A 72,089-nucleotide genomic window follows, 5' to 3' on the forward strand; every position below is an offset into this window, starting at 1 on the left:
AATTGATTACACAGCGGTGGAGAGTAGATTTTATCAAAGTAGATGTCTTTCTGAAAGCGCTGTAACTAAGTTTAAGAATATAATCCACCCACTGTTATCATCTTCAATGCCCTGTACCAACACAGAGCAGAGCAGCTATCTGAACGCTACCCCAACAGAGGTCGATTATCTTGTTAATAATTTCACCTCCTCACTATGTACGACTCTGGATACTGTAGCTCCAGTGAAAACTAAGGTCTCTAATCAGAAGTACCTGACTCCGTGGTATAATTCTCAAACACGTACCCTAAAGCAGATGACTCGTAATCTGGAGAGGAAATGGCGTGTCACAAATTTAGAGGATCATCATTTAGCCTGGAGAAATAGTTTGCTGCTTTATAAGAAAGCCCTCCACAAAGCCAGAACATCTTACTATTCATCACTGATTGAAGAAAATAAGAACAACCCCAGGTTTCTCTTCAGCACTGTAGCCAGGCTGACAAACAGTCAGAGCTCTGTTGAGCCAACCATCCCTTTAACGTTAACTAGTAATGACTTCATGAACTTCTTCACAAATAAAATTTTTATCATTAGAGAAAAAATTACCAGTAATCATCCCACAGATGTAATATTATCTACAGCTACTCTTAGTACCATTGATGTTAAGTTAGACTCTTTTTCTCCAATTGATCTTTCTGAGTTAACTTCAATAATTACTTCCTCCAAACCATCAACGTGTCTTTTAGACCCCATTCCTACAAAACTGCTCAAAGAAGTCCTGCCATTAATTAATTCTTCGATCTTAAATATGATCAACCTATCTCTAATAATCGGCTATGTACCACAGGCCTTCAAGCTGGCTGTAGTTAAACCTTTACTCAAAAAGCCATCTCTAGACCCAGCAGTCTTAGCTAATTATAGGCCAATCTCCAACCTTCCTTTCATATCAAAAATCCTTGAAAGAGTAGTTGTCAAACAGCTAACAGATCATCTGCAGAGGAATGGTTTATTTGAAGAGTTTCAGTCAGGTTTCAGAGCTCATCACAGCACAGAAACAGCTTTAGTGAAGGTTACAAATGATCTTCTTATGGCCTCTGACAGTGGACTCATCTCTGTGCTTGTCCTGCTAGACCTCAGTGCAGCGTTCGATACTGTTGACCATAATATCCTATTAGAGCGATTAGAACATGCTGTAGGTATTACAGGTACTGCACTGCAGTGGTTTGTATCATATCTATCTAATAGACTCCAATTTGTGCATGTAAATGGAGAGTCCTCTTCACACACTGAGGTCAATTATGGAGTTCCACAGGGTTCAGTGCTAGGACCGATTCTGTTTACATTATACATGCTTCCCTTAGGCAACATCATTAGAAGACATAGCATACATTTTCACTGCTATGCCGATGACACCCAGCTCTATCTGTCCATGAAGCCAGATAACACACACCAATTAGTTAAACTGCAGGAATGTCTTAAAGACATAAAGACCTGGATGGCCGCTAACTTTCTGCTTCTTAATTCAGATAAAACTGAGGTTATTGTACTCGGCCCTGAAAATCTTAGAAATATGGTATCTAACCAGATTCATACTCTGGATGGCATTACCTTGGCCTCCAGTAACGCTGTGAGGAACCTTGGAGTCATTTTTGACCAGGACATGTCCTTCAACGCACATATTAAACAAATATGTAAGACTGCTTTCTTCCATTTGCGCAACATCTCTAAAATTAGAAATACCCTGTCTCAGAGTGATGCTGAAAAACTAGTTCATGCATTTATTACTTCCAGGCTGGACTACTGTAATTCATTATTATCAGGATGTCCAAAAAACTCACTGAAAAGCCTTCAGCTAATCCAAAATGCTGCAGCAAGAGTACTGACAGGGACTAGAAAGAGAGAGCATATTTCTCCTGTTTTGGCTTCCCTTCATTGGCTTCCTGTTAAGTCCAGAATTGAATTCAAAATCCTGCTCCTCACATACAAGGTTTTAAACAATCAGGCCCCATCTTATCTTAATGACCTTGTAGTACCATATCACCCTATTAGAGCACTTCGCTCTCGCTCTGCAGGCCTACTTGTTGTTCCTAGAGTATTTAAAAGTAGAATGGGAGGCAGAGCCTTCAGTTTTCAGGCCCCTCTTCTGTGGAACCAGCTTCCAGTTTGGATTCGGGAGACAGACACTATCTCTACTTTTAAGATTAGGCTTAAAACTTTCCTTTTTGCTAAAGCATATAGTTAGGGCTGGACCAGGTGACCCTGAATCCTCCCTTAGTTATGCTGCAATAGACGTAGGCTGCCGGGGGATTCCCATGATGCATTGAGTTTTTCCTTTCCAGTCACCTTTCTCACTCACTATGTATTAATAGACCTCTCTGCATTGAATCATATCTGTTATTAACCTCTGTCTCTCTTCCACAGCATGTCTTTTATCCTGTCTTCCTTCTCTCACCCCAACCGGTCACAGCAGATGGCCGCCCCTCCCTGAGCCTGGTTCTGCCGGAGGTTTCTTTCTGTTAAAAGGGAGTTTTTCCTTCCCACTGTCGCCAAAGTGCTTGCTCATAGGGGGTCATATGATTGTTGGGTTTTTCTCTGTATCTATGAAGCGCCTTGAGGTGACTTTTGTTGTGATTTGGCGCTATATAAATAAAATTGAATTGAATTGAATTGAATCCACTCACGTTTTCTGCGTTGTACAAAGACACGGCAGGTGGAACCAAAAATCTCAAATTTGGATTCATTAGACCGAAGCACAGATTTTCACTGGTCTAATATCCTGTAGCAGCTATTTGTCCACAAAGCCCTGATTCCTGCAGTCTCCTCTGAACAGTTGAAGTAGAGATGTGTCTGCTACTGGAAATTTGTGTGGCATTTATCAGGGCTCTGATCAGGGTGCTCTTTACTTGCAGTTTCTGAGGCTGGTGACTCGGATGAATTTATCCTCAGCAGCAGAGGTGACTCTTGGTCTTCCTTTCCTGGGGCGGCCCTCATATGAGCCAGTTTCATTGTAACATTTGATGGTTTTTAACGACTGCACATTCAAAATTTAAGCAATTTTCCACACTGACTGACCTTCAGTTCTTAAAGGACTGATGGACTGTTGTTTCTCTTTCCTTAGCTGATTGGTTCTTACCATAATATGAATTCTAACAGTTATCAAATAGGGCTGTCAGCGATGTACCAACCTGACTTCTGCACAACACAACTGATGGTCCCAACTTCATTAAGAAGGCAAGAAATTCCACAAATGAACCCTGACAAGGCACGCCTGTGAAGTTAAAACCATTTCAGGTGACTACATCATGAAGGTCATTGAGAGAAGGCCAAGGGCTTACAGCTCCCTATAAGACATATTTAGAGTTATTTAGCAATTTTTTCTTTGCTACATGTAGCTTCATATATTTGGTGTCTTCAGTATATATCTACAATGTGGAAAATGGTTAAAAATATAGAAAAAACATTGAATGAGAAGGTTTGTTCTAAGTTTTGAATGGTACTGTGTGTGTGGGACTTGCATGGTTTTAGTTTTAGTTTTTAAATGCCCTGGGCTTGTTTTATTGCAAATAAACATTATTTGCTACTCTTGAGTTTGATACTCCTTGGCTAACATGACCCCTTTATTTTATTTTTTTAGGACCTCCCTCTTCCTTATCGTTTTACCTAATTACATTAACACATAAATGTCTTGATGCATGCTCAATCATCCAGGTAAGTACAGTGGGATGCAAAAGTTTGGGCAACCTTGTTAATAGTCATTATTTCCCTGTATAAATTGTTGGTTGTTACAATAAAAAATGTCAGTTAAATAGGTCATATAGGAGACACACACAGTGATATGTGAGAAGTGAAATGAAGTTTATTGGATTCATAGAAACATAGAAAGTTTGCAATAATTGTTTATTATCAGGCAGGTGCATAAATTTGGGCACTGTTGTCATTTTATTGATTCCAAAACCTTTAGAACTAATTATTGGAACTCAAATTGGCTTGGTAAGCTCAGTGACCCCTGACCTACATACACAGGTGAATCCAATAATGAGAAAGAGTATTTAAGGGGGTCAATTGTAAGTTTCCCTCCTCTTTTAATTTTATCTGAAGAGTAGCAACATGGGGGTCTCAAAACAACTCTCTGAAATGACCTGAAGACAAAGATTGTTCACCATCATGGTTTAGGGGAAGGCTACAGAAAGCTGTCTCAGAGATTTAAGCTGTCTGTTTCCACAGTTAGGAACATATTGAGAAAATGGAAGACCACAGGCTCAGTTCAAGTTAAGGCTCGAAGTGGCAGACCAAGAAAAATCTCGGATAGACAGAAGCGACGAATGGCGAGAACAGTCAGAGTCAACCCACAGACCAGCACCAAAGACCTATAACATCATCTTGCAGCAGATGGAGTCACTGTGCATCGTTCAACCATTTGGCGCACAAGGAGATGCTGTATGCGAGAGTGATGCAGAGGAAGCCTTTTCTCCGCCCACAGCACAAACAGAGCCGCTTGAGGTATGCTAAAGTACATTTGGACAAGCCAGCTTCATTCTGGAATAAGGTGCTGTGGACTGATGAAATTAAAATTTAGTTATTTGGGCATAACAAGGGGCGTTATGCATGGAGGAAAAAGAACACAGCATTCCAAGAAAAACACCTGCTACCTAGAGTAAAATTGTCACAACGGGACTGAACGGACTCACGCGCAGGCTCTAGGTCTTCAAAGCACAAGAGTCTTTATTACAATACACCAGGTGATTATTTACAAAGGTGAGGGGAAAGCCAGGCTCCGGGGGTCCACACACGAACGGGAAAGACGCCGAAAGTCACACACACACTCCGTCCACTCCTCACGCTCCTCTTCACACTCCAATCACTCAGGTAACACAGGGGTTAGTCCAGGGAATCTGTACACAGAGACACGAAGGGATTATAAGGGCAAAAGGCTGAGAAAACACTCTAGAGGTAACTGAGCTGGGGTTACACTGACGAGGGTTGGCAATGGTCCAGCGACGAGAAACACAGAGCTGCCATCTTATAAAGGAGCTGGAACACTCATGATGAGCCACAGGTGCGTGATTGCGACCAGGTGCGTGGGCCAAGGGCAGGAGCCCACAGGTGAGCTCCGCCCAGGCAGAGGGAGGAGGGAAAGAGGGGAAGGGAGAGAGCAGGAACAAAAAAAAGAAAATAAAAACATATGTAGCCATACTGAGCCGACCGGGTAGGCACAGGGACCCTGACAAAAGTATGGTGGTGGTTCCATCATGCTGTGGGACTGTGTGGCCAGTGCAGGGACTGGGAATGTCCAGGAATCAGTGACAAAGCTGAAGCTGCGCCGGGGCTGGATCTTTCAACAAGACAACGACCTGAAACACTGCTCAAAATCCACTAAGGCATTCATGCAGAGGAACAAGTACAACGTTCTGGAACGGCCATCTCAGTCCCCAGACCTGAATATTATTGAAAATCTGTGGTGTGAGTTAAAGAGATCTGTCCATGCTCAGAAGCCATCAAACCTGAATGAACTAGAGATGTTTTGTAAAGAGGAATGGTCCAAAATACCTTCAACCACAATCCAGACTCTCATTGGAACCTACAGGAAGCGTTTAGAGGCTGTAATTTCTGCAAAAGGCAGATCTACTAAATATTGATTTCATTTGTCTGTGAAGGTTCTCAGTCATCCAGGTCATCGTAGTCAAAAGAGCTTGCAAAGAAAAGTGTCTGGACTTCTTTAAGTTGCTTGAAGACGTTTCACCTCTCATCCGAGAAGCTTCTTCAGTTCTAAGGTCAAATGGTGGGGAGTCCCCACCATTTGGGGGGGGATACTCCCACAAGGGAGTGACAAAAGGGAGAGGGACAAAAGGACCCCCTGATGATCCTCTAATCGCCTGAGCCAAGGTGTGAAACTGGGTGTGGGTCCCAATCAGCCAGGGTTTCGGGTGAGCTCATTGTGAAACCTGGCCCCACCTTATCATGCAAATTCCTGAGGTCAGATGGCCCAGGATGTGAGTGGGCGTTAAGGCGTCTGGGGAGGGAACTCAAAACTGGATTATAGATGGCAGACAGTTGGTGTCGTAAACCACTGCCTCTGTTCAAAGATGGTCACTCACAGTGGACATAGATGGCTTCTTTCACTCCTCTTTCAAACCATCTGTCCTCTCTGTCCGGGATGTCATGACATCCCGGTGCATTTCAGACCCAGCAACACGCTCAGACAAAAACTGGTTCACCCGAAAGACAAAACTCCAAAACACAGACTTAACAATGTGGTGTATGCTGTACAGTGCAGCGAGGAATGCCCAGACCTCTACATTGGAGAGACCAAACAGCCACTTCACAAGTGCATGGCACAACATAGAAGAGCCACCTCCACAGGACAAGACTCAGCAGTCCATCTGCATCTTAAGGATAAAGGACACTCTTTCGAGGATGCCAATGTTCACATTTTGGACAGAGAGGACAGATGGTTTGAAAGACGAGTGAAAGAAGCCATCTATGTCCACTGTGAGCGACCATCTTTGAACAGAGGCGGTGGTTTACGACACCAACTGTCTGCCATCTCTAATCCAGTTTTGAGTTCCCTCCCCAGACGCCTTAACGCCCACTCACATCCTGGGCCATCTGACCTCAGGAATTCGCATGATAAGGTGAGGCCAGGTTTCACAGTGAGCTCACCCGAAACCCTGGCTGATTGGGACCCACACCCAGTTTCACATCTTGGCTCAGGCGATTAGAGGATCATCAGGAGGTTCTTTTGTCCCTCTGTGGGGGGACACTCCCACTAGGTGTAAATCTGGGACTCCCCACCATTTGACCTTAGAACTGAAGAAGCTTCTCGGATGAGAGGTGAAACGTCTTCAAGCAACTTAAAGAAGTCCAGACGCTTTTCTTTGCAAGCTCCTTTGATTGATTTCATTTCTTTTTTTTTGTGGTGCCCAAATTTGTGCACCTGCCTGATTTTGTTTAAACAATTATTGCACACTTTCTATGAATCCAATAAACTTCATTTCACTTCTCAAATATCACTGTGTGTGTCCCCTATATGATATATTTAACTGACTTTTTTTTTTTTATTGTAACAACCAACGATTTTTACAGGGAAATAATGACTATTAACAAGGTTGCCCAAACTTTTGCATCCCACTGTGAATCCCAAAAGTTGATTCTGTTCATCTGGATGTAGCATTTTCAGTGGGAGAAACATTTCGTCACTCATCCAAACAACTTCTTCAGTCTCAGCTGACTGGTTTGAGTGAGGAGTCAAGGAGGCCATTTATGTGGAAAGGGAAAGACCATCTCTGAATCTTTTGCCATCTTACAATGCTGCGATTGCAGCCATTCCCCGATTCTCTGTAAATGGTACTCATGGCCATTGATCAACACACTTTGATCAATGAGCTTTGATCACTGGCTGTTGATCAATGGTCATGACAAGAAGTCACTTGGATGAGTGACGAAACGTTTTTCCCATTGAAAACGCTACGTCCAGATGAACAGAATCAACCTTTTGGAACTTTAGATGATCTATAGATAGACAAATAGGCAGACTTTGCAGGCTCTTAATCCATTAGAGCGTAGTTTGTTGTCTATGGTGGTCTTCATGGCTTTATGGTCACAGCTGCCTTCAGATCATCAACAAGCTCCTGCCATGTAGTTTTGAGCTGATCCACCATCTTCCTCATGATTATCCACAGCCCTTGAGGCAAGATCTTGCATGAGCTTGAGGCTGAGGGTGATAGATGGTCATTTAACATTTCTTCCATCTGCAATGAATCGCACCAACAGCTGCCCTTTCTCACCAAGCTTCTTGCTGATGGTCTTGTAGCCCATTCCATGCTTTTGCAGGTCTACAGTCATGTCCCCGATGCTTCTGGCATCTTGCCTATGGTAGTGGAGAGGTTGAAATGGCAGAAACTGAATATGTGGATAGGTATGCTTTTGTACACATGAGTTGAGATAATGAGTATCATTGATTGATTGATTATAATCTGATTGCCATACAGACACACAAATTATACACAACTTTGATTGTAATATATTTTTCTGGATTTCTGGTTGATATTTTTTTCTCTAATTTTCAGTGAGATAGTGCTAATAATAACAACGTTAATTTCTTTGTAAGTGAGCAAATTTACAAATTCACCAGCGGGAATTTGTTCATTTTGAATTTGTTCATTTTAACATTTTGACTCTAATGGGGATGACAATTTATTCAATGAACATCATGTTTTAATCATTATGATTTAGAACTAGTAAGTAAGACCAGATATCTTTTTGAAACCAGAATGTTATAGGCTTGTGGCACTTCTTTGTGACCTGGAAGCTATTTGTATTTTTTAAAATTATATATATATATATATATATATGTGTGTGTGTGTGTGTGTGTGAGAGAGAGAGAGAGAGAGAGATATGTATATTTATAGATATATGTATATATATATATATATATATATAAAAAAAAAAATCCCCACTCGCCCCTGCGGGCGGTCAATCCTCAGCCACCTCCTCTATTTGCCGGTGGTACATACCGTGCAGGGGCCTGTCCTTCCATGATGGTTCCTCGTCTTCCTCCTCTTTCTTGGGTTTCTGCTGTCTGAGGTATTCACTGAGCATTTGGTCAGTTGGGGCCATCACATATATATATATATATATATATATATATATATATATATATATATATATATATATATATATATATATATATATATAAGACCAGCGGTACACCAAAGTGCTTTACAATAAAAACAGGAAAATTAAGACAATAAATAAAAGACTATTAATAAAGTACCACATATGTCATCAGGTTAAGGGCACTAATTATACAGCAATAAAAGGGAATATAAGAACAAAGTTACTAAGAACAGATATAGCTAAAAGATAAAGTACATAAATAAGAAATTGAACCAAATATGAAATAGGGACACTAACTAGATGGAAAAGCTATGTTTAATAAATGAGTTTTTAAACGGGATTTAAAAGATAAAACGGAGTCTGACGCACGGATAGCGATAGGAAGGTTGTTCCACAGATTCAGTGCAACCAGGGCAAAAGCACGGTCACCCCTAGATTTAAGTCTAGATCTAGGCTGAGCCAGGAGTAATTGGGCTGAAGACCTGAGGGCTCGCCCAGGGACATATAGACTAAGAAGATCGACAAGATAACGAGGGGCTAAATTATTTATAATTTTAAAGGTGAGCAACAATAGTTTAAATTCAATGCGATATTTTATGGGTAACCAATGCAACTCAATAAGAACTGGGGTGATAGAGGCATGCTTTCTAGTGCCAGTCAGAAGGCGAGCCGCAGCATTCTGGACAAGCTGAAGTCTGTGAAGGAGAGCGGAGTGAAGTCCAAAGTAGAGGGAATTACAGTAATCCAATCTAGAAGTCACAAAAGCATGAATGAGCTTTTCAAGATCTTTATGAGGGACATAGTGCTTAGCCTTAGCAATAAGGCACAGTTGGTAAAAGCTAGATTTGATTACTGAAGACACTTGTTTGTTAAATTTGAAAGAGCTGTCCAGCAGGACACCTAGGTCACTAACTGAGTCAGAGAAAGAAGTGGCAAAGGAACCACGTATCAGCTGATAGGCCCCTAGGGATATGGTTGCCAAACACCACAATCTCCGTTTTCTTTTCATTCAGGATAAGGGAATTGTCTGAAAGCCATTCTCTGACTTCTCTCATGCACTCGAGGAAGCAGTGCAACGAAGGAGCAATGTCGTCATCATCTAATTGAAAATAAATCTGTATATCATCGACATAGAGGTGATAAGAAATGTTATATTTTTCAAAGATTAAGCCTAGGGGGAGCATATATAATGAGAATAACATTGGGCCAAGCACAGAGCCTTGGGGCACACCACAGCATAAGGATGCAGTTGAGGAAGAATAAGTACCCAAGGTAACGGAGAAAGACCTGTTCAAAAGGTATGATTTGAACCAATTAAGGGCTCCACCCCGAATGCCCACAGTGCATTCTAACCTTGTTAATAAAATATTATGGTCAACCATGTCAAAGGCTGAGGACAAATCCAATACGACTAATACAGCAGAATGCCCTGAATCAGTAATTAAGAGAAGATCATTAAGGACTCTCAGCAAAGCTGTTTCAGTGCTGTGGCGTGGTTTAAAACCAGATTGAAATTTATCACAGATGTCATGTGCATCCAGGTAAGCCTGGAGTTGCAAGAGAACTATCTTCTCTAGGATTTTGGAGAGGGATGGAAGTTTGGATATCGGCCTATAATTAACAAAATCACAATGATCAAGACACCTTTTTTTAAGAACAGGTTGCACTATAGCATGTTTAAAAACAGAGGGAACATAGCCAGAAGACAATGATAAGTTCATTAAAAACAGAATACTGGGCCCAATTACATCAATGTCATCCTTCACAATGCGAGACGGAAGAGGTTCATATGCAGAATAGGGCTGCCACGATTAGTCGACTAGTCACGATTACGTCGACTATCAAAATCGTCGACGACTAATTTAATAGTCGACGTGTCGTTTGAAGCTTTGTAAGATCCCAAAAGACGCAGGGATAAGTAGTAGGATTTAAGAGTGTAATAACGGACTGAAACAGAAGATGGCAGCACTGCATGTACAAGGATGCCAGCTGCCGTTAAACCCCGAAGAAGAAGAAACTGTGTCCCAGAATTCATAGCGCGGCCCTGCTCAGTTTCCAACAATGGCGGCAGCTAGTTAGTTTTAATGTTACTCTTATTATTCTTTCTGGGTCACAAAATAAACGTTTAACATATTTTCAGGCGAGAATGTAGCTGTGTAAACTTCAAACATCTGCTCAGTTTATCAAGACACCACATATTTTCAAAAGCGCTCCGACGTTTTCGGAGACGTCTGTTACCCACTAGCTCGTTAGCTAGCCGGGGTTACAGGCTCACTAGAGCTGGTGAGAACACCAGACTCCCGGCAAATCGTTTTCAAACCCACCGCCATCTTTCACTAACTCAGGTTAAATATATATAAGTCACTTAGAGAACTTAAAAATGTTATTGTTTGGCTTTTTTCAGTACTTTATTTGTTCCTGAGTAAATCGGTTTGGCTGAGATTAAAGTTATAGTTTTTACACAGCTGAATAACTGTCAAGCAGACAACTGATTATCAGAAGTGTGAGATGCTTGAGAATATACTGCGGTGTCCTGTTATATTTTAGATAGCAAGGAGCAGACGTCTCAGTTTACTAAACTCCACCGAAACAATCTGCAAACTTCATTAAAATTTAATAAACTATCATCTTGTCTTTATTTTTAGTTAGCGCATACCTTAAACACTTAAAGCTGTAAGCTAATGATAGTTATATAAGAGCAGATGCATGCTGGTGCAATAAGCTGTACGTTTTACGTTCAATGGATGCATGATCCGATTAGTCGACTAATCGCAAAAATAATCGGTGACTAGTCGACTATCAAAATAATCGTTTGTGGCAGCCCTAATGCAGAACTAGTAATTTTCAGTTGCTTGACAATTTGCTTAAGTGTACAGAGTGACACTGGCTCAAACTGATGAAAAGTTGAAGCACATTCTCCAGTGAGAGCAGGGCTCACCACTAGGGGGAGTGAGGATGTGAGAGATAGGATTTTATCAGTAAAGTATTTTAGAAATTGTTCACAGAGAGCTGAGGATGAGACCATCGGCATATCAGGGCAGGGATTAACCACTGAATTAAAGATTTTAAATAGCAATCGAGGGTTATGGCCATTGGTCACAATAATATCAGAGAAAAAGGCTGCTTTAGCACATTTAGCAGCAATTTGAAACTCCAGGCGGGTAGAACGCAAAGTATCAAAGGATACCTGGAGATTATCTTTCTTCCATTTCCTCTCAGCTTGGCGGCATACACGCCGCAGGGCACACGTAGAATCATTAGACCAACGTTGAGAATTAGTTCTAGGAGATTTCATTTTGATCGGTGCTACAGTATCAAGGATGGAAGAACACATGGATAGCAAAGAATTAGCGATGTCGTCAACCGTATGATGTTTGGAGCAGTCAAAGCTAGTAGTAGAGGCAGAGTTGAGAAAAGCCACAGAAAATTTAGTCACAGATTCATAATTAATAATACGCATAGGGCGTCGGGGATTCTCAGGAAACAGTTCAATCTTACACAGATCAGTGTCAAAGATAACTGGGAAGTGATCAGAGATCCCAACATTATCAATATGCTTAATACAAATATCCAAGGCACATGAGAAAACCAAATCGAGGGTATGGCCTTTGAAGTGGGTTGGCCCATTAACCCACTGAACAACGTTAAAAGAGTCAGTTAAGGTAAGAAAGTCTGTGGCTAAGAGGTCATCCTTACAGCAAATATGAATGTTAAAATCACCAGTAATAAGAACACAGTCATAATCAACAAAAATAGATCCTAACAGATCAGTAAAATCATGAAAAAATAATTGATTATACTTCGGCAGTCAATAAACCACGGCACACAAGGTTTTAGAAGAATTGACCAGTTCCACTAATTGAACTTCAAAGCTACCGTAGGTAGGAGAAGGCAGCTGCCGAGCTTTCCTGTTAAATCCAGAATTGAATTCAAAATCCTGCTCCTCACATACAAGGTCCTAAATAATCAGGCCCCATCTTATCTTAATGACCTTGAAGTACCATATCACCCTATTAGAGCACTTTGCTCTCGCACTGCAGGCCTACTTGTTGTTCCTAGACTATTTAAAAGTAGAATGGGAGGGAGAGCCTTCAGTTTTCAGGCCCCTCTTCTGTGGAACCAGCTTCCAGTTTGGATTCGGGAGACAGACAATATCTCTTCTTTTAAGATTAGGCTTAAAACTTTCCTTTTTGCTAAAGCATATAGTTAGGGCTGGACCAGGTGATCCAGAATCCTCCCTTAGTTATGCTGCAATAGACGTAGGTTGCCGGGGATTCCCATGATGCACTGAGTTTTTCCTTTCGAGTCACCTTTCTCACTCACTATGTGTTAATAGACATCTCTGCATTGAATCATATCTGTTATTAACCTCTGTCTCTCTTCCACAGCATGTCTTTCATCCTGTTTTCCTTCTCTCACCCCAACTGGTCACAGCAGATGGCCCTGCCCCTCCCTGAGCCTGGTTCTGCCGGAGGTTTCTTTCTGTTAAAATGGAGTTTTTCCTTCCCACTGTCGCCAAAGTGCTTGCTCATAGGGGGTCATATGATTGTTGGGTTTTTCTCTGTATCTATGAAGCGCCTTGAGACGACTTTTGTTGTGATTTGGCGCTATATAAATAAAATTGAATTGAATTGAATTGAATTGAATTGAATTGAATTGAATTGAATTGAATTGAGTATGGTCTGGAAGTTCCGAGGTCAAAATGGGAGACGCCCTCAAGGGTGGTGGAGAATGACCGAGCTAAGATCCTGTGGGACTACCAGATACAGACGGACAAAATGGTGGTGGCTAACCAACCGGACATAGTGGTGGTAGACAAACAGAAGAAGACGGCTGATAGACGTAGCGGTTCCGAATGACAGCAACATCAGAAAGAAGGCACATGAGAAGCTGGAGGAATACCAAGGGCTCAGAGAACAGCTCGAGAGGATGTGGAGGGTGAAGGTAACGGTGGTCCCAGTGGTAATCAGAGCACTAGGTGCGGTGACTCCCAAGCTAGGCGAGTGGCTCCAGCAGATCCCGGGAACAACATCGGGGATCTCTGTCCAGAAGAGCACAGTCCGGGGAACAGCTAAGATACTGCGCAGGACCCTCAAGCTCCCAGGCCTCTGGTAGAGGACCCGAGCTTGAAGGATAAACCGCCCGCAGGGGCGAGCTGGGTGTTTTTTTTAAATATATATATCTATGTCTATATATATCTATGTCTATATCTATATATATCTATATATATATATATATATATATATATATATATATATATATAGATATATCTATAGATATATATATATATATATATATATAGATATATATATAGATATATATAGATATAGATATATATATTTAAAAAAAACACCCAGCTCGCCCCTGCGGGCGCAGCCATACGCAGCCATACCCAGTGGCTGCCTGTCTCTAAGTACATGTCAATCATAGGGCCACGTAATAACGTTAAAATGGGTTATAAAGTTATAAAGTTATAAACAAAAAACACATCCCCAGTATGGTGTTATGAAAGTTTCCCATAGAGACCCAAACTTTATTTGTGCTGTAAAATATTACATTGTAAAATAGAATTCAATAGGGATTGACTTTGGAGCAACCCTAAACTGGCCACTGGAGGCCAAATGCATTGGCATATTCAGGCTTGGAGTTTGCCACTTTTTCTCAGTTAACAGACGTGAACAATATTGTTTAAGAATGTCAGAACAAATGCATTATTTGTAGAGATTTACAACGAAGTGTGAAAGGTTCAAGGCACATAAAATCTGTGATTCTTAGAATACAGAATGTTGAAAAATGACTGTTTTCCACCAGTTTTATCCAGAAGTTAGTCTCAACCAGAACAAAAACTTCTGTGGTCTATTTTCTGCAGTTAATTTCTTCACTTGTGGGACGATGGTCAAAGCCAGGAGACAGACTTTTTATTCCTTATAGTTTGGCCTTTAAGCTGCCACTCTCTTTGGGGAGTTCTGCCAACTGTATTGCAAGAAAATGATCTGCAGAGTTGGCAAGGAAAAAAAGGGAAATAAAGGCCAAGTTGTTCACAGTAATTTCACTTCCATCACTACATGAGCTTCCCAACATTGCCCAAGGCGTGTCATTGAAATGCCAGGGAACCAGCACCATGCTGACAAAATGGTTTTGCTGTCTATGCAAATGCTGGCCATCCAAGACAGAGATTATAGGGTATCCAGGGTTGGACATGATACCAGTGGTCCCATCTTCTGGCTGCCCTTATACTCCCTCTTTGGCAATTACCTCTATGTGGATTGTCTCCATCCTTGAGTAAAATGGTAGCTGGCATTAGGGAATTGCAAAACTATTTAACTATACCTTTAAACATTGCTGCCCTTGCTAGCCTGACTAGTATTTCTAGTAGGCAGAAATACAAATTAAAAAATATATATATACAAATGAATTATTCTTGTTATTGTATTTTCATTATTCTTAACTCTTTTATTAAGGATTCCCAATTCAGGACTGCATCCTTCAGCAGCAGCCACATTCAGAGGCCAGTTGCATCCCATTGAGGCAACGAAAGCTGTTCAAATTCAAAAGGTCCTCCAATTGTGATCCAAAAATGCATTTTTCTTTTCAAAGGATACACCCCACCCTATCCCAAGATTCATCACATGTCGATCAACAAGGTGCTTGATTAGCTGGAGGCTTACCCAAGTAGACCTGAAGCTGGAGTTTCAACCCAGTATCATGGCAAAACGTGTAACAGACAAACTCTATATTGTATCAAACCAGCACAACAAACTGTCTCTCTACCAGTGGGAAAATATCCAAAGGAAGGGAAATCAATCAGAAATCGTTAATCAGAAATTACCCTAATGACCACAAGCAATATAAAAGTAATATTTTCATTTTCTTTGGGAAACACAGCACCCTCAATGTCCAATTTCTCACTAATGATGCAATAGTGAAGAAAATGTATTCATCAGTACTATAATTCTTACATGTAACACTCTCACATCAGGCTACATCAATATCTTCATGAGCAGTGAGGCAGCACACCCATTACATTCACTCCAGAAAAATAAAACTTACTTACAAGTTACTTGAAAAAAGTAATCAGTAACTAATTACTGATTACTTCCCCAAAAAAGTAATCCCGTTACTTTACTGATTACTTAATTTCAAAAGTAATTAGTTACTTAGTTACTTTTTAAAACATGATTTATCGCCTAAATAGGTAATAAAGCGATAGATCTTTCAGCCCAATTCTACTTTTTCTGTATAATCCATCATATAAAATGTAATCAAATGAAAAAGTCTCTTTTTAAAACTTGTTTTATTAGTTTTAATCTTTTAACTTTGTGCATCAAGCAAACATTAAATTATATGCAACATTCTCTGACTGGAAGAAATTTCTTTAACATTTAAACCTATTTTCTGCATATTCCGGCATATAAAATAAAATAGTTTTTTTGTGTTTACACTCACTCTTTCAAATAAAATAAATAAAATCAAAGACTCAGCGGTCCTGTTGCTCTATTTTCACCTGTATAGCAGGAGTGGGGCAGGTGAGGTTTGCCCTGGTTCAGGTGTGCCGCAGCGGTCAGTGGAAGGATCCGGCAGTTTCTCTGTGAATTTCACATTCCAGCGGCAGCGTATGTGGTGCTTGCTCAGACGTTTAGGGTTTTTTTCGCTGTAAAAAAAAGTTTTCTTCCCACGCAGTGAGCAGCGGACACTAATGTTTTTGTCACTTTTTACAACTCAAAGTAAGGTCAGTACTTCCACGCTTTAAATGCTGCACGGTCATACTCTCTCCCGCACTCATTATATTATCCATTTTTGATCTGCACACAGCTGTTGCCACGAACGTCGCACTCGCTTACGTCATTGTCATGAGACACTCTCGCAGAAAAATCACGGTTTTAGTGACGCAGTGTGCTTACGGGAATAGTAATCCCTTACTTTACTCGTTACTCGAAAAATGTAATCGGATTACAGTAACGCGTTACTGCCCATCTCTGGTTATGATATGGAATGTCCACAAAGTAATATGTGTTGCAGTTTCCTGACTATTGCTAAACTGATAGATCCAAAGTGTCCAAATGCTCTTCCAATAATAATTTTTTTGGAGACTTGGACAATCAAAAAACAAACAGCGGCACTCATTTTCCTCCAGTTTGATTCACCATCTTTACTATAGATGTAGTATGTAGTGGTTGGTTGTGGAGGATTAATTTTGCCTAATACTCCACACACATGGAGTGTGTGGTACAACATTAGTTGTCCCTTCCCTGCACTGTGAATGAATGTTTCTAAGTATACAACATTTTGTAATGAAATGACAATGTCTGCTGTTTTCTAGACTAAAGAAGGGCAGAATTGCTTTTATGTTCAATATAAACTGTAATTGTCTGTAAAATTAAATAGGGTTTACAAGTGAACAGAGATGGGCAGTAACTCGTTACTTGTAACGCGTTACTGTAATCCGATTACTTTTTTCAAGTAACGAGTAAAGTAAGGGATTACTATTTCAAAAACGGTAATTCGATTACCGTTACTTTCCCGTAGGAACGCTGCGTTACTGCGTTACTAAAACCGTGATTTTTTGCAAGAATGTCTCATGACAGTGACGTAAGCAAGTGCGACGTTTGTGACAACAGCTGTGTGCAGATCAACAATGGATAATATATCGAGTGCGGGAGAGAGTATGAGCGTGCAGCGTTTAAAGCGTGGAAGTACTGACCTTACTTTGAGTTTGATTCCATAAAAAGTGACAACAACATTAGTGTCCGTTGTGCGTGGGAAGAAAACTTCTTTTTACAGCGAAAAAACCCCCTAAACTTCCAAGCAAGCACCGAGTGCGCTACAACGTAATGGGAAATTCACAGAGAAACTCGCGGATTCTTCCACTGACCGCTGCGGCACACCTGCAACAGGGTAAACTTCCGCCTACCCTACTCCTGCTTTACAGGTGAAAATAGAGCAAAAGGACCGCTGGTCTTTGACTTTATTTATTTTCTGCTGTGTTTTACTTGCATCTTTTTGAAAGAGTGAGTGTTAACACACACAAAAAATTATTTTATGTGCTGGAATGTGCAGAAAATAGGTTTAAATATTAAACAAATTTCTTCCAGTCAGAGAATGTTGCATATAATTAATTTTTTGCTTGATGCATAAAGTTAAAAGATTAAAACTAATAAAACAAGTTTTAAAAAGAGACTTTTCCATTTGATTACATTTTGTATGATGGATTATGTAGAAAAAGTAGAATTGGGCTGAAAGATCTATCGCTTTATCATCTACTCAGGTTGTAAATCGTGTTTTTAAAAAGTAACTAAGTAACTAAGTAATTAATTACTTTTGAAATTAAGTAATCAGTAAAGTAACGGGATTACTTTTTTGGGGAAGTAATCAGTAATTAGTTACTGATTACTTTTTTCAAGTAACTTGACCAACACTGCCAGTGAATGATCACACTGAGTGAAATGCACATGAATGCAGAAGTTGCAGTAAGTTGATGTAAGCTACAGTAACAGTAGACAGAGTTATTTTTATTCCAAGCTAACTTGAAAATAATCACTGGAAAGTGTTTAAACAGACATTATTAACACATTTATATATATTGACACAGTGGACCGGCATGACTATACAGGTTTTATCATGATACTCGGTTGGAACTCCAGCTTTAGGTCAACTTGGGTAAGGCTTTTGTAAGGCTCCTTGGGTTAATGGTATTCTTCCTGGCAGATCCTCAAACTCTGTCAGGTTGGATAGAAGCGATTCAACAACTGTCAAAGATCCATCCCAAGACCATTGCAGCATTTTTAGCTGCATTCTTTTGGTCACTGGGTGCTCTGTAAAGTGAACTGCCATCTGTAAGTCTCCTGTATGGAACTAATTTTCTCATGAATATTTCTTCATATTGTCTCATACACATACCTGCCACAGCATAAAATCAGTCTGCTTTAATAAATGACATTGTTTTCTGACCAAAGTCCAGAGTTTTTATTTCTGTCCAGAGTTTAATTTGTGTTGCTCAGTTTGTCCAAATGGAAGTTCCTGCAACATGCTGCTATAATGTTGCCTACTAGGAAAATATCCAATTTAGCAATTCTTCTGCATGAGATTGATTTAACTTCACTTCAAAAATCCTTCCACCTGAATTCTGGACAGCATGCTGAGAGGAACTGTGCAACTGACATCCTGCTGGTCACTGTGAAGCTGAGTTTGGTACACTCTACTTTATGTTTGTTGGTCAGCATTCAACCAAATGTGCATTTTCACATTTCATATTCATATTCAGCGGTGTATTTTATCTAATTACACAGCAAGAAATCATGGTTTGAAAGATTGTGTGCCTGTTATTATCAACTAGCAGGTACTGCCCCCTGGGTTTAGGTACTTCCTATCCATCTTTTTTCTGCAAAGATTAAATGTAAAACAACTGATATTCACAATTTTATAAGTCAGCAGGGAGTTAGCTAGCTACTTTCCATCTAAAGATGATATAACATATTCAGACTGAAGTATTTCTAAAGAAAAAGAAAAGAAACACACACACGAAACAAATAAACAAAAAATGCAGCTCTGTTATTACTTTGGACATAAAGATGGAAAACTAATTAGCAGCGCTGTCATATTTTGAGGGTTAGTGAATTTGGACTAGCTGACATATAATGGTGTGCTACCTGGTGGCTGTCTACAGAGCTGCGGTTAGGCTAATATAAACACATTAGCACAGGGAAGATGTAGATAGGGGACAAAACTTTAGCCTCGAAAGCATTTGAGAGTCATCTACAGCACAAGGTTAGTTGTTAATATGTTGCTGCACAACTCTCTATGACAAAGTCCTGGTGAACATGATGCCCGCACTGTGAGCCTGCACTGCAGTGTACACCATGAGCTTTTACTTAGCTTAAAGTTGTACTGTGATGAACAGTGCTGATAACAAATCAGAGAGGCTAAATGGTAAATGGTAAAGAGACGCAGAAAAGTCAAATCACTTCTCTTGCTTTACAGAAAATCTCACATGAAGCCACTCTGAGATCTGACTACATGCTGGGTTATAGCTTCATAGTCACTCATCTTTATCCTTGTCCATTTACAAGAAATAATCAGGATATTCAGGATATTACCATGGTAACTGAGGCTATGCAAGTTCGTGTTTACTGGTTTATCTTTCGAGAGTGAGGGTGAGTCATTTTAAAGGATGGATATATAAAGAATAATTGTTTGGATGCCATAGTCTCATCTAAAAGCCAATTTCCTGGATGCTAAGTATTTTTCCATTATTGCTATTTAATGTGGAAATAAAGTAAAAGCACATTGAACGTAAACCTGCATGTTACTGCTTGTGCATTCCATGTCCACACTGATAAGGATGCCTGCTGTATTATTGTGGCTTACCACCCCCTAGTGGGCATAACTGTGAAAACAACAGATACCAGCAAAACCTGTAAGAGACACTCCCCACATAGCAAAATTGGTATGGCCCGGATCTGGCCCACACAATGTGCTTACACATGGCCCACATACTGCAAAGAATGACAGCCCTTTGGTGGCCCAGACCAGGTTTGCCAGAGGTAATCCACACATGGGCCAGCACAAGGCCAGTTGCAGACACAGTGGTGGTCCTGTGCTGGCCCAGAACAAGTTCAGCTCTGGCCCCAGATGTCAGCCTAATGTGTACCTTAATCAAGCCATGTAATAACAACATATGCCGGAACATGATAGTACAAAAGTAACATGACGAAACTCTGTTCAGACAGTGAATGGACTGATTCTTATATAGCGCTTTTCTGCTCTCCTGGAATACTCAAAGTTCTCTATACAACATGCCACACACACCCAATCATACACTTTCTCTAAACTGAGTGCTTCTTAACTACATTCATACTCTTGACATGCAGACTGGAGGAGCCAGGGATCAAACCACTAACCTTCTGATCAGAAGGTGTCCTGCTCTACCTCCTGAGCTACAGCCACCCATTAGTAAACCTGATTAAACCCTCACTAGGTTTTGGATAAAGTGTACAATCCCAAACTTGTCAAACCTGCCTTTGAAACATTGGCTACCATAGCAGTATAGTATTGCAAGATGGCATTTGGGTCTTCTAAGTAAAATAGGAAAATAACTGTGTTCCAACTACAGTGGGATCACACTCCTCAGCCTCCCTGGGAAAGTCTATGCCAGGGTGCTGGAAAGGAGAGTTCGTCCGCTAGTTGAACCTCGGATACAGGAGGAACAATGCGGTTTTCGTCCTGGTCGTGGAACACTGGACCAGCTCTTTATCCTCTCAAGGATACTTGAGGGTGCATGGGAGTTTGCCCAACCAGTCTACATGTGTTTTGTGGACTTGGAGAAGGCATTCGAGCGTGTCCCTCGGGGTGTCCTGTGGGAGGTGCTGCGGGAGTATGGGGTGTCTGGCCCATTGCTACGTGCCATTCGATCCCTATACAACCGTTGCAAGAGCTTGGTTCAATAAGTCGGACTCGTTCCCGGTGGGTGATGGGCTCCGCCAGGGCTGCCCTTTGTCACCGGTTCTGTTCATAATTTTTATGGACAGGATTTCTAGGCGCAGCCAAGTGGCGGAGGGCTTTCGCTTTGGTGGCCTCAGAATCTCATCTCTGATTTTTGCGGATGATGTGGTTCTGTTGGCTTCATCGAGTGAAGGCCTCCAGGTCACACTGGAACGGTTCGCAGCCGAGTGTGAAGCAGCGGGAATGAGGATCAGCACCTCCAAATCTGAGGCCATGGTTCTCAGCCGGAAAAGGGTGGAGTGCCCACTCCGGGTCGGGGATGAGTTCCTGCCCCAAGTGGAGGAGTTCAAGTATCTCGGGGTCTTGTTCGCGAGTAATGGGAGAAGGGAGCCGGAGATCGACAGACGGATTGGTGCGGCGGCTGCAGGGATGCGGACGCTGCACCGGTCCGTCGTGGTGAAGAGGGAGCTGAGTGTAAAAGCGAAGCTCTCAATTTACTGGTCGATCTACGTCCCTACCCTCACCTATGGCCATGAGCTGTGGGTAGTGACCGAAAGAACGAGATCGCGGATACAAGCGGCGGAAATGAGCTTCCTCCGAAGGGTGGCTGGCCTCTCCCTTAGAGATAGGGTCAGGAGTTTGGCCATCCGGGAGGGGCTCAGAGTAGAGCCGCTGCTGCTCCACATCGAAAGGAGCCAGCTGAGGTGGTTCGGGCATCTGACAAGGATGCTTCCTGGGCGCCTCCTGGGGTTGGTGTTCCGGGCATGTCCCACCGGGAGGAGGCCCCGGGGTAGACCCAGGACACGCTGGAGAGATTATATCTCTCGGCTGGCCTGGCAACGCCTTGGTGTTCCCCCGGATAAGCTGGAGGAGGTGGCTGGGGAGAGGGAGATCTGGGCTTCTCTGCTTAGGCTGCTGCCCCCGCGACCCGGCCCCGGATAAAGCGGATGAAGATGGATGGATGGATGGATGGATGGAACATAAATAGTGCCATCATTGCCAGACCTGGCCCACATCTGGTTGACATACACCCTGCCATGACACCGGTCAGTCAGAAGTGCCAGCTTGATGCCAGATCTGGGCCAGACCTGTTTTTTATGAGCCTGGGCCACATAATCCAAATCACAATCGGGCCAGATATGGCATGCCATCACATAAACAGTGCCATCTACGCCAGGCGTGGCCCATATCTGGATGGCATACCACTTACCATGCCAGAAGTCAGCCAGCGTTGCCGGCTTAACACCAGATCCAGGACAGACCTGTCTGCTATGTGGGTCTATGAGCAGTGTTACTCAAACAGTATTTTAAAGCCATTTAATCACTGACATCAGTAATATGAGCATTTTATGTAGGAATTCTGAAATATATATTAACTTATTTGAGTGATCCACTAGCACAAAAGTCAGGATTTTCCTTTTATGCTTCTTTATGAATATAGAAAGTTATTTAATTTATTCCAAATAAATCTTGATAGGTATGGTGGTTAAACATAAACACATCTTAACATCCACCAGGTGTGTGGCCTAATGTGGGTTATGGTAATGGTGACATATGCCAACCCAATCATTTCTCTGTTTTTGCAACAAACAAAACAGCACAAAACAATAGAAAACAAAAAAAATACTGATATGAATAACTCTTTGGTAATAGCCAATGACACCAACAGCCAGAAACACCACACCAGCCAAGAATGTCTAAGCATTATCTTGGTGCATTTTGGAAGGTTAGGATTTGTTTCATGTGAGCATCTTTTCTCTCCACATTTTACTTTGTATGTAATGTTAATGGAAACTACTTTTTCTTTCATAATTTCTCAGAACAGTGATTTTCACTGTGTTACCACAGTCACCTGGTGTGCTGTTAAGGTACTGCTGGTAGGCAATGAATGCATTTAAAATAAATATTTCTTTCAGTTTTAGAAGTAAGCATGAAATCAGCATAAAATTGTGGTGACTGAATATTTCCATTCTTAAAAATTAATGAGCTAATAAAATATTGTAAATAGTTTTATATACCACATTTATATCCCACGTAAACTCTTTGCCACAGGTAGGCAAAGAGTTTACAGGTGGGAAAGGAAAGTTGTTATTGGTCATTTCCTCTTAACAAGCAACAAAACTAAAATTAAAAGTGCTTAAACTGAGCCTTTTGTTGATCGGAGTTATTATTTAAAGGTTTGGGTGGGTCACAGAAGATTTGCTGATGTCAAATAGAGGCACTGCTTTCTTTAATTTAGTTGGAATAAAACTTTCAACGGCTCCACTTACCAGAGTTTTGTGTGTGATGAGTCCTCTGAGGTTCTGTGCTTGATGTTCTCTGTACCATGAACGTTACTGTGCATGTTTTTCCTCATCATGCAAATGATTTTCCCACTCATCCACCACAAGACAGGCCCCTCTGCTTAGCAGCTTGTCTGCTGTTTCTCTAGTTTTCCCTTGAGCACCTGCTCTCTCATAATAAACCCAGCTGTTGATTTTGGCAAAGCTGCACTTGGTTTTTTGCCTTATTGTTATTCTCTTCATGGCCAGTACAAGTTTTAGTTGCTGATAGAATGTCATTTGTCTTATCTGACATTACTCATTAATGAGAAATAAGAAGCAAAACAATATGTCAATCAAGTTAAATAATCTAGACAATATTGAGAATACCAGGCAATGGGCAAAAGGTAGGAGCTAAAATAACTAAAATTGAAACTGCAACGTTGTGCAAATCAAATTTGCTGATTATTTTAAACAGCTTAAAACAACTGATGCGAGAAATGAAAAAAGAACATTTTAGTAACTTAAATTGGGATCAATCTGAAATCACAGGAGGGCTTAAGTAGAAGAAATGGTTAATATGTCATACTGTTTAATTGTCGCAGTTTTGTCTTGGAGAAACGGAATAGTTAAAGATTTTTCTCTGTGTGGTCGCCTATTTAATCTTCAGACTGTAAGATGGCCCCACTTCATTCCAAATGGTAATGCTCAGCTATCAGTTTATTAAGGAGACACCATTTGAAGAAACTCATCACATTTGAATGGTTTTGAGTAATAAAACACTGCAATAATGTAACATCACAGAGGCGAGTCTCAGGGTGGTGGTGGAAGTGAAGAAGATGAGGACTTGTGGTTCTCTGAGTGACAAGAATGAACTGAAGATGGGAGCGAGACTGAAAGGCAGAATAACAGAACAGCGCTGAGATTTAAAGGACAAGGAATAGAGGCTGATTGGTTCACAGAAGGCAGGCAAAAACACTGTACCAGAGTGATGATGGCAGAGTTTCACATAATGGGAAAGACCAGGTGACAGAAAAGAAAGGATTAGCAGCCCGAATTCCCAGGGATGCAAGAAAACGAGTGAAAAGACATATTCCTTATTTAACTTAACAAAAACTTTAATCCTGTAAGATGGGAGTATCCCTAACCGCAAGTCTACACTATCACAGTTACTGCTCATCGTTAGCCGTGATTTAGACCCAGTGTCTGTCTCTGTGTCCTTTTTGGGCAGTTAGCATAAATTAACTTTCATTTTAATAGTGACAGGGATTAAAAACTGCATGTGTGGAGTCAAACCAGGCAAATATTTTTAAAAAAAGCAAAGCAAAACCAAAATAATGCTTAAAAATGTTTTTATGATTTTTCCCCAAAATATGGTTTTATAAAGGCTTTTCCACTAGAAGCTACACTTCTAGCACCAGCTTTGATGTCACATCTCCATTTCATTGTCTTTGCTTAGACCTCACATGGTCTAAGCAAAGTCAGGCTCTGAGCCACATCTCTAGGAGTGTGGCTCCGAGCCTGACTAGCAATGAAGCAGTGGCTGAGTGTTTTTGCACTCCTGTCAATAAGTATCTGTGGGCTGTCCACGAGTACACATTACTCAGCAACCAAAATGACTTTCTCAAGCATTACATGCACTCTGAGTTCTAAGTGAACTGAATGAATAAAACATGGACCAAATTCCAGGTATTTAATATAGTCTTTTGCCAAAAAACAAAATATTTATTTTTTATATATGAAATCAACTGTGCTCTAAGAGCAGTCCCAGAGCAGAACAGATTTAGACTACTTAATTAGATTAGATTACAGTTCTATTTTGAATGTAGCGATTCTGACTGGCGTGGGTTGGTGTTCACAGGTGAGTCTTAAGACAAGGCAACCAGTTGTCTTATGGAAAAGTAGTATTTATCTATTTTTTTTTTCCAATTTAAAAGTACAACTGCTGTGAAGAAAAGACTACTGAGACAGAAAAATAAGCAGGCAGACCATTGGAAATCCACACTTTGGTCTGCTCTGTCTTTGTGACACATGGAGTAAATGAGCAGATGGTTCTCTGTGTGTGGTGTTCTCACTGTAACGCACAGAGGAACCCTGTGATGGGGATACAGTTTATGATTTATACTGACTTTATTCAAGCTGGTTATCACAACACCCTGCATTGATATGTCATGCTACATAGATTTATGTAACTATTGTTTGTTCTTCTGCAGGCAAGTGAACCAAAACACACCTCTGGATGTTTTAGGACTTGAATGATAGAAAGCATCAGACCTTCCTTCCACAAACTTAAACTAAACTAACCTAAAAAGAACAAGCCAAATGTGTTTTTTAAGCAATCAAAACTTGTGCTGTGGCACCTTTTTTAATTCTATGACTTATTTTTATCAGTATTCTCTCTCCCCAAGCATTCGCAGCAGATGGCCGCCCCTCGCTGAGCCTGGTTCTGCAAGAGGTTTCTTCCTGTTAAAGGGGAGTTTTTCCTCCTCACTTTTGCCAAAGTGCTTGGTCACAGGGGGTCATATGATTGTTGGCTTTTTCTCTGTATGTATTATTGTACGATCTACCTTACAATATAAAGCGCCTTGAGGCAACTGTTGTTGTGATTTGACACTATATAAAGAAAATTTAATTGAATTAAAACTAGTGGTGCTACTGTTTCCAAACCTTAGTTGATGTGTGTTATTGTAGAGTTTTTACCTCACAGTATAAAGATGATGTGACTGTTAATGTGATTTGGCACTAAATAAATAACATTTAACTGACCAACATTGAATCTCTCTCACACACACACAAAATACTTGAGACATAAAATAATCAGCTGTTCAGCTTTTGTAATTAGAAGAAAAATGACATGAATCAGTCCATAAAAAGATCATTATAAAAGAAAGAAAAAAAAACAGTACCAAAAGAAAAAAAAGACAATATAAATTTATAAAGTTGTCAAAGCTTGAGAACTGATTAAAGAGCACAACAAGCAGGATTGCATATATACATTTACATGACAACCACACTCCTCAACATCAGCAGAGTACATAACAACAATGCTATCAGAGAAAAGACACAGACAGGAGGAGAGTTTGTTTGTGTAGAAAGGGCAGCATTCTTGTTATTCATTGCAAAATTAATGCAAAAATAAAGATATGAGTGCTGACATATTATAAATAAATAATGAATTTAATGTCAGTGAATAAAAATTAAATACAAGAGTTTTTATGCAAAGCTGCTTTGGCACATTTACAGACAGTATTGTGATCATTAGATTCAAATCAGGGACATTTTAAAAAATATTGCATGTTGTGCTAATTGAGCATCACCCTCAACATCCCAGTGTTCAACTTACTCTGTAAAAGGCTCTGTCACACCAGCATTTAAAACAGCCAAATGTGGGAGTAAAGAGTCTCCACAGAGCAAGGGTGGTTCTAGTTCCTCATCCAGTGAATTTCTACATCTACATAAAGGTACAGTGTGCAAAATATCACCACTAGATGTCAGTAGATTGCAGGAAATTGTAATCAAACTGCTGATCAGATGGAAAGTGTGATTTTCAAGACATTTGAGCCTAACATTAGCGAGCATAAGGTTAGCTTATAACCAGCTGCTATTGTTTAGCTGACTTGTTTTTACTTGATAAGTAATTTAAAGAATTTAAAAAAAAATAGCATTGTGTATATTTATTTCAGTGTTTATTTAAGAATTAAATATTCTTTTTTTAATTGAATAACTTAAAAAATTATGGTGCCAAAGTCACTTCAATCAGGTAAATCTGCAGAACTTTTGTAATGGAACATTTGGCTTTGAGTTTAGATGCTTTGATTTCTAAATGTCTACATGGTATTAGAAGTCAGTATTGTAAGAATAGTTTGATCCACAAACTATATATTAACGATTAATGTAGTTTACTGGTCAAAAAAGTACATCCAATGTGGATGTATCTGCATTATTTTTAATTACCACCAGGGGGTAACTCATGTGGTTGCAAAAATAAGACTAGAACTCTGTAGGGAAAAGAGTTCTTTTGTGCCTTGATCTTGATATGATCACAATAATGACTTTTATGACTTTTATGCTTTAAACATTAATTTAACTTAAATTTAACTTTAACTTTTAATTATTAGCAGGGATGGGCATTTACATCAAAAATAGAACTTCATATTTACTGGTCTCCTTTTAACGATTCGTTGACAACTGCCAACCCCAATCTTCTTTCACATGATTGTGCATAGTTGTAGTAGACTTGCACCATGCTAACTTTACCTTGTGTTTGCCCTGGTCCACATTGATGTTTTAGAACATTTTGACAGATTTTCTAAGTAGTGATGGGATTTCCAGCTCTTTTCGGCTCCGAACCGCGCCTAGCATCCTGGAGCACTTCTGTTGTGTTTTGTACGTGTTTTGGAGTTTTTACGTGTTTTGGAGTTTGTACATGCTTTGTCTCTAGGTGCCACCGTAAATTTATTTATTTATTCACTCCACATAAAATGTAACAAATAAATCATATAATACAAAAAACAACTATTCATATTTCAACTTTTAACTATTTAAATTTTCAGCTTTTTCCTTTTAAACAAATTTAAAGTGAAACAACACAAAACACTGCAAACCACAACACAATTAAATACAAATTAAAATATGAAAACAAAAAGAAGATGCACATTCTCTGTCATATGGGCCTGCATGAATAAACTTTCTGAATCCTTTATCATCTGCATCTGAAAATAGTTGTGGATGATTACTATACCTTTCTAATGTGACGTTGTTGTCTCTTTCTCTCTCTCCCCCTCCTGCTCTGTTCCTGTGCGAGTGTAACTACCGCCCCTCCCCCCTCTTCCCAGCACAAAGCACAAGGCTCCCGTGCGGAGTGAAGTGGGAAAAAAGTGCCAGAGAGAGGGTGAGAGAAAGAAAAAAAAAACTTATGGCTCGTGATAAGGATCAAATGATCCGGCTCTAAGAGCCGTTTCGTTCGCGACCGACACATCACTATTTCTAATCCACTAACGCAACCTTCTGGTTGTAGAGGTGCATTGCAAATTGAATGGTAAATGGACTGATTCTTATATTGCGCTTTTCTACTCTCCCAGAGGACTCAACGAGCTTTATACAACATGCTATGTTTTTAAGTGCTTTCTAGCTAACATTTAGCTCCACATTCATACAATTTAGGATTTAGCATCTTGCCTAAGGATATTTGACATGCAGACTGGGGCAGCCGGGGAGTGAACCACCAACCCTCCAGTCAGTAGATGACTTGCTCTACCTCCTGAGCTACAGTGACCCCACGTGCTGGTAAAAACAAAGGATTTTAATAACTAATAAGTGCTTTTGATTTAGGTTTCTAGCTTTCATGTTTTACAGGGATGATCAATTGTGCTTTTTGTGCCTAGACAAGTCAACAGGTTTTTGTGAAAAAGGTCTGTTGGTCATGGCACAAATTCTTGTGGCAAAGTTCATCATGTCTGAATAGGTTACAGATTTTAAATGCTGCCGTTAACACACATTTTCATTTGTTTTAAATGGGCAGCCAAGCAATTTCCATGGGCAAGAAGCATTAAAGAAAATATTAATTAATTGGCAAACAGAGCAATAATCTCTATACAGAACTCTCTATTTCATCTGAAATACATCATAGTTTTGTCTTTCTTGTTTTATTTCAAACTAATCTTTATTATAAGACCATAAGTGGTGCAACTCTTCTTTATGCATGTCCAAGTAACTATATAGATATGCATGTGCTTTTCTAATGGAAAATACATTTGTGCTGCTATACTGGTGTGGTTATATTAATATATATAATATCCTGATAGTATACTGCACCTTCAGCTTTTTAGACAATTTATTGTGTTTTGAAATAAATCTGAACATTTAAGTGGCATTAATCATCAGGTTACCCTCATTAACCTACACAGACATAATGTTGTTTTAGAATTTACCACCAGTAATTAGAATATATCACTTAAAAAGGGCATTTGGGTTGTTGCTATGGCCCTTCAAATTGTGATTATCTTGTTTCCTTTATTTGCTCTTAAGTTGTAGCTAAGAGTAAATAAACTGCCTCCAGTCTGCCTGCAGTAAACTGATTTTGCCTGACAGATTTTAGAAAGAGAGAAAAAGAGCTCTGCGTCAGTGTATGTAACTCTCTGGTGACAAGGGCATAAAACAATTTTAGCACTCTGAACGTGAATGTGACCACAGTAGCCTTAATTTCCGTGAATAGAAACAAGTTTAAAACAACCAAAACTCAAACTGAGAAAGTAAACAGAAAGTACCCTGGACAGCAAGGTGACTATAATCACTGTAAGTGAGGATGGAGGATGATCAAGCATCTCTGAGGACACGCCCACTGAAGCAGCATTTTATTACTCTACTGTTTATTGTGTAGCTAATGGAGTGAAGGGAAAAAAATCAAGCATAGAGTAATTTCAGCAAAGTCATGAAGCTAAGGTTAGTTACTGACATGGCAGACCACAATGCTGGAATCCCTTCAGGACAAGACCTGTGGATAACTGTGGTGATAGCATTGCACAGATCTTTCTATCTGCTGTGACATATCTTAAAATGATTTACCAATAACTGTCCAAATCCAAGTATCCAAAACCAGAAGAGATTTACCTAAGAAGACTGGAGGCTGTATTTAATCTTTAAGAAGTTCATTAAAGTACAGAATTAAGGTTCTAAATAGTCTTACATTTCAAAACATCAAAAATGTGTTGTGCATTTGTTAATGTGGGATACTGAGTGAAGATTGATGAGAAAAATAAGGCAATATTTCCCTTTTGAATGTCTAAAAAGTGAGTGTAGGTATGAGCCTTTTACGACTTTTGGCTTTAAATGACTCAAGCAATATGAAGTTAATTTGGTTTTATTAATACTGGCTGTGGGATCTCGTAGAGTATAACATGCCATTGCTTTGTCTGTAGGAAAAAAAAACAAAATATGTAATTTAGTTCCAGTAATGTGGAAAATAACAGACCGGTATAAATGCTTTTTTTTTGTTCACACTGTAAACGCTTTGTATACCACAAAGGTCTGAGGTGTTTCATTGGTTCTTGAGGATTATTGAATTATGAAACACAAATGTCATGAACCCCACACTGTAAGGAGTCAATTGAACTGATTATAGAGATCTGTAGAATTTTAGTACATAAAAAAACTACATAAAAACCTGTGTGGCTTGGCCCTGCTACGAAACACTCACACCCACGCGTTCATAGCAGGGTTTTCTGTCAAGATAGCAGCATGTTAGACGTCATCACGTGCCATTGTAAGTCATGATGTTTTTTGTGTGTGCATGAAGGCATTCTGGGGGTGTTTGTCACATACACATACACAAGATGATCCCTGCCATCATAGCCTGGCATGCAGGTTGACAATAACGCCGTCCTCAGGGAGATCTTTGACAGGAAGGTCGCTCAAGTGTTCCATGCTATGGTCGGTGTTCTCGCAGCTGCTTTGTGGTGACTCTGGGGGAGGCTGGTACAGGATACTGGCTACCAGGAAAAAGATGGTCCCCAAAACCTGAAACAGAGGAGGAATAAAGATGTGAAAGAGATCAAAATATGACAAATTTCCACAACTAATTCAAAGTTACTGACATACAGTCTGCCACTGGAATGTCAAAAAATTAGCTATAGCATAGTAAAGCGATATCATTTTAATTGAAGACGTTTAACAAAATATTACACTAATCACTAAAGAATTGTCTGCTATGCCTCCTCTGTGCCAATAAAATGAGTGGACAAAGCAAAAAATTAAGAATATTAATTAAACTAAAAAACAAACAAAAACAAAACTGAGAACACTGAAATGCTAATGTTGGTATAGTCAGAGGTTTATATACACTCATGGCTATGAATGTCAAGGAAAATTTGGCCTTTTAATGATTTCTTTAAACTGTTCTTTTTCTTTATTTAAGAGGATGATTCTGCAGCATACATATTTAAAGACTTTAAAAAACAGGAATTGGGTGGAATACATATACATAGATTCACTTAAATCACTCAGTAAGTGTTGCTTACAATGTATTTGAACTTGTCAAGGCCAATACCTATTAATATCCTGTTAGTGATTTTGATTGATTGAAAAATAGAAACTGTTATGAATAGTATTGCATGCAAAGTATGTTTGTTTTAAACTTAGCTACTTGGTTATCTTGGAAAATATTTAGTAACCCTATCTGGTTTTATATTTCATTAAAAAAAAAAAACACTATAAAAACATAAACGGTTAAAAGACATTTGGGAGTGAAAAAAATCCGTCAAACAACCTGTTAGCCTATGAATCATTAATACCTTATAGAGGATTCCAGCTACTAGTGTGTACTGGCTCATGGCTGAATTGTGATAAAGGTAGCAGGATCCCTGCTCGCCACACTTATCCTGCCACATTAAGCAGGATAGGTCAATCACTGAGCCAAAGGCTATGGGTCCTGGAATACCACCTGCGAGAAGAAAAAAGAGACAAAATGGCAGAACATAAAGCATTTTGATTTTGCATGGGCATCTGTGTAAAAGTTAATCTAAATAAAGAATGCACTTGGCCTACCAAGTGTGCGCACTACAATCCACTGGATACCAAGTCCGAAGGATCTCTGACTGTCAGGTACACACCTATGGAGGGCAGGGTTAGCCAGACATATTAGAATCAGAAACAGAATACTTTATTAATCGCTAAGGAAATTATGTGGTTAGAGTTGCTTAGAGACAATAATAACAATAGCACGCTGAACTAAACAAATAATACAATAATTTATTAATTATCAATTTTATTTATAGTGTCTCAAGGTGCTTAAATGTATTATTAAAAATGTATTGTTTATTTTATTCACTGATTCTAATTATACTAGAACTTTGTTAAAGATAGACAGTTTAAGAAATACTTTGAAGCTTAGAGCTCAAATGAATGACATTAATAAATGAAACAGAGTGTGATACATATTTAGTACATTCAGAGGTTTAAGTGTGGCCACCTACCTGAGTGTGGCAGTGAGTGCTGGGATGCTACAAAGGAAGGTGAAGCTGATAATGATGAAAAGCAAGGAGAGGAAGGCTGGCATGTGATGGCAGGAGCTGCCACACTTCCCTGCCAGAGCGAAGCCTTCCTCACCCCGTGACACATTACCCACCACACAGCTACATCCAGAGTACACCTAGAGGCGAAAACATAAGCCAGATATAAATGTATAATGTATAACTGCTGAAACACACTTCAGTCTCTACATACAGTGGGCTATATAGTTATTGAACACGTTGCCAGTTTTCTAAGTTAATTTCTAAACATAATATTGACATGAAATTCTCCCCAAATGTTGATAACAACCCAACCAAATTACACATGCAAGAAATCAAACCATATAGATGTCCATAAATTAATATATGTGTGTAATAATAAGAATGGACACAGTCCATGAACATGCTTACTACTATGTATTTAATACTTCATACATAAGCCTTTGTAGGTGATGATGGCTTTAAGACACACCCTGTATGGAGAAACTGGTCACATGCATTGCTCAGGTGTGATTTTGTAATTTTCGTTAACTTTATCTGTATTGTTATTTTAAGGTTGGAACTGACTCTTAAAGAGCACATTGTGACATTTTTTCCCTTTGTGTGTCCCCTCTATGTTGTCTTGCAGGTCCCTGGTAGGAACTGGACAATCTTTGCTTCTATCAACACCCGACCCGTCTTCTCTTTCTTTTTGGGATATCTTCTGATGTATTACTTTAGGTAAACAAAACCTTATATTTACTCTATCATTCAAACACCTATCTGACTGCTGATAGCACACAAACCAAGGTTAGGTAAAGTATAATGTTAAGGTTCTTTTTGTAGGCAGGTGGATATTGGTTAGGCTTAGGCACCAAAGTTACTTTGACTAGTTCAGAGAAAGATTGTGGTTTGAGTAAAAATATAACAAGTTGGAACCCTTTTAACTGTTGCATCACAGGAACACTAAAGAGCATCTTGGGCACATCTCTGGGACACCAGTGGATTTGACTAGACAGCAGAGAATTTTTATCATAAAAATAAGAATAATCATTTATAAATATATTATGAAGTATATAAAATCTTGTATCTACCCATGTAATCAGTATGCAGTTATTCTCTTTTAAGTCTCTTCCAAGATATGATATAATCCTAAACATTGTACATAATTTCATATTTGCAATATTTTTTTTTGCATCTCTGTCAATAAAATGCACTTTTTGCACTGCAAAATTCAGCTTTTATTCTAAAATGTATCAATGAAAGTGAGCCACAGATGATTGTGCATTTTTCTGCTCCTGAGTTTGAAATAATTGTAAAATAACTCAATATTTCAAAACAGTCAGATTGCATCATTTCTGCAAAAGAAAAGATTTTAGCTTATCAGACACATATGTGTATCACAAAGCCATCCCCTGTAAAAGCTCAGACTTTCTGCTATTTCCCAATCTGTCTAAAAAATATGGTGTAATTTCCCCTGTGAGCAAAGTGTGAGCGATACCTGTTTGCCCGTTGAGAGTTGGGTGTGGTTAATGGAGGTGCAGCCAGCATGGCAAGGGGAGTAATACATCACACCGTCTGCCCCACACACTGGGTTGTAGAGCTCTCTGACACAACTACAGCCTGCATTACAGCCTACATCTAAGGAAGAGCTGCAGTTAGGAGGGAGAGAAAGAAGGACAGAAATGAGAGGAAACAAATGAGGGGAGAGCGGAATAGAACTGATGAGGATACATCACTAGAGCTCAGTATTAGAATGAACCACTGATTACTGTTCCAGTAATTGATGCTCACAATAAACAAAGCAAGTTAAATTACAAAGTTTTTCCTTACACTGAGCCAAAAGAGCAAGCCACAAAGTCTAAACGTTGTCTAAACTCTTTGTTTCAGATTGTTGTTCTACTTTTTGTTCTATGTAAGAGGATAAATGTCATATAAACAGCTCTGTCTGCAAGCACAGAAGACTTCCAATCTGCTGATCAAACATTCTGTCAAGGCCAGTGAGAAGAAAGCTCGCTTACAGGAGCAATGTGCCCATTGATAAATGGGTGTGTGGAGATTAAGTAAAAAGAAACTGTTAACTACAACTAGTGTTTCTGCATGTACTGAAGCCGCACACATGCTCAGGGTACATTAGTCTTGGTCTTGTGTCCATCTGCAGAGTACAATACATCCTAAGTGGTAAAGCACAAATCCCCAATCTAATTAACCCTATAAGTTCAGAGTCATCATTGGAGTTAACCTGAACCTAAGAACACTTTGCAATCAGAAAATGTAATTTTACTTTTGATTAAACTGTTCTCCTAAGTCTTGGCAATCAAGGGACAAAGAAGATAATCATTCTAATGTATCTGCCTGACATCCCTCTCATTCAGATCAGTGATTATAATGGTTGGACTTGGATTTTTTTAAAAGGCCTATCAGAATGTCTGTGGACAATATCCCAATGCTTTGCAAAGGTATCTTACTGTCCTGGAACTAAAGCAATACTTATATTCACTGGGTGAGTAGGCAGCAAGTGCAAAATAATCTAAACATCTAAAATAATCTCTGATATGGCTGGATGGTATGGCACTGAGAAACATTGTGGTAAAAGATATCCAAATGCAATTCAATTTTATTTATATAGTTGCAAATCATAGCAACAGTTGCCTCAAGGAAGGTGAATCCCTGCAAAAAAAGAGAGGAAACCCCATCAGACGACGCCCTGAGAGCAAGCACTCCATTAAGCAGGAAGGGAAAATCTCCCTTTTAACAGGAAGAAACCTCCAGCAGAAACAGGCTCAAGGAGGGGCAACCATCTGCCATGACTGGTTAGGGGTGGGAGGAGGAAGTTTTATGGATTTATCGTAACATTAAATATTATATTAAATGCTTTTGTTAATATTTATTAAGTCAATATTTAATAAAAGCAGGAATACTATATAATAGCCTTTTATTTTAAGGTAGCAATTTTTGTTTCCTTCTTAAATCTAAAGGGTAGCTGGCTTATTCCACTGCACTGCAGCTCAACACAAACAAAGTCCCTGTTTACATTTACACTGATATAAAACTTTTCTGTTCATTTGAAGCTATAACATGACAGTGAACACAATTTACCACAGTGCACCAATACTTCAAAGTGACTTAAAGTCCAAAGTCATTTCTGGCCAGATATAATTAATTTGGTATGGGCTGGCTTGTGTTCACATGGCAGCAGTAAAGAGGAACCACGAGGGAGGAACTTCAGAGAAAACATTACCTAGCACAGAGATTGTGAGATGAATGTAAAACTTACCTGGTCAGATCTGACAGACAGGTACATTAACCTCTTGTAGAATAAAACTAACAACAGTCAGAACCAATTTAACTTAAAGAAATCATAACTAAAATAACGAGTTCTATACACAGCTTACCTGTTTCTGAGGTACAGTTTACTTGGGCTGTCATACACATTTTTGTACAGGTCCAGTTGCTGTTTAGTCTTCAGACCAGACTGGTAAGGCACTGTGACACCAGCCATGGGCACGTTGGGGCAGTGGATGACAAAGATGAAGATCGCGAGCAGACTGACCATAGCACACATCATGCAGAAGCGGATGATACCTCGACACCGCAGGTTCAACTTCTTTACAATGTAGCCACCCAAGAAGGTGCCCCCACCTCCTGCTGGTACCACCATATATCCTGAGAGAAAAAGAATAAAAGCATAACGGATCAATGTTGTTGATATATGAAAGAGTCCCATCTGTCCAACAGAGGAGCAAGACCTCCAGACTTAAAGAGGCATAAAATGATCCCAAACCATGAACCATGTAATATTTATGTCATCTGTAGTTTTGGGGGGGTATCAGGGAGAAATGTGATCATGTTGTGCTGCTCGTTGTGGAGGAAGACTGATTGATGATAAGCATTCACCGCCCGGGATTAGTAAAGAGGAAGTGAGGGCAGCTATGAAGAGGATGAGGAGTGGAAAGGCAGTTTATACAGATGACATACCTGTGGAGGTAGGCAGATATGAAGGAGAGAAAGCAGTGGACTTTTTAATTAGATTGTTTAACGCAATCCTGGAGAGTGACAGGATTCCAGAAAAGTGAAGAAGAAGTGTGCGAGTACCAGTTTTCAGGAACAATCTGCAGTAATGCTGATGATGATCAATGAATAGCAGTAAGCAGCAGTAAACAGATTAATTTAAATGTCTGGGGTCAACCAACCAAAGCAACAAGCAGTGGAAAAGAGAAGTGAAAAGGAAAGTGCAAGCAGCGTGGAGTAGGTGGAGATGAGTATCAGGGTGGATTTGTGACTGAAGGATAGCAGCAATAGTGAAACGGTGGCACTGACAAAAGGGTGTGCAGACTGTGATCAGCTGACCTGTGCTGCAATTTCCATAGTCAGGGGTCTACGTGGATTTAGTCAACTGAATTCAACTAGATATAAAGAGATGTTTCACTAGCTTTGTGGCCGATTTCCAGATATTACAAAAAGGGAGAAATGGTAAGTGAATCAAATCAGCATCATCACCTTAAACAGAAATTGATGTCTTCTAACCTTGATGTCAGCCAGCGACAACACCCTAGATCAGGGGTGTCGAACTCCAGGCCTCGAGGGCCAGTGTCCTGCAGGTTTTAGATCTCACCCTGGGTCAACACACCTGAATCACATGATTAGTTCATTACCAGGCTTCTGGAGAACTTCAACACATGTTGAAGAAGTAATTTAGCCATTTAAATCAGCTGTGTTGGATCAAGGACACATCTAAAACCTGCAGGACACCGGCCCTCGAGGCCTGGAGTTCGACACCTGTGCCCTAGATGCAACCAGTCCACCACAGTGCATCACTGTAAACTTTGGCAGTAATTAGTTTGTCTGGTATTTTCATGCACCTTTGAATAACACAAAATCATATACATCAATTTGGCTTGTACGACCTTTCAGAATTGTTTTTTTTCTACCTGGGAGATACAACAACTATACAGTTAGCTCCAAGACACATTATGTGACAAACTACACAAAAACTACTGATGTGTTTGGTGACATTTGTTAGGCTGTTTGGATGCTGGAACGCCCTTCTGGATCATTCTGACCTACTTTAAACCCTGACAATACAGTTGACTTGAATGTTGGAAAGCTCCCAATACTGACACAGGTTTACTAGGTAATTAATAACTAGTTGGCTAACTTTTGACCTGTGAATCATACACATCACACATCACATTGTGCAGTAATTTAAAAGTAGAATGAAAAATATGCAGCTTTTATATTCAGATATGAGTTTGCCAAGAAAGATACTCAAAGTAATTACAAATGGCTTATTAAATTATGAGATTAACTCTAGAAGTAATAGCTGACCTTGGATACTAAATTCAGTATTTTACTTTGTGAGAAACTTGCAGCTATAGTTTCAGCAGAGGTGCTAATGTTAGCTAACATTTCCCAAAGGTAAGATTGGATTTGATCGCCAAAACCAAACGATCCCTCCATGATTTACATATTCTACAGCAGGTGACAGTAGTTTTCCCTTTATAGTCAAATTGCTCTTTAGCCTAGCATATTACATTCAGTAAAACAGTATTGTTCCTTGTTTCTCTTTAACATTGTTACTAGCAAAAACTACTATCTGACCTATATGATATTTTGGATTTTTTTGTATTTATTTTGTATTCATGTAGAGGTTGTGCTGCATTTGTTGACCTTCTAGACTATGATTATGTAGTATCTTCTCTTACTAGCAGTTTATGTATGGCACTGACAAAAGGGTCAGTGCCAACAGCATAAGAGGCACTAAGGGAAGGGTCTATGATTGAACAAAAGCACCTAAACCTTCAAATTTTCACAAAAAATAGATCCTCTCTTTTAGATCAGTGTTATTTCACAAGCTGTTGTGAAGATCTCATTTTCTAAGGTTCAATAAATAAAGTAATACAATGAGTTAAATGCATAGCGAAAGTTGCCCATGTGATGGGCCTCTTTACTTTTCACTCACCAAACCATGTGGCAGCCTCTGATGCACTGAGACTGAACTGTGATTCCAAGAACTTTGGACCAAAAGTGGACATGCCAGCAATGAGGGTGGCCTCAGTAGCCCCAGCCAAACACAGGAACAGGAAGGTGGGGTTTTTTAGGAGAAGCAGCACAGATCTGGAAATACACAGTAAGAGAGAGAGTGTGAGAGTCAGGGGGCATCGATGTGTGCAGCCACTGTGACTGAACAAATCTGAGCTTCCTTTTTCATTAATGCACCCTGCTCTAATCTCAAGATGTTCTTAATATAGAGCAGATACACACTGCTGTAAATCCAAAGACATATAATCAAGTTACATAACGTATCATGTGACTCTCTGTAATCTCTGAGTAATAGATGCGATCACAGTAAGCTCATAGTATATATGGTTGTGAAATGGAAAGGAGCAATACTGTCACTCATTTGTGCTGTTCTGCATTCATAGCTGCCTGTCGTTGCTTTAGGATGACAGTAAACTTATTAACATCAAGGTTTTCTGTGACATTTTAGAGGTGAATTTGCATGGTGAACTAATCCTTGCATAAGCCACACTGATAAACCTGAGCTACATAATGCCAATGAGAAACAGCAGTAAAACCAGTACCAATGGTAAGAGAGCCCACATGTGGTTCGCGATGTCTGTCTCCCAGAACAGCAACATGGGGCTTAGGTTGAAAGCACTGCAGGCTTCATTAAAAGTAATAATTGCTACATGTAACGAACTAAAAACTAAAACTAATTAATCTGTATTCTCTAAAGAAAACAATATGTTTCTGATTTATCTAACGCATGGTTCTTTTTTTAAGCCAACTAGCCACTTTTCATGTAAAGAAACAAGGAGATGCAAACAATAGTTTGCATTGGAAAAAAGTGGAGGCTCTTTGCAGCAACAAAACAGATTTTACATTAATCCTTTTAACAGTCTAGTTATTAGTTTTTAGCCATTTAGAACCACCATTCCCAAATGGGATTTGTTTGTTTATCAGAATGATTAAGCTAGAGGTTATGGATGCATTTGCAATATTCTTTTTTCTGTACCAGAGGTCGCTTAGAAATTATTAATCTTAGTGCTGATCAGTACATTCCTAAGTGAAAGTATTCCTAAGTGTTTTGAAAAATTAGACACTGTCACAAACTAATCAAGATACAGATATCCTTCGGGATCCTGCTGCTTAATCACAGCACTGTGAGGACAGAGGTTTTAGCCTTGGTAGAGGTTTGTAATAGTGAACAGTTATTTATTTAAGTGGTTAGTATATTTGGGCATCATCAGTGTAAAAGTGGGAAGCTGTAATACAGAAGTGGACCCAGAGCTAAAGCATGTCACAGGTCAGTGAGGCAGTGTTGGAAGAATAGTTACCAATGGTGATGGAAACGTACCAGCTCAGGGTAGTACTAAAAATACCAATACATTACTCCAGATGATGAGGCAAGTGAGATCTTGTGGTTAAATGCATCAAATGCAGCAGTGAGATCCAGTAATATGCATACAGCAGATTCACCAGCATGAAAAATGGCAATGGCAATTATTCATACAGCATTTTTCATTACACATAAACTCAATGTGCTCAACATAAAAGATAAAAAACACAAAACGATGAAGCAAACTGTACAAAGTAATAAAATGCAATTTAAAATAGAAACTAGACGAGGTCGTGAAAGCATTTATTTCTTGAAGCTCTCTACCTTGGCATGTCTTTAACTGATTTGCCAAACTGAGGGTCTGAGGCAGTGGTGTGGCTTCCATCCTTAAGCTGGTGGGCCTCAGACACACGCATGGTCACATACTCCTGAGAGCCTGCAGGAAGACACAGAAAAGTAAGAGTGAGGCTGTTTCGAAAATATATGGTATTTTACATACCAGAGTACCACCTAATGTATTAGTCAGTGTTTTTTTAATGCCCTCTCTGTTATAAAGAAGACTGGCCATGGCCTTTGCTGGCACCTGGTAGTTGCCGTGGGTAGCCCAGGATGGGAAATGCCACCAGCAGAGCGGCTGCTCCTCCTGCTAAAAAGCCAATCCACCAAGCCCCGACCCAGTGAGGGTTCTCTGGCGTCATCTCAGGCCTGGAACATCACGCACATATGATTAAATACATTTTTAGAATCAGAATCAGAATATTGTATTGATCCCTGATAAATTATGTGCTCACAGTTGCTCCAAGACAGTAAGAATAGTACCTGACTAAACTAAATTAAATAATACAATATATTACAAAGTTACAAAATATAACAAAATAGCTCTAATATATACAAACAGCTAAAATATAAATTTCCCAGTATATAACACTAATTAAATATATATGGTTGAAACTGAGGTGCCTCTCTTATCAAACTGTAAAACGTTTCTTATTTTCTCTGTAGAGGAACTGCAATAAAGGTGTGCAACTGCTGCAGTGCGCACTTGTGCATTAGCTGGGGGAGTTGTACGAGAGATATGCACAGGCAGGAATGAACCACTTGACCTTTAAAGAGGCAGATCTCTAAAGCATCTTCTAATTGTATTGTTCTATTGTGTATATTTTTATTCTACATTCTCCCATTGTCTATTTCATATCACAATATTTGACTCTATTCCACATTCTGCATGTCAGCTTTTGTTTATTCCCAGTTTAGTAATCTCTAATTGGTTTTAGTACATTGCATTCTAGTCAGTGGTTTTGTAAATCATTTTTTTTGGCCATTTTAGCCTACATTTATGTATTGGAAATGACAGTAAGGTAACTAGGTGAGAGGATAAGGGGCACTCTCCCTAGTCTTGCCCTGCAGACTAGAACCCAGGCCCTTGCAGGCCTTACCTATGTGAGGTAAGCCATAGCAGTGCCCCGACTAAGTTCTATTCTATTATACTGATCTCATTTCTTTTTGAGTCAGTTATCCTTGTCCATGGTACCAACCAAAGCAGACTCACGTTAGATGGATCTCAGTGTACATATTGAGGAAGTAACCTCCCAGCAGGTAACCGGCTGCTGGACCCACAATGGCTGCTGTGTAGAAGATCCCTAAGGGGGGGAGACCATAGACACAGAGCAAGGGTGTGTCAGTACAATGACTCCAGCGTCTACCTCCTGTTTCCTACTTACCTCTTCCTGTCCTACAGGTTAAAAGGGCCATTGTTCTTTATATGGGCTCTGCATCTAGAAAATTTCCTGTTGTGTTTGTGTGTTTTCATAAAAGCAATGTGCTCTGCTGTTATTTGAAATAGAATGATAGCTAAATGCTGAAAAGGGGTCATGACAGGAGCCTAGAGGGTCAAATTTACAAGACTGGCAGTAGATGGCATCAGACAATGACAGTGCTCAATATGTACATTTGAGGCACATTAGCTGCTTTTACCAAACAAGCCCTTTTATCTATATCCAGTTCCTTCCTAATAGAGATTATACTGGATGGTTGCTGGTAATAAAATTATTCTGTGGAAGAGGGACAGAGAGTGATAAAAGAAGGTAGACAGCTGGTGAAAGAAGTCGTGCTATAACAGTCAGAGTATATGTCTGTTCATGCACCTGCATTAGCATGTGATGCTCAAACAAAAGTCTACATTTACATTGAGCTAAACAACAGATATATTTGAGCCTGCACCTGCAAAAGAATTATTGCTAAAAGACACAGCTGGGATTGTGTTCAGTGTCTGCTGTTTGCATATGCATTCTCACTATTCTATGTAATCAAAGCTCTGTCAAAATAATTCATTTTCAAAGAGAGTTATCACTGTCCAGCTGACAAAATGAGCTGAGCAGCACATGAATCAGCACAACTATGGCCTAAAACCTTGTATCATTTAAAAAATGCGGGAATTTAACAAAGATTCATCAGTTTAACAAAGATGATGGAAGATCAACATAGAGCTGCACAACTGATGGAACATATATCATTGTGATTTGATGTTTAATCAGTTGATTCATTTATGAACAAAAACTAAACAACAACCAATCAGTTAATAAGCTAATAAATTATTCGAATAATTAATAATAATTTTTCAGAGAGAGTAGTGGTTTGAATTTTTATAAATTCTCAAATTTTGATGGTTTCATATATCTATTAAATAATCAATTTATTATCACAATTTCGGTCCCATATTTCTAAAATGACCAAGTCTCTCTAGAAAAACATCTTGGCACTCATCTTGGCATGAACTTGCATGTTTTTTTTCCCCCACAGATAGGAATAAGCACCTGTCAAAATGAATAAGCTGGCCACTGAAATATAAAATGTAGGTATGGTACATTTTAGTTTCTGGTAAGCCACTACTGCTACTACTACTTTACTATTGTAATTAATAGTTATCCCCACTACCTAACAGTTGAAGCTATTATTTATCTGATGACTGACTTTCTGGGGTAATCCCAGGAATGCTGCATCTCTACTATTTTTTCAGGGACTATAATGTCAAATGCTTGGCATGAGATGAGAGAGACGACAACAGTATGATTTTTTACATTTTTTGGCATAAATTATCATCAATCATAAATAAATGAACAGGGTTATAGTAAATAATCAACTGCAAACAAAACAGATAAAGAAGAACAGTCTGCTTGCTGCCATTTCTGGTGACTGTTACTAGTAAGACTCACCTATATAAACTGGTGCATAGTTGGAGTTGACATTCTCATCCAGGTATGTGACCCCTAATGTGTAGAGAGGCGTAGCGCCCATACCATGCAAAAACTGGCCAAGCATGAACACAAAGCGATAGCCGGACAGTCCTCCTGCCTCTTTGTTCTGGCACGGGCTGGTACGGTTAGCAGAGCACATTCCTGTTTGCTCGGGTAAACTGACCTGGTAGGGAGGTGTAGTAAAGTGAGGCAAGGCAAAGATCAGAGAACCCAGTGCCATGATAAGTACTCCCCATCCCAGCCAACGGGGCTTGTGACCTGTACCACCGAAGTAACTGACAAAGGCCAGGCAGACGCATGCAGCAATGTCATAGGAACTGGCGATGAGGCCAGCCTGGTAGCTGCGCAGATCAAAGCGTCGCTCGATTGAGGTGATCACTGTGTTGATGAAGCCATTGATTATCATCCCCTGGAGGAAAGAGGCCACACAAAGGAAGAACAACACCCACCGAGGAGTGTTGAAAACTTGGATGCTTTTGGGGGTCAGAGCTCCCCAGCCACACAACTGATCTGTGTTAGTAGAGATTAACTTTAGCCCAATCTTTGCATTAGGTCTTGTTTCCCCCCCATATATTGGCCCAGGGAGTGCCGACGCCCCGGTGAAAATGAGTGGCTCATTAGTAATGGGACTGTCAGGGTTTCTGAGACCAGAGCCTATGGGGCTGCCTGTCTGGGAATCCACAGGACTAGGGGTGTCCAAAGAGGGGCCCCTGCTGAGAGGACAATCCTGCAGGTCCAGGAGCTCCTGTTTGGAGCTAAAAGAGGCGTCGGCATTTAGCAAGACGGGCATCGCCCCTCTGAGGGGCACTGTGAGGATCCTGTGAAGTGGATTCTATGAACTGAGGCAATAAATCAATTACCTCAATAAAAAAAAGGAAATTTGAAGTAATAAAGGGTCAAGAAGATATTGTGGTAAGAACTCTGCCAGGTTCTTCTTGGAAATTATCTATTCTTGCTTTGTAGTTTGCACCTCATGTGTCCACGGCTCTTCGTGTGCTCCTTTTTATTTGCACAAGGTTGCATATGGTGTAAAGATGGCTTTGTTACTGTGATGAGTAATAGCATCCTGAGGAGAGAAAAGAAAAATTAGATAGATTAAATAAAGAAACAACCAACTTTTGTAAAGATTTAATGCATAAAGAAGTTATCATTAGAATTTATGTACAGGCCACAGACACTGTGACCTAGACTGATGCTTCATATTTTACCAAATGTATAAAAACACATACATACATATCTCTACATGGGCATTAAATGATTCCTGGCATTACCACCGCATTGTTTAAAGAACAGTTTTGCCTTTTAACATCATGCTGGTACAAAAACTGCTCTAACTGTGAGTCGATTGAAGCATTATTATCAAGCATTGCACCCAATCTCAGAGTCTTACACATACAGGGAACCCATAAAACCTCAAAGTGCACACTGCTAATGAACCATAAGCATTGTTACTTTGCTCTAGTAATCACAAATAGAGCTTTCATAATCACCATCATGAAAATACTGTGCAGGTCTATTTGTTGCATAACAACAACACAACAACACAAGTGTGTATTTGATCCATTATTGCAATCTGAAAGCTCATTTTAACTGATGTAATGTATTTATTTATATTACTTTCTTTCATTGTGAAGTACAATGTGGAACACTAGAAACTCAATGTCCACTTGTCACAACACAAAACAAGCAGCCTTACTGACCTTCAGGGGGTCATATTTGACAGTGACAGTGATAGAGCTTAATTGGATGCATAAACAAAACAGAAGAGATTTACTGATAAATAAGAAAAGGCGCAGCACAATAAAACAGTTTGGTCGACATATTAAATACATGCAGTACAAGCAAAGTTCTTGTTAGTTTTCCCACTCAAAGCTTGGACTCCAAGATTTACCCATCATACGTTTTGGAGTGGCAACTTAGAAACATCTGAACAGTGAGTTTAACTGAATGCAGGAATAGCTTCTGAGCATGATCTGATGATGCTAACCTCTGAATGTTGGTTTAGTAGCACATCAACAAGTTTACTCCACCTTTCTGAGTTGTCATTATTGTGTCACTTTTATGTATCATCAGACTTAACAAGTGAAAGATGAAAAGCCATTTTGTTCAAGTTGTGAAAAGATTTATAGAAAGAGAACTCTTTAAATCTAAATTTGATTGAACAATAAAAACACACTCAATATCCTTGCCAACTCCTCAGATGATGACTGGTAAAACCAAAAGCCTCCTTGTTATGTAGTGACTGTACTTACCACTGTACCAGCGCTATGGAAAAGGAAAACGTGTGTTTCCCTGATGTCAACCAAGAATGAAGAATTGTGTTGCAATGTTCAAAAACACCTTGTTCATAAACTTCTACATACAGTTATGTAACTGTGCTAAAAATGTAAAAGAGAGCACTTCCCTCTATGCCAATACTGTAAAAATCTCTAAAATACTTGCTAAAAATCTTTAAAAAAAAAAAACCAAAACATTTCTATTGCCAACACCTTTTAATCACCTTTTAATCTTTAAAATATTTACAACGTATCACACACAAAGCAGTTAAAATATAAAATAAATTAAATTATAAATAGAATCAGTTTACCCTCCTACCTCTATTCCTTCATATAACAGCCAACAGGACTGCTAACAGTTGTTAATCTGGGAAAATGAAAACATTTGACAGAGATGGAATAAGAGCGGCAAATAAAGATGAACAGTTACAGAGAGGTATATCCATGCTAGGTCCTAAGCCCATTTCTCAAAGCCTCTTATAACTGATGGACTACATCAGCAAATTCCCACACAACAACCCCCGCCCCAAATGATTGGAGTCCTGCAGGCAGCCTGCAGGGAGGAAAGGAGGGAAGTGTCACCAGCCCACATAGTCCACCTTTGAATTACTGCTCACCAATGAGCAGCAAAATTGTGAGCAAGGAGAAATATAGAAACAGTCATTTCAAATGTGGCTATAAATAATATTTGAATGTTGGTTAACAAGTTTTTGTGTTTTTTATATAGTTTTTCTTTATTTTAACAAGTGCACAAAGCTATTATTCACTTTATGTCTATGTAGGTTCTCAGTCATCCAGGTCATGGTAATCTAAGGAGCTTCCAAAGAAAAGTGACTGGACTTGTTTATGTTTCTTGAAGACAGTTCACCTTTCATCCGAGCTTCTTCAGTTCTAAGACTGAATGGTGGAGAGACACAGGTTTTTAAGACCTATTGGAGCTTAAAAACGAATGCCTTATCTGAATCTGAGGCAGAGGTGCTGTGCTGCCTCTGCTGCTACCAGGCAATTTGTCTTATTTCAGCCACGAAACATTCTGATAAACTCCCCATCACAGAATGGTTTACAGTTTTGTTTTGTTTTTTAATTCTATCACAATACAACTTAGTTGATTATATTTTTAAACCAACTGCTATTTTTTTTAACTTGCAAATTAAATCACTTTGATCACTTAAAATGTACTGGAGCCAATGTTTATGAGAGATGTGAATTTGCTAGTCCTGGAAAATGTTAGTTCATATTAAAAAATAAAAAAGTCTGATGCAAAACGTACAGCTTTTAACAAAACGTGGACTTCTATGTATTTATTTACTGAAGTCAGAGGTAAAGCTATGCGCTTAGTTTGCGGAGAAACAGGTTGACGTGTTTAAGGATTGCAATTTGAATTGCTATTACAAGATCAAACACACTGAGAAATCAAAAAACTTGACTAATGCAGAGTATAAATGGATATCTGAACCTTTGTTAGCAAAATTTCAAATGCAAAAAGGACTTTTGATCAGTCTGAATGCTGAATGAACAGCACTATGACAAGGAGTAGTATGTCCATGCAGTTAGTGCATGCTTGAAAAGGCTTGGACTGAAATGGGCTAAAATGACCGGAGCTAAAAATTAACCACGTTGTTGATGTTGTAAATAAAATAGTTAACTTAAGTAGGGCAAAAGCACTGAATAACAAAGGGTTTGGTGCACATCGAGGATTATGAGACTGAACATACTGATGTAGGAAACAGGTCGCTTGGCCTGGGCAAACGGCTAAAAAGAGTATGGGGCCTCATATGCATACCATATAGCATATATGGATGCTAGCATCGGGCCAAACATCTTAACCTTTGGTAAAATGGTAAATGGACTGATTCTTATATAGCACTTTTCTACTCTCCCGGAACACTCAAAGTACTTTATACAAAAAAAGCGCACACAAGCATTTTCGTCTATGCTTTTCAGTGCTTCCTAGCTAACATTCACACACATTCATTCTCTGATGGATGGATGGATCAGAGAGCAACTCGGGCTTAGTATCTTGCCCAAGGATACTTGTCATGCAGACTGGGGGAGCCAGGGATTAAACCACTAACCTTCCGATCAGTAGATGACCTGCTCTACCCCCTGAGCTACAGCCAATATCTTTGAGATCTGGTATTTTCATTTCTGATACCACAGGTTACAATAGCCTGCTCAAATTCAGTGAGCCTTTTAAAATGTCCCTTCTCTAACAAATGTTTGTAAAGGCAGACATTGTTGATTTATTTTTTATAACACGTGTGGTAGCTGGACTGAAAATACCTGAATTCAACAACTGAGATCTATTGTGTGATATTGTTATTGATATTGATAAAGACAGAAAATAAGAAAAATGTATCCTCTTTAGGAGAGCACTGTCGAATTTCAGACAAAAACAAGTATACATGCACCAAGACATATATAGGCAGCACTATGGTTTAGAACATGTACATAAAATCCATAAATACTGTATAAATACTGTATTTATGTGTAGAAAGTAAAATACTGTTTCATTTTTGATTTAACAAATGACCACAACTTTTTTTATCACTAAAACTCAAATGCCTAAAACCTGTCCACTGCAGCTCATTACTCTGCATTAACATGCCTTAATGCAGAACATGAAAGGCCCCTGGCAAGCAAATCTGTTTGCTCAACAACACAAAATGAATGGGACCAACCACACTGCTGCGAGCTGTTGCCTGTTCAGCTGATCGCCCATGAAAAGAACAAGTAATAAGGTTTTGGAGGGAAGCCAGAGTGTAAAACCTTATTATGCCCAAATGAAACTCGGGCTTATTTCCCCATTGAGGTGGGGCTGAATTCCTCATAAGCAGAAGAATTTGAGTTTTTAGACTGTGAGTTTTAACTTTGATGTCTAAATTATCATCAGTGTTGAACTGTGCTATCAGAATGCTGTGATGCTGTGTTTAAGTTTTTTGTTGCTAATTGTGTGTGTGTTTAGGCTTAGGGTTTAGATTGGGGATGTCACCAATTATGACTTAATTCCTCAGGATCAATATGCACCAGATTGCCAATATCTCTGTAAGACAGGGGTATGAACTTGCATGTGTTTATTTAGACTGCACATTTTTTTTTCATTTATTTATTTATTTACATTTGTTTTTTTTTCCAGATTTTGAAAATGCTATAAAAATGGTGGCCATGCATTAATCTAACTTGGGGAGGGCAATTCATTTTCCCAAAGGGGCCACATGAGGAACTAGGACTATTGAGGAGGGCTGCACCAATAAGCGTATAAACAGATAAAATTAATATTGAGCAAAACTGAGTTCAGCTTGTGGCCACTTAGGAAAATTAATTGCCCAGCCCTGATCTAATTCAAACCTTACACCTAACCCAACGCGTTATTCCCACGATCCAATGGTTGTTAAGAGGTTAAAAGCTATCAGGAGAGGCAAGGAGGTGGGCCACTATCAGGTGATGATGAGACGACCAGAGGTGGGAGTGTTTTGAAAGTTGAACCAGGCCACACTGTTAACAATGCACTTACAGTGAGGTCACACTTTCCTGTCTCACTGTTTGTTTGTCTGAAGCCAGAAATGGAATAGTTCTCAATGGATATTTTTTTTTCTCATGTAATTTCGATCCAATTCTCTATCACGCCTTTTCATTTCTGTTTTCAAAGCAAGATCAGAGTGGGGAGCTGCAATATTAATAACCAACAAGCTCTGCCTTACCTAATGGGTCCTTTATCTTCACAGTAGAAACGTATTTATTTTGGAATGGGAAGACTTTCCTCCTCTGTGATACACAAAGGCTTTTGAAGTATCAAGAGGAAGTCTCTCATGTGGTTATTATAACAGACTTAGATGAAGCCTAAACTGTCAATCTCACACGGAAACACCACCGGTGTTTGTATGCACTGTTGTAATATCTCACTACAAAAGAAACAATAGAAACTTTAGCAGGTCGTTGGTCTGGTAAAACTGGAAGCAGAGAACAAACTGTGAGACTCACTGTGTCAGCTTTGAGAATAAGTAACCCTGTTTGAACCCACTGACGATGTAATTCCAGGAACTGTTCTTTGAATCTTAAAGTGGAAAAGCATTGAGCTACAGCAAATTGAGCTACAGCAGCACTGTGCGTTTGGCCTTGTTGAACTTTTGCATGTCAGGCTAATGTTACATACATCTTTTGTGGGCGATAACAACCCAAGAATTATTGGTTTTGTTCTTCTATACATAGCAGAGACAAATAGTCAGCTTGAAATTCAATCAAGTCTGAACTTTAAACTTGAAATTGTGAGTCCTTTTGCAATTTTTTAGTTTTTTGGTTGTTGTTGTTTTTTGTTTTGTTTTTTTTTTAAGAAAAACAGAGGCATTGGAAGCTCTTGTTTTTTGCTTATTGCTTCTTTGATGTGAACAAGACATAAAGTGATGCAACCATGAATGGCAACTTCAAGGTTTGAAAACATGAGGTAAAATTTTAAAAATTATTTTTAAGCCTTTTCCAGCTTAGCCAATCTCCTATCTTGCAGGGCCGTTGCTCTTGCACTCAACACCTTCAATGCACCAGTTGAAGGTGTTGTAACCAGTGTCAGAGTGTGATGATGATGATGATATATGCCCCCTGACCTATGGTCCTGACTCCCCCTTGCTGTAGTGTTTCTGTTGTACCTCATATACTACTGGCGGATAGAAGTGGCTGATATTGAGAAATCCTACCAATGACTGCACAAAGTTACAGAGGTACTGATCATGGCAGGACAGGAACAAGCTCTAAGCACAAGATCAGTAGAGGCTGGGGTCTATCACACCAGGCAAGACCCCAGGTGTAGGATGTGCAAAGAAGCTCCTGAGACAATCCAGCACATAACAGCAGCCCAGGGCATACATGGAACACCATAACCAAGTGGCTTTCAAAATATACAGGAACATCTGTGCTAGGTATAACCTGGAAAGCTGAGGTCAAAATCAGATACACCTGCTAGGGTGGTGGAGCTAACAAAGCTAAGATCCCATGGACTTTCAGATACAGATAACTAACTGGTGATAGTAGTGGTGGACAAGCAAAGGTGATAGCAACATAAAGAAGAAGGAACACGAGAAGCTGGACAGTTATTAAGGGCTGAGAGAGTAACTCAAGGCTGGGAGTTGTTCTGAAAGTGATATATATAAATAAATTGCTTGCTTGCTATTAACGCAAAACATTTGCAGCGTGAAGTGACTGCATCTAAGTCACTGAAAATCATCTTACATTCATTAATTGAGACCAGGTCCTTTAACTTCAGTTGACTCTGCAGCTGATTTCAGGAGGAGGAAGCAAGTTTCTTATACTTATCTGACACGTGTAAGTCAGTAAGATGGACATAAACCAAGAATAGCCTTAAAAATGAGAATATAACAGTAGTTATGTCTCAAACGTAACAAAGCAGAACACCCAACCTGATCATACAATATACCGTAGTGAGTAAGAGCTTTAAAATTTGTAATAAATCTCAGTGCTTCATGATAGACAGAATCCAGCATACATGTGTAAGCAGATTAATCACATAACCACAATTAAGCAAGTGGAAACAAAAACTCATTTTCTTTCTTCAAAGGTAAGACAGGACTTTATTCTAAAGTAAGCATCCAGTTTCAATTTAAAGTTTTTCACCAGTTGCTAAATGTGAGACATTAATTCTAATTTGTGAGTACGAGTTTTATCGTTGACTGTTCTACAAGGGCTTTGGCAATCAGGCAACAGAGAAAGTAGTCTTTGTAACTGAAAAGCATCAAAAGCTGTTTACAGGTCATGTATGTCTTTGGTTATTGTTGTATCTATTCAGTTGATATGTTAATCATTTCCTTGTACAATATTCAGTACTTACCAGCAAGGGATATCAACCTCTTCACGGCAGATATACTGGTTTGGTACAGGCAGAATAGTAGAGGTGCACAAGTGTAACTGAGAACAGCGAAACTTACTGCATGCCATTCATGTGATTCTGGGGCACTGCTATTGGACATGCTGGCTCATTGTCACTGCCACTCAGTTACATGAGTTACATGTTAACACTGATAAAGGCACACTCCACATATTTTTTTCTGCAAATATATATAAACTGAATGATTTGAAACTTATATCATGAAAAGAGTAATTCTGATTACATTCAAACTGACATATTGAATATAGTGCTCCCCCGCATTCATGAGTTCTTATATTTTTGGGATATTTATCACACTAACATGTTTAAAATTGTCAAACTAATTTTGTTATTATTTAGTTAAAGTTAAAAGTTTTGGTTAAAGTTTATTTATTTATTAGATATATTAGATATTAGAAAGATAACATATAAAGTCTAGCTTTTAAATTATGATTTCACTTATTAGGTGAAAAAAAAAATTATCAGACCCTGCCTGGCCTTAGCCCAGCCTTGGTGGAAAATCCCATTTGCTCCAGATCTCTGACCTCAGGTAAATGCTATTGCTGTCACTTCTTGGTAAGGGAAGGTTTGTTATAAAACTTTGGGCTGAAAGTTTTTTGACCGCTGTGTGTTGGTGTTTTCAAAGCAGACACTACTACCAAAACTGAAGGTACTCATAAGCACACTCTAGACAATACTCCTTTTTGACTCTAATTGAAAAGATAAACTTCATGTTTTACTTAGTATGAGCATCTAAGACCTCATTGAGAGGTTACTGAGGCCGCAGAAAAAGGAAACCACGGTCCATTTTCTCATTTTCTATAACTGAAAATACAATTTTTGGTCTTAATATTTCCATTGAAAATGAAACAGACTGCAGAGTCTATCAATTTAACTGAGATGTCTGCAATGAATGCATGTAGAAATTAGTGCATATATTAATAGCCCAGCAAACTCCTTTCTTTTAGTCAGTAAGTGGTACAATATTTGCTCATTTTACAGTAGGCAGGGTGATCTACCTCTGGAATCCCACTGTCACTGTGGGGAATTAATGCAATGGGACAGCACTGACCTGATAATGCCCTTCTGCTTGGCTGCAACTTCGAAAGCAAAAACACCAACAGTAGCATCATTACTGTCTGCTCTCCTGTTCGCCTCCTTCTCTTCCTCGCCTTTTTAACTCCATAGTCGTGACAATATGGGCTGATTATGGAGAACAAATATACGACTAGAAGTGCAGGTACACCAACTCTACCTCTACCTAAACTGAAGTGGAAGAATATTTGCATGATATGCAAATTATCCTGTATTGATTTCCATCCATATACACATGGTTTGAATAAACACATGCAAGGGGAAATTTAGAGGGAAGTAAGTCCATGCAGTACACCAGTACACAGTGTGCTTATGGTAACATTTCAGAGAAAATAGGAACCTGATAACATCCAGCAGAGCAGCAGTGGAGCCTTTTACTCCAAGTCACAGTTATCATAAAAGGAGGATATGTATATTTATATACTACACAACCATTCTTAAACCTATAAATATCCATTTTGTCCAGATCTCCGTCTTAGTGTTGTGTGACACAGTTGTGAATAAAGCAGTTTGTGTTTTCCTTGATTCTGATTGGTTCTCTGACAACTGACTTGTTGAAATGCATTCTCCTTTAACAGCTTCACTTCCCCTACCTGATAAAATCACCTCTATTTCAGTTCAGCTATTTAATTATTGTAAGGGGAATACAATAAGCAACATATTTACATTAATTGTAACCTTAATTTGATCTATTCAGTAATGCCACTGTGGCATGCTTGTTTGATGCAAAAAGCATCCGCCTGCAGACATAGACACACACAGTCATCATGTATGCGTCAACCTCCTGCCCCAGATCTCACAGTCATACTAGCATACGTGACCTTGCTGCCTCCTGTTGGTGAAAGAAGTGACCTAGAGAGTAAGTCAATACTGGGTATAAAAGGCAATTAAGAAGATGCCACCAAATCTGTTTGACTGTCTGCACTGCTTTGAAGTTCAACTTTTGACCTTAGCTAAACCTTTCAAGAAATGATGGAGGGTGCAGGAGGGAAAGTACCGCATTTGTACTGTGAACCACAAGAAAGGATGAACAGTCTCAGAAACAAACATGCCACACATAAACCTAATTACCAACTCTTAAGCCAGATAGAGAATAGAGATTAGAGAACTTCAATTATCCAAGCACTTGGCAATCACGGGACACAAGAACCCCCTTTTAAAAGAAAGACAGGCAGTCAACCACTAAAAATGACATAGGAGGTTAAAGGAAAATATCATACAGAAACAGACAATCAAAAACTCTGAAATGGTTTACCTGAAGGCCAAAAATATATATATTTTTTTCTCCAAAATCATTCACCTACAGCTGGAAAAAATGAAGACAGCTCTAAATGCTTTAAATGTATTTAAAAGTAAACAGGCAAAGACACATGCTTAAATCTGTTGAAATGTCTAAAAAGACAAAGTTTCTGTTCTGTCTCTGTCGCTACTAAAAAACTCCTTCCTTTGACTCTACATTACTGACGTTCATCTGTTAATATGTATTTGGGGAAAATATCAGTAAATCAGGCATTTTCCAGGAATTTCTCTCTCACACCATTTCTCAGAACTAAACGACTGTTTACCACTGACTCATTATTTCCTGTTAAGAAATAATGTGGGTAACATTATGAAGTTGCCTGCTTCTCATTTCAAAGTTATATACTTTTTCATGGATTTTATTCTTTCTTTTCTTTTTTGTCTTTCTTACTTCTGCTTCGTGTGGATCCAGTAATGAACTACTAACTGGTACATGTGTTATATTCTGCAAAGGCAGATGTGTACATGCTAGCCCCTATTAGGATGTATCAGTTGAAAACTTCACTTTTGTGATACAATTAATTAAATTTGCTGTATTGTTTTGGACAAATACATTCATATACTATGCTACTAATACTAATATCTATGTTATAATTAGTTTTTTCAAAGAAACTACAAAGCAATTATGGTGAAGGGGGTGTGATAAAAATAAGACTACTGAGAGGCAAGAAGAGCCAGAAATAGAGATGGTAATTAATCCTCTGAGGTCTAAACTGTCATCTGTGATGACCCCAACCCAAGCTCTGAACACTTGCTCTGTCAATATGTGTGGAAGACAAGAAAAAAGTGCTTAAATACATATGCAAAAAAAATGTGTGTGTTAGTTACAATAATTACTTTTCTTGCCTCATAATAGCCAACACTTTGGAGAACAAAAATAACAAAAGTTTGATATTTTATCACGGGGTTAGGATTAAGGTCCTGATCTGGCCCCATCTGTTTCTGTGAACTGGGTCGGACAATCTTGTTAAATTAAGCTGCATTAGTTCTGCAACACGCTCATCAGCACAGAGGCTGAACTCCCTGTGAAACCACTGTGGTGTTATTAAGCAAAATGTCATGTTCCACATTTGGTACACTCTATGACTTTACATTGTACATCATTCAAACTGCACTGTAAAACAGCTGTGTTAACAGATTAAATAACTGACACGAGGCATCAGCAAACAGCTTGTTTCTGTTGTGCTAACGTGTAAGAAACACAGACGTGCAGAGAAGGTGCAAGCTTTGATGAGAAGTGCTTATAGGTCTGTTGTGGTTTGGCAGAAACTAAGTCAGCAGTCAAAGCCTAGACACACAGGAACATTATGACTTTACTTCTGATAAGCTCTGAACTAGAATGCAATGTTTTAAAATGTACAGAACAGTGTCCACATGAAAATAATGACTACTGTGATACAAATCTGATCGGCTATCAAAGTGAAACTGAAAGGAGGAACATCTTAAAGCATGTGCCAAGGAATATTAACTTGAAAACAAGTGATCTAATACTGGAGCTGTGTATAAAATCACATTCATAATTTCCTACACACAGTGCCAGTGACTTCATAACACTCTTTCTGTCAGCTGGATCTTAACCAGGCAATATGCAGAACAGGGATTCCACATCAGAGCTATTCTGTCCTGTAATGAAGAGAAAAACCTTCATGTTGCAGAATTAAGATACTTAAGTAAAAGACTTGATATTTTAGGGAATATGCTTTCCTAAATATCACTAAACATTATATTATGTGACCTAGTATGCTGATTTTCAGCTCCATGTTTTTATTCTAGGACTCTACTAGATACCCAGAAACACATTATTTATAGTTCATTGTACTCCTTATTTATAGTTGTAGCGGGGTTCTCTCCTAAACTTCTCCCGAACAAATGCAGGCGTAGTCAGGAAGCATTCAGTGTGGGTAATTTATTCTGCCGGCCTCCCAGGTGCACAAAAGATTATTTACAAAGAAAATAGGAAACTAACTTAAGTCAACACAAAACAAACATCTATATACAAAACACAGTCTGCATGTTACCCTCTCTGTAACATCTCACTGAAAAAACCCAGGTAGGCCCTGACAGCCTTCTTTTATACCCCATGGCCCCTCCCACTAGGCATAATAGTCATCTCTTTATTATTTCTTTTACCAAACACTCTTTCCCCCTCAGCTTATTTCCAGCTGTATTCCTACAATACATATATGTATATACAGACATTTATGGCCAATTCCAGGCAGCCTACAGTGTTTCACAATAACAAAAAAACAAACAAAAAAAATAATGCAATTCACGTTACCTTTCAAGCGCGCGCGAACCCACTATTTGAACCCCAGAGCACCATACCATCGGCTTGCATAACCCCCGTATAATCGGCGATCACAGCGAGTCTACGCGACCGGCTTTATTAAAGGTAAGTGGGAAAATATGTTGGCCACCCTCTGCGCCGCTCAAAATATACCTCTCACCCCTTTTTGTTTATCTGCCCAGTCGACGAAAAGACGCGCAGCCACGGTAATTGTAAAAACTAATGGTGGTGGTGCGTGTATGCGCCCAGATCAGCTGTCTGCGGCCCGGGACGGTGTAACTCCGTCACAATAGTATACTTCAGAAGTCTAAAAAAAAGATTTGTGATGGAGGCTGCTAAATGTGAATTTAACCAAGAAATTGTCTACAAAACCTTTCCAAAATTTGGAAAGTTAGACATCTTTAACATATATCATTGGCTTTCTCAGTGGATGAACCTTTTGTCATCTGGATGACAAGCAGGCAGCACTTTAATTATCACAAAGTCAAGAGGGAATTTCTCACATTAAAACTTTGACAGTTCTACTAAGTTATTACTTTTGACTCTTATCTATCTGCTGATTCCTAGAATCACCACATTATCAAGTCAAAATTAAAAGAAAGGACTGTACTAGGAACATGACAGATAACGTGCTACACACTTCTTGAGAGAGTGTGTCAGTAACTATTGAGCAACCAGACTGACAGCTTCCAAAAAGGTCTATGTGGTTAATTGTGGGGATCATTTAAAGGTCACAACCTACCTGAGTATCGCTGCTGATCATATCAATCCCTTCCTGGCCACAGTGGACTCAGCAACACTAACAGACGGATGGATACTTTGGAGCAACATAATCCACAAGCAACATGCATATGTGTCACAGTGAGAGCAGGCAAAGGACAAACACACTCTCACAGTCGAAACAAGACTTAAGCAGAGAAATTAGCTCACATTTTTTAATTTTTCATGTGATTTGTCTTCATCCTATATCATTCATCATAAAAAGTTTCATTGTGCATTCCTTCATATCATTATTATTGTTATTATTACTCTTGTTGTTATTATTATTATTAAAAAGCTTCTTGGACTCAATAGGCAACGCAAAACGTAACAGCTTTTTTTTGTAGATTTCCCTACACCTTAATAAAGATTGTATGCATTAAAACATGACCCAATACACCTACACCAATCTGTCTTTGATAAAATAATAAAATTGCCTCCTTACGGACTTCCCGTGTTGCATGTCTGCATCACACGAGCTCTTGAAACGCACTCTTTCCGCCTGTACCGCAGGTGTGTGTGTGTGTGTGCGTGTGTGTGTGTGCGTGTGTTCGGATGTCTGGCTAAAGCAGATCTTGTAGCCTCACAGGAAACAAAGCGTAGGCGAATACACATAGGACTATAAATGGTGATTCACACTGTCTACACATGCTTCTAAGAAAGGCACTCAAGGCAAACAAACCCACCGGAAGATGCTTGTCTTGCAATAATCAGCCAAATCGGCGCATTTTTCATTAAATGAAAGACACGTGGGAGCGACGTATATGTGAGGGGAATGATTTTTGATGTGTGACAATTCAAAAATGTATCCGCATTAATGATTTGCTGATTTCTTTTGAATTATTGGCTCTGTGAACATTGAAAGCGCATCTATATATTACAGTAGGCTATTTGCTACAGTGCAGAATTCAGTGACAGAACATGTGAAGGATGAATGAGACCAAATGCGACTGATTAAAAAGCCATTTGTTCATTTTAGTCTATGGATTGCTCAAAAAACCCTAAAAAACAGACAATGTGTGAAATGTTCGCGTATTGCTATATGAACATCTTGTAGATTGCAAACTAAATGCATTTCTTGCCATCATTTTAGCTTCGGACATGTGGATACAGGGATATCACTGCTGCTGATGCTGAGCGGCAGTCCCCGCCATATAGTCGACACCGGTGTATGAAAATAGGCACGCTTACCTTGTAAATCAGCGCTTATTAGTTCACTTCTTCCCATATAATCTTCTGTCTATAGTCTCGTGTAGCGAAAAACTAGCTGCAGATGTGGTGCACTGACTGCAATGCTGCTGCTTAGCGATCCTCTTTTATGGAGGCAGCGGGATTTAATCGCGGTGTGGCCACTTTTAGTATGGGGGATGTTTGGTGCCGCCATAAAAAATAAAATAAAATAAATTAATTAATAAATGAACAAATAAACACATATGAGCAAAAATAGAGTATATTACGATTACGCATGCATGTTTATTCATTTCTTGTCTTCTTCCTTTTAGTATTAAATTGTGTTAGTCTGAATAAAATATCACTGTAAGATATGTATGTAAAAATTACAGTAAATAACTGTAAAATGGCAACGGTAAATTAACATTAAATCAAAAAGAGTAAATGATTGTAATATGCATATTAAATTTCTGTAAATTGAGAAACAGTGATTTGCTTTTATTTTTACACTGCTAATTAGTTGAAAATATATTAATTTACAGTAATATGGCACATTGTCTTTGAAAACAACAGGAAAAATCTGTAACATTATCTACAATTGATCACCCTACAATTTACATAATAATTCTGCATGAATGACAATCTTTCTTAACAATTTACAACTGTATATTAATTACTCAAAATGTACCGTACTTTTAATTTTAACAAAATGTCAAAACATTGTTAGAATTATTGTAAAAATTACAGTGATTTTCTTTAATATTGACAAGCTCAGACTTTTTGATAAAATAGTATATCTTAAATACGATCAATTACTAAAAATAAAAAATATGTATATTTCTTTAAGTTCTACAGCCTCACCAAGTATACCACAGCTATTTACAATGAAAAAAAAAGTGGCATAATTAATAGCAAAAAGCCATTTTAGTAAGTAAGTAAGTAAAATTTATTTATATAGCACATTTTCACAGATAAAAATCACAAAGTGCTTCACAATAAGATCAGACATACATACACATAAGTTAAAATTAATTAAAAGCCAGTTTGTATAAAAATGTCTTCAGCTGCTTTTTAAAGGGGTCAGTAGAGTCTAGACAGTGTAAAGACAACAGCAGAGAGTTCCACAGCCTAGGTGCCAGTGCCTGAAAAGCCTGATCCCTACGTGTTTTAAACCTAGTACGTGGGACCACCAGTAGCCTCTGACCTGAAGACCTAAGTGCTCGGGATGAAGCATGAGGTTTCAACAGGTCAGAGATATACTGGGGAGCTTCACCGTGCAGAGCTCTAAAAGTTACAACTAAAATTTTTAAATGAACCCTAAAATTTACTGGCAACCAATGAAGAGAAGCCAAAACTGGAGTAATGTGTGACCTCTTGTTTGTACCAGTTAAAAGTCTTGCCGCTGCATTCTGTACAGACTGAAGGCGATCCAGAGCTGATTTGTTGAGACACGTAAAAAGACCGTTACAATAATCCAAACGAGAAGAGATAAAAGCATGAATAATCATCTCAAGTTCTGCCTTTGACACCAGTAGTCTGAGTTTAGAAATGTTTCTTAAATGATAAAAACAGTTCCGGACAAGTTCTTTAGAGTGTTTCTCAAGAGACATTGAACTGTCAAATATAACACCCAAGTTTCTGAGACTCGACTGAAATGAAGGGTCTAAAAAACTGATATGCTGCCTAATTTCTGAGAGCATGTGATCAGGTGCAATAATCAAAGTTTCTGTTTTATCTGCATTTAACTGAAGGAAATTGTCATTTAACCATTGTTTGATTTCTGACAGACAATTATTTAAACAAGACAATTTATAAAACTCAGAAGCTTTGAAAGAACAGTATAACTGAATGTCATCAGCATAGAGATGATAAGAAATATTATTGTAACGTCTGATAATTTGGCCTAGAGGGAGTATATACAGCAAAAAGAGAATAGGACCTAAAACCGATCCTTGAGGTACCCCAGAAGGCAGAACTGATGTTTCTGACAACACATGATTCATACAGACAGTAAAGGATCTCTCAGATAGATACGACATAAACCATTTTAAAACAACACCAGTAATCCCAAACAAGTCCTTCAGCCTATTTATCGTGATGCTGTGATCAACAGTATCAAAAGCAGAGCTGAGATCCAACATAACCAGAACGGTGTACTCTCCAGAGTCTGCTGCCATCAGAATGTCACTAGACACTTTAAGCAAAGCGGTTTCAGTAGAGTGCAATTTGCGGAAACCAGACTGGAAAATGTCCAGAAAATTGTTCTTCTCCAAAAAGTTGTTAAGTTGTTCTGCAACTGTTTTTTCCAAGATCTTTGACACCAATGGCAATTTTGATATTGGCCTGTAACTGCTTGGAAGAGATGGGTCCAAATTTGGTTTCTTTAACATTGGTTCACCAATAGCTTGTTTAAAATAGCTGGGAACTGAGCCAGTATAAAGAGAAGTATTCATTATTTCCAGAATACAGGGGCCAATAGAGTCAAACAAACTAATGAAAAATGATGGAAGAAGTACATCAAGGTGGCTTGAAGTCAGTTTCATTCGACCAAGCAGAGCACTGATGTTCTGTAAGGTAACAGGAGTAAAAGAGGACCAGGTATCAGAGGTAAGCAACGTGTCAGTGTGATACTGAGAGGATGATGGAGAAATATTATAACCAACTACCCTGAAAATAACACCGTCTGTGTGCTTTTACAGTGTTTTTTAACCCTTTAATGCACATCATGAGTCACAAGTGATTGTGTTTTAATCTTCCTTATCATTGCAAAAAAAAACAAAAAAACATTCAGATTTAGAATGTCAGGGATTCATCAGTTAACTTGGTTTGATCATTAAACATAATTTTTCTTATTAGTTAATTGCTTACTCCTCTCCTCGAACTTCCACCATTCATGTCCATCCGTTTATGACCACTGTGTACCAATCTTCTGTTGACTACTTCCAGCAGGATGATGGACCATATCACGAAATTGTGATCATGTCAAACTGGGTTCTTAAACATCACGATGACTTCACTGAAATTCACCATGTTCACCAGATCCCAAATCAAGGGCACCTTTGGGATGTGGTGGAACAGGAGATTTAAATCATGGATTACCCACTGTTCAGTCTGTTTGCGTGTGATACCAAAATTAATTGATCAAAATGAAATACCAAAAAATAATGAAATAACGCTGATAAAATAATTGGTGTAGTTTGCAAGGTCAAGAGCAGTCAAAGAATGTATTATAAAAGCTGTAACAATCAGTTTCTTTGAAAAGTTTCATTTATATGCACGTTTTGGAGACAATGCATCACGTGTTTAAACCGTTACCTCTAAATAAAAAAAAAATTAGAGGAGGAGGGTACTATGTTGTCAGAAATAGCTGTCTGACTATGAAGTACTGCAACAGCAGAGGGCACCAATACTCCTTGGAAGCGTGTATTTCGCCAAACCAACGAAGAAGAAGATAGCGCCACTTCGATCCAGACTGACTCAGCAAGTAGTGGTGTGCGATACTGCATATTTTGCTATCGATCCGATACCAAGTAAATACGGGCCAGTATCGCCGATACCAATACCGATACCGATACTTTTCAATAAATAAGGTGGATGCCTCATTGAATTGCTAAATCGCAGTTAATTTTCATGACCTTAAGTGTTTTTTGTGATTTTTCCTTTTGTATTATTAATTACTTAAAACCCAGGACATAATTAGGAGAAATAATTTATTTATAATTAAATAAAAAATGCTTTATTATTGTGGCGGGCCATGGTCACCTTCATTGCATCTACAATCATGCCTCACCGGCTTAAAACCTGTGCGCTGCTTGTGCTGTTGTTGTTTTTGGTGTTGATGTGTACAGCTGGCAGCAGGAGGGCTGCAGCCGTTGAATGTAGGCTACTGTTACAGCAACCGGGTGATCACTGTAAGGGTGGACAGCGCGCGGCTCGGGGTGAGCCGGAGGCTGGCGCGCCAGCGGGACCTGCCAAGCTGGAGATGGAGGTCGAGGTGCGGGGGGGTCCTGCCTGAGGGCAGCATGCTGTCCGCTTCAGCACGCAGGCTGCATGGTCCTGCGTGCCGGCCGTCTGCCCAGCTGCCTCTGAGCCCCAGCTCACCTAACCCCGACTTGGGATCGATACTATCGATATTTGGATCGATCCGCCCACCACTATCAGCAAGGGAGTGCCAGCAGCACCCTGCACTGAACCAACAACCTTCTAATTCAATCTAAGTATATCATTAGACGTGAAACGTATATCAGCTGTAACCATAGTTAGCTTGGTCAGTTTTCTTGTTGTGTTGAAAGCGTTCCTCTGTTACAGGCTTTGCCTTCAGTCCTGTTTCATTTTCTGGAAAGTTCACGCTAAGGCAGCAGGTTGAAGATTTTAACTAGCTTTACTGTGAAACAAACGCCAGTTTAATTTACCAGAAGCAGCTAAAGACAATGTAACTTTTTGATTTCTGTGGCAAGTCAGTGAAGTCACTGAGGGGTTATGTATTTCATTGCAACCTGCTTCTGTCATCCTGACCATTGTAGAGGAAATTTAAAAAAATACAAGAGTTGTGTCAGTCATATACTCTTAATAAGCTCACGACACTCCTAAAAACTGAAAAAACAGTATCTGATGAGGGTATTGCCAAGCTTTGTGAGGCGGTCAAGGTATCCAGGCTGTTTTCTGCATGTCATAAAGGGCCAGTGAGGACAACATACCCCAGAACACAGACCTTCATACACATGTTGAACTATGTGGAGCCCAAGAAATTTTTTTTAGGACAAAGTGAGAATAGAACAGATCAGTTTGCACACTATTTACCTCTAAGAGAGACTTTGAAATATTTGTTAGACTCTGATTTGTGGCAGAGATGTGTAACAGGTGAGCAATCAGCTGAGTCTTCATCAGATGTACTGTGTGACATTAGTGATGGTAAGATTTTTTTTTTTTTTTTTTTTACCAAAATCCATTATGTTTCAAACTACTGCTATACCAAGATGCCTTTGAATTGTTAATCCTGTAGGTTATGGAAATAAATAGATAAAACTGTAATTAAAGGAACCTTGTTTTGCATGCTGGAGATAATTTGGGCTCACATAGAGGCCACCAGTGCAATATTGCACTGGTATCCTCTGCTTTAGTCGTACACATGATTTCTGTAGATACTGTTTAATGACACAATCTGTTTTTCAGGGTGGTGATCCAAATCAGTGTGGAGCAGAATGCACCATAGAGATGTAAAACTCTCCTGTTGAACACCTCAAGACTGAAGGTACACCAGATATAGGAGGAGTAAAGTTTGAGTCAGTTTTCAACTGTTTAAAATATTTTCAGATCTGTCAGCCAGGTTTGCCATTTTGTTTAGGACACAACATTTTTAGGGCATTTTGTCATATGATGTTGCGCTGTTTCTTAAATTTTTTGTGAAAAAAAGGAATTGGAGCATTAAACAGTTTAAATACTCTGACTCTGATACCTCTTCAAATGTCAGTCCTCAAACAAACTCTCAGGACAGTTAATACAAAACTGGAACTTTTTAAGGCTGTTGCCTCTCATAATTGTTGACAGAGTGGAAAATGGAACAGATGATTTTTACCCCACTGTATCCAGACTGCAAATCATGTGATGCGCAGCAGCAGAAGAGAAGGACCTGTGAGGCTCAATAACAGAGATTTTATTAGAAAAGTACAGAAATTTTGCGCCAAAAAATATAATTTTTTTTCTGTATCAATACCTACTGAATGTTTTCAGTCAGTACTAAAAAGGTGTTTTGGTACCCAGTCCTACTCGCATTTCAATTCAATTGCAATTATCGTGTCAACGATACAATTCAATATCCCAATGCATAGGGCTTACTTCATTTCAGTTTGTTTGTTTTCATCAACAAATAAAGGACGTTACATATAAGCTACTTTTTTTTATTGCTCAAAACTCCTCTGAAAACAAACTGCACTTGTTGGTCCACTGTGACGTATGTGGCTGAAGAAAACAAATTGCTGTTATTCTTAGCTTGTACATGTCACGGTTCTGGGTCAGTTTTGACCCAGTATTTTGAGTATGTTTTGGCTTATATTTGCATTCAGCCGCCTGTCTCTGCCGGAGGGCCCGAGGGGCCTGTGCAGTCTTCTGTTTCTGCTGGGGGTTCAGGAGAACCCAGCCAGCATTATGCCACGTCAGCTGGAGTGCCTGAGGAGCCCGTCCAGTCTCAAGCCAAGTTAGCTGGAGGTTCTGAAGAGCCCGACCAGCCTCAAGCCATGTTAGCTGGGGGTTCAGGAGAACCCAGCCAGCATCAAGTCTCGTCAGCTGGGGGTTCTGAAGAACCCAGCCAGCATCATGCCACGCCAGCTGGAGGGCCCGAGGAGCCCGACCAGCCTCAAGCCACGTCAGCTGGGGGTTCAGGAGAACCCAGCCAGCATTGTGTAAAGTTAGCTGTGGGTTCAGGAGAACCTAGCCAGCATCAAGTCTCGTCAGCTGGGGGTTCTGGAGAGCCCCGCCAGCATCAAGCCACGTCAGCTGGTGGGTCCAAGGAGCCCATCCAGCATCACACCTCATCAGCTGGGGGTCCTGGAGGACCCAGCCAGCACATCCTCGTGTCCGCTGACGGCTCTGGGGAGCCTGTTCAGCCACCACCTGCAACCTCCACGCTGTCGTCTTGTTTCGCAGCTGCCTCGCCTGGTCCTGCCTCGCCTGGTCCTGCCTCGCCTGGTCCTGCCTCGCCTGGTCCTGCAGTTGCTACACTGCTGTCAGCTCCAGCCTGGCCTGTTCCACCTCGCCTTTGCCGGCCGCCTTCCAGGCCTCTAATGGGACATCATGGCCGTCGAGGGCGGCCTCCTGAACAAATTCGTCGCCGCCGCTGGCTTCGCAGCCGGCCCCTGGACCTGCTTTGTCACCGCCACTGCCTTCCACGTGGCCAGCCCCCGGACCTGCTTTGTCACCGCCACTGCCTTCCGCGTGGCCGACCACATGATTTGTTTTGCCTGCGTCGCTGCCGGTGCTGTCCGCACGGCCAGCCCCCTGAACTGTTTTGGCTCATGTGCTTTCGACCTCCGGGTCAACCCCCTGAACTTTTCATGGACTCATGTTAAGATCTAGTTTGGTTTTGTTTTGATCTGTTTTCCTGTGTTCCTGGACTTTTGCTCCTTGTCTTTTGGTTGTTTCTGTTCCTCCTTCCTGGATGCCCTCCGCCCGCCCTGGCCTGGTGCTCTGTTTTGTTGTACTGTTTTTTGTTTAGGGCTGTTGGGAACCAGCCCGTGGAGGGGGGGTACTGTCACGGTTCTGGGTCAGTTTTGACCCAGTATTTTGAGTATGTTTTGGCTTATATTTGCATTATGGATTGTTTTTGGTTTCTCTGGTGCTTTGATTATTATGATAAAGCTATGTTTTAGTTATTCTGGTGAGGGATTAGTTCTTAGGGTTGTGTCTCATGTTTAGTGTAGGTTTAGTTCAGTGTGTAGTCTGTCTCTCTCTGTCTAGTCCGTGTCTTAGTAAAGTGTGTCCTGTTTCCTGTTTTACTTTGAAGGTTCATGTTCATGTGTGATGTCAGTGTGTTCAATTTTACTTCTCCCCTTGTCTTGTTCGCCCTTATTACTTCCAGCTGTGTTCCCCACCTGTGTGTAATCTCCCTGTGTTCTTCTGTGTGTATTTAAGTCGTGTCTTCTGTTGTTGTAGTTGCTGGTCCGTCTGTGAATTTACCGTACTTCATTCCATGTGTTCTCCCTGCTATCTACTTCCATATGCCTCTGCTGACTCTCCTTCATGTTTGCTGTTTTGTAGTTTAGCTTTGTTCCCAGTATAGTTTAGTTTTAGCCACACGACTCATCCCACTCACTGTGACATTACAGTCCTGATTAAAAGTTTAAGACCAATTGAAAAATGTCAAAAAATCCTATTTTGTATGGTTGGATCTTAAAAAGGTTCCAAGTAGAGCTTCAACATGCAACAAGAAGAAATAGGAGTAAGGCAAAACATTTTTTGTGCATGTAATTTATTAAAAGCAACGCTTAAACTGAAACATGCTGTTTTAAAGTTCCAAACTTGAACTCAGTAATGAATAGGTCCGCTGTTATTGTTGATCACTTCATGCAAGCGCTTCCATGAGGTGAGCGGGAACATTTCTCCAAGTGGTGAAGACGGCCACACGAAGGGCGTCTACTGTCTGGAACTGTTGTCCATTCTCAGTTGGATTTAGATCAGGGGAACACGCAGGATGATCCAAAAGAGTGATGTTATTCTCCTGGAAGAAGTCCTTTGTCCTGTGGGCATTGTGTACTATAGCGTTGTCCTGTTGAAAAACCCAGTTGTTACCACACAGATGAGGGCCCTTAGTCATGAGAGATGCTCTCTGCAACATCTGGACATAGATGTCTGGACAGCAGCTTTTTGACACCCCTGCACCTCCTGAAGCTCCATTGTTCCACTGAAAGAAAAAGCACCCCATACCATTATGGCGCCCCCTCCACTGTGGCGCGTAGAAAACGTCTCAGGTGGGATCTGCTTGTCATGCCAGTAACGTTGGAAACCATCAGGACCATCAAGTTTACATTTTTTTTACAGGAGAAAAAAAAAGGTTATATTTTGACTTATGCAGTTCAACAAGCCAACCATGTTCAAAAAGGAACGTTTTTTTGCTTTTGCCATCAGAACGTCATGACAGTGCGACTACCTGACAGAAAATGACAATGAATCCACATTTTTGCAAAGATTTGGCCTTTTAAAGGCATGTGGTCCTAAACTTTTGACCAGCTGTAAAACAGCCTGTCCCAGTTTCAGTTTGTTAAATGTAAGTTAAATGTTTTGTCTCACTCCCATTTCTGCTTGTTGCATGTTGTTGGAACCTTGTTAAGATCCAACCATGCTAAAGATGATTTTTTGCTATTGTTAAATCCTCCCAATTCTTTCGATCTTTGGGCTGAAGGAAGGACAGTACTCGGTGTATAGATGCTCAATCAACAATCTTTTATTCCATACAATTCAACACTTTATGAGCATAAACCATCCGGATGGGGAGACATCCATGAACAGGGTCACAGCAAATCTTGAAATGGTGGTGGGTTACTCAAACTCTTATAGCCCCTGATGGCCCCCACCTAGTCGTAAAAAACGAAACATTCACATTCTTTCTCTCTCTCAGTGAGCCCGAGTTATGACCTTGGCTTCCTGTGCAGTATGTTCTGTTCTTTTCTAATCAGACAAATAAGGCGATGACTCTCTGAAAACAGTATTTCTTATAACTCAGCAGTATAATGCATCATAAAACAATATCATTCATTCACAATAAATCAGCAGTCTAATGTAATACAAATCAGTTTAAGTGTAATAGTTATCACCTTCTTCTAAGTCAGGAGAATAATGCAAACCAAAACTACATAATGATTTCACAATCTTTAATTAGGGGTCTAACGTGGCATAAGATAATATAATAATCCCACACTATTTTTCAAGTGATCTTAAACTTTTTTTCGGGACTGTATTTAATAATCGATTAGTTTTATGTCCGCATTGCAATGCATCACAATTGTAAATCGTTATACGATTAATTGTGTCAGCTCTATTAAATGTAAGATTGTATATTTGTGTCACGGACCCAGCTCTGGAGGACTCGGGGTCCGTGAGCAGGGTGGACTGTTGTTGGTGTTGTTGTTATTATTATTATTATTATCATTATTATTGTTGTTGTTGTTGTTATTGTTATTATTTGGTGTATGTGTGTGCACTATTCTGCCGTCTGGGGTTTTGTTCCATGTGTCTATGTATAGGGAGTCTATGTATGTGTATGTGTGTGTGCGCGTGGTTGTGGCTGTAGCCAGGAGGCCGGGCTACAGGCACTGTCAGGCCTGTGGATGACAGGCCACGCCCAGGGAGGATACCACACACCTGCAGCAGATCAGCGTCGGCGGAGGGAGCTACTTAACAGCGTGGTGAAGCCTCCACCGGCGCGGGATCATTGTGTGAGACTCCACGTTAGTGTTGTTAGTACCAAGTCCAGTGAGTGCATACCCGTAAGTAGTTGAGTGTCCTTACAACTGCTTCTATATGGCGTTATTTTTGTGCCACTATTCTGAGCGCACGTAAAAAAAGTTTGCAGGTGCAAGTGTTGTATTTTGAGGAGAAATTTATTTTGAGCGAAGAAAAGCTGAATTTGAGTGAACAAAATTATTTGCTGCGTGCAAAAAATGTATTTCCGTGTTTGCTATTATCCATACACACACACAATAGCAGCCCCTCTCGTTCAGTTTTTGCATTTGCGCTCGCTGGCAATGTGTTGCTTGCGCTCTCAACATTTCTGCCTGTGCGTGCTCAACTCTTTCTGTACACTGTTATATTTGTGCCACAAAACCAGCAAACCCGGTATAAACAATGAAAGGTGGTGGATTAGCCAGTTGGTCATGATCAACTCTGGGCTGGACCAATTACAATACATCCGTATTGAGGGGGAAAGGAACGCGATTCATCCCGGACTTCAGCTACAATGAAAAAGACACAAAGCTGGAGTTATTCTGTCTTTGGTGCACAGCTGCCTCTTCTTCTCTCATTCTCTCCCTCCCTCTCCTGTTACTACTTCAATCATGAAACTGATCAATGATCAGCTGATCGTCTCTCTTGTTTGTTTATCGCCCACTTTGCGCCAGAAAGAGGAAATCAGCGGATGTCGCGCTAAACAACAGCAGCACGTTTAAGCTTGATCAGCTAGAATTTATTTAATATTGATTTCTAGTATCAGTTGATGTTTGCTGGAGCCACAGCTGTAAAAGCTGCTGCTCATGATATCGGTTTGGATATGTGGTGAGAGGGAAACATGAAGGTGATACAAATCATACATATATACCAACAAGACAGTGTACATCACTGTCACAACAGCGTTTGTTTTAGTTCAAAGGAAAATATCTTAAAAGTTTATTTTGTGACCCAGAAAGGTAATATTTCAAATTCCGCCACTCTGTGTTCCTCCGCCACTGCCTCGTTTGAGTTTTGGACAAAATGGATTCTGGGATATTGCATTTCGCCATTTCGAGCTGATTGGAGACCAGAACAGCCAATCAGATTTTTTTGTGATTGGCTGGTTTTGTGGCACAAATATAACGGTGTACAGAAAGAGTTGAGCGTGCACGGGCAGAAATGTTGAGAGCGCAAGCAACACGTTGAGAAGGCGAGCAACACATTGCAAGCGAGCGCAAATACAAAAACTGAGCAAGAGGGGCTGCTATTGTGTGTGTGTGTATGGATAATAGCAAACACGGAAATACATTTTTTGCACGCAGCAATGAATTTTGTTCACTCAAATTCAGCTTTTCTTCGCTCAAAATAAATTTCTCCTCAAAATACAACACTTGCACCTGCAAACTTTTTTTTTTTTTACGTGCGCTCAGAATAATGGATAGCGTGGAAAGCCAGAGCAGCGAGCACGGAGAGCACTAGACACAGACTTATCGGGGAGGAAGACACGAAACGGGAGTCAGGGAAATGCACGGGGATTATTTGTGTGAATATTTGCTGCACTGTAAATAAACGCACTGTTTACTGCACAGAGTCCAGCATTTGGGTCTTCCTTTCCCCACATCCACATTCTACTATCAAGTCTGGATAAAAAGAAACGTTGTCATCCACTGCAAGTATCAAGTGTTTTAAATTTTGCTTGACTGTTTATTATGTACTTATTTGTTTTTGGTTGTATTAAGTTTGATAGTAATTAGATCAGTGCCTTTTTGGTCATTAATTGATTATTTAATATTAACTGTTTAATTTAATCATTGTCTCTGTTGGTTTTTATTAATGTTTCTAGCAAACTATAACAAAAAGTCAAAGAATGTAAGTTTTATGCCAATCAGCCCTGTTATGTTTATTGCCTCATTTGTTGGACCTTAATTTTGTAGACGACATTCTGGCTACAACAGCTGCCAATAATTAAAAATAAAAATAAAAAAAAAATTAAATAAAAAGACATGTTTTGTATTATACAGGTCTTTTGTGCTTTGTCAACAGGAGATCGTAATCAAGCTTATTAAAAATTTATTTTAACTGGTTTACATTATATTAGTTTTTTATTTCAATGTAATTATTGTACAAAAACGAAAGTTCACTGTGAATTTTACATTTCTCAACAAAGTATACCGTTATGTATTCTGCATTAGCACTATATTTTCCACGGTGAAATTCTGGCAACCACAGATGCCAGTATTTTACTGTAATATTCAACTTTTTAATATTTATTTTATACAGTTTCACTGTATTTAACAATGCAAAATTGTAATCAGGTTAATGGAATGTTTGTTGTTTTTACATGAGTTACCATGAACAGGTTTATGATTCTTTATTGTGAATTTTACATTTATCAGCATAGCATACCGTTATATGTTCTACATTATCACTACGTAGCTGCAACCACAGCTGCCAGTAATTTACCGTAATATTAAACTTTTTAGTCTGTTACCGTATTATTTTATACAGTTTCACTATATTTAACGAAGTAAGACTGTAATCAGGTTAACAGAATGTCTGTTGTTTTCACATGAATTACCCATAAACAATTTTACAATTTATTTTTAAATTCATAGTTATTTACTGTAAAAAAAAAAAAAAAAAATTATTTACTGTGAAATTTATGGTTACCAAAATAGGACACTGTTTTGTGTTCTACATTTTAAATTTATTTTTCACGGTGAAATTCTGGCAACCACAGCTGCCAGTAATTCACCATAAATTCTACAAATTTTTTTACAGTGTACAGCTATAAATGTGTCTGCCAATACCAGCTAGTGTAAGTGGTGGAGGAAGCACACTTGGATCCAGTCTCACAGAAGTTTGTGTCTCGCTTGTGTCCATTTACAAAAATTAATGTCATCTGCTTTTAAAGGGAAACAAAGTCAACAATTCATGGCTGAGGGGTGACATTCATTTTACGAGTGACAGGAGAGCCCATTGTTCAAATCCCAGACAGTGTAAACAATTGAATCGTGTGTCAGAGTATCAGAGGAAAACATCCCCCTCCAGTATCAGAGGATGGTTGCAGAGTCATCTTTTTTGTTGAAGTTTGCAGATTTATTTATTTTTTTGTCAGTTCAACTGAACACTTCGTATTGCAGTAACAAATAAATGTGTGCTCTTTTAACTTTTTGGATCTCTGCACTGATGTTTTGTGTTTCTCATGAGTCTTGCTACAAACTATGTGAAATATGAAACATATGTGCTGCATATACATGTAGGGCATTAAAATATTATATTGGGATAAAAAAAAAAAAGAAGCTGCATCAAAGCAAGGAAAAGTAAACATTTTTCCATACACACATGAAAGGAAATTACACTTTGATATCTAAGAAAGTGCTTTGTTCTAAACGTGTAAAAGTGAAAGTAAAAGTGAATCAAAATGAAAGTTTAAAAGAGGAGTTGACCCATTGGTTTACTTTTGGGTTTCCTGGGATATCTGGGAATTCACCAACACCCTGTCTCATCTTACTGCAGTCACTCTCTGTGTGTAATGACATTTTATTTTTTTCCTGGGTCTTGTTAAACCACTACAGTTCATCAACTGTTTGAAACACGCTCCCTTTAAGGCCCTTCTTATGGAGAGAAACGCGCACAGTACGATCCACAAGCATAAACTGACATTTTCAAATGTGGAGAGTGATTTGTGTGTAACTTTTGAGGATTCACAAGTGTGTGATTTCATCCACACACAAATACAAAGCAATACTGATAATTTACGCACAATTTATTAACTCAGGTTCACAGATTTGTTTCTTCTTCGAAATAAACTGAACCTCTCATCACCCCTCTGGAAAACATAGTTTCAACAATTACACATTACATGACTACAGTACATTTTAACTCTACACAGTAGCACATAAAGATTTATATATATATATATATATGACCATTGAATTTTTAGCAGAAGTGTGGTTGAATGTTAGCATTTTGATAGCGTCTGTGACTAAACTGAGGTAATTTCAGAGAGCTGTTGTAGCACTACTATCTGACATTTTGTTTAACAAACATGCAGCAGATTAAAGCAAATTCAACAGCATTTATTTATTTGAGATGATACTTATGTCATATTTTAAAGGTTACATTGAAAATTGAATTATTTACATTGAATAAAATAGCTTGACATCTTTGCCAGTGTTAGCAGTTTTTGCTAGATTGAAAAACTAAATAAACAAATCACTAAATCTAACCATGAGTTTGTATTCAGTTTAGAGTTACACTTGGTGGACAGTATATATTATGGAAATCCTTTTAATACATGTATATATACACATATTTTTGATTCGAATGATAGCTGATACTCTTTACAGTATTTGCTTTTCCTTTCTTCTTGTGTTTGGCACTTATCACCTCCCATACTTAAGATGTACTTTTGCTACAGAGAATTCTCTTGTCCAATAGTGTTCAAGGCTTGTGGTGCTATCAGGTCTTGACCAATCTTGTGCTGACTAGTCAGGCTGAACCAGCAGTCTTTAGACAACCTACCGATATGACTGATGA

The 72,089-nt window shown here is 39.3% G+C and overlaps 1 protein-coding gene across 4 annotated transcripts; it reads right to left on the reverse strand.

Moving 5' to 3' along the window:
- Positions 1-26,111: 26,111 nt before the first annotated feature.
- slco4a1 (solute carrier organic anion transporter family, member 4A1) lies at positions 26,112-57,821 on the reverse strand. 4 transcript variants are annotated; one of them, XM_084916909.1, is made up of 13 exons: positions 57,654-57,821; positions 45,470-45,517; positions 42,833-43,940; positions 41,170-41,260; positions 40,204-40,325; positions 39,945-40,056; positions 38,241-38,395; positions 35,674-35,944; positions 33,780-33,930; positions 32,264-32,439; positions 31,836-31,900; positions 31,583-31,731; positions 26,112-30,809 (listed from the first exon to the last, which is right to left on the reverse strand). In XM_084916909.1, the coding sequence occupies exons 3-13, from the start codon at positions 43,662-43,664 to the stop codon at positions 30,639-30,641; spliced, it is 2,295 nt and encodes a 764-aa protein (XP_084773035.1). In that variant the 5' UTR covers positions 43,665-43,940; positions 45,470-45,517; positions 57,654-57,821; the 3' UTR covers positions 26,112-30,638. The 4 variants fall into 4 exon arrangements, with proteins under 4 accessions (XP_084773035.1, XP_084773034.1, XP_084773036.1 ...); XM_084916908.1 differs by lacking the exon at positions 45,470-45,517; XM_084916910.1 differs by lacking the exons at positions 45,470-45,517; positions 57,654-57,821 and adding an exon at positions 52,095-54,920.
- Between the last annotated feature and the right edge of the window lie 14,268 nt (positions 57,822-72,089).

This window comes from Perissodus microlepis, chromosome 20 (assembly GCF_051167445.1).
Source record: "Perissodus microlepis isolate ML-2025 ecotype Zambia chromosome 20, ASM5116744v1, whole genome shotgun sequence".
NCBI lineage: Eukaryota > Metazoa > Chordata > Actinopteri > Cichliformes > Cichlidae > Perissodus > Perissodus microlepis.

Bases quoted from the DNA above. Each gene is read 5' to 3' on its own strand.
- slco4a1 (XM_084916908.1), bottom strand. From the start codon at position 43,664: ATGCCCGTCTTGCTAAATGCCGACGCCTCTTTTAGCTCCAAACAGGAG. The intron at 40,057-40,203 runs GTGCCAGCAAAG...GTCTTCCTGCAG, and splicing joins CTACCCACGGCAACTACCAG to GCTCTCAGGAGTATGTGACC. The intron at 33,931-35,673 runs GTAAGCTGTGTA...TCCTAACTGCAG, and splicing joins AAACTGTACCTCAGAAACAG to CTCTTCCTTAGATGTAGGCT.